Consider the following 71184-nt stretch of genomic DNA (forward strand, 5'->3'; position numbering starts at 1 on the left):
GCTGAAAGATGCTGTATTTGCATATCAGGAGTGCAGAGTCATGCACAGCCTGTGTGCAGAGGCACATGTGGGGCACTGTGCATTTCTGAATCCAGAATGTTTAACCGTGCCAGCCTTCTCTCGCCCTATTTCCCTGCGCTTACTTATAGAAACATTTCTTCCACCTCATGGTCAAAGTATGCCTGTCATGTGGACATGCATTTGTATCTCAAATGAAATAAATCTGCCACCACTGTTTGTGTGGTAAACTTGGTTCAGCTTTACATTGAATTTGTTTCAGATATTCAAGGATCAAAGACAACTGGTCTATACCTTCTTTCCATGCTTCAGTTAGCAATAGCAAGTGGGCATCCTGCTGTTTTGTTTTTTTTTTTTAAAGGAAAAAAAAAAAAGAAAAAAAAGATATTTTTGTAATATTTAAATTCTATACTGAAATTCTTTTCTTCTCCTCCCCCCCTTCATTGGCTTAGCCATGCCTTGGCAATATCTAAATGCCAACCTGACTTAAAAATGGATTTTTCTTTTTTTTTTTTTTTTTTTAACAAATTTGAACTCAAGATTTTTGTATGTACAAGTCAATGACTTTTCTTGTGCTTTAAAAGGACCTTAGAACTATCACTGGCTCCTAATTTTGTTTTAATGGAGGCTGTATATAAGTTCAGTGCTAACCCAGAGGACAGACCGTGTTGAGGTGGGTGGGCAGAGGAGTGACACAGGGAAATGAGGAGGGGAATTCTTGTGAATACATAGCACACGGCTATACCTTTATTATGGATTTTTAATCTCTCAGTGGCAGAACAAGGACAGCTATTTGCTCAGCTAACGGAAGCTGAAGTGGTGCAAACATATTTTTAAGAGCAAAACAAGGTAAAAGTTTGAGCCATTCACCACTATAATGTACAATAATATATTTGTCTATAAATGGAGCTGTTGCAACTAAATACCACCCTCTTTGTAAAGTGAATAAATATACATCTCTTTTACCAAATACCTGTCCTGTGGTGTTTGTTGAGAGAGAGGTTAGGTAGCTATGGGTGGTGGTTCAAGATGAAATGCTGCTTGTAGAAAGCAGATTTCTAGAGGAGGAGGAAGCCAGTCTGAATGGTTACAATGTTCTGCAAAGGACCTGTTGTTACTGATTTCTTGTCTCCTCCTCGTCCTGTCTGTTGGTTTGTCCACTGCTTGGATTGCATTGGGATTGCAGTGTTTTCAGGAAGTGCATGGGGTTATGTCATGGACAGAGCTGGAAGAGATGTTCTTGGTTTTGGAGAGATGGAGGTAGAAGGGCAGCAGGGGGAGGCTTTTGGTCTTTGGAAGGTTTTAACTGACAGTAAATTAGTGTCTTAACACTTTATAAATCTAGGCTTTATCTTTTTCAGTTCTGAGATGCTGTGAAAATAAGTGCCAAGATTTGTGCACTTGTCTGTACTCAAAGCCATCAGATTAGGCTGAACTTGTGTCAGTTTTTAATCAGTCCTGCTGTTACTATGTGCGGGCAGGCTTCAGGTCGGGCAAAAGAGGGGTTTGAATGAAGGAGTGTTCTATCTCAGGTGAGTGCTGGTCTGCTGAGCTTTTGAAGTGTGGAGTAACACAAGGTCATGTGTTTTGGTCATGCAAGTCCTACATGTTTCTGCATCCCAGTCTTTACAGAAGTCGAAGCAGAAGCCCTGGGTTGGGGCTGAAAGAGCAGGCGGAGTATCTTGTTTGCACTGTTTGGATGCGGGGAGTGGTGGCATTGGAAACCTTCCACCACTTCCCTTTGTACCTGCAAGGTTGGCATTGCCTGTGTCCATCATTTCTGTGCACAACAAACCTGTTCCAGCAGGAGAGCTGTGGGAGAACCTGTCAGCAGGAACAGCAGAGGCGTCTCAAGAAGATTTTGTTCATTCTTTGTTCTCGCGGGCATGAAAATCCTGTGAATTTGTTTCACAGACAGAGAGCTGGTGACAGGGGTCACCAGAGGTGAGTTCTGGTCTCCTGCTTGCTGTTACGACAGCCAGGTCACACTGTCCTCAGCTCTCTGCCTGCGTCACCTTCAAGCAGCTGTTGTGTGTGAAACTGTGTGGGTTTGGCAGCTGTGAGCAATTGGGCTCCTTGGTCAAAAATGCCCTCACCTTAGAGCTGATAATTAACAGTTCTGTGCACTTTCTAATCTTTATGACTATTTATCTGCAAAGCCAAGGTCTCAAAACAGTTTGAGCTGTGTGTCTTCATCTTCCAAAGATGCAGCATTGTCTGAAGAAAAAGGCTGGAAATGGCGTAGATTCTCCCTTCCAGCACTAATCCTGGTAGTTTTGGAGCAATGAAGAGAGTGAGGAAGACAGACCAGCTGCTCATTCAGAGCAGTGGAGGTTGGATGAGAATTCCTGTGAAGAGTCAAGGTGTGCCCAGGGCAGACCTCCCCAGTTAAGTAGCCAGCAAATCAATGGGGTAGAAACTCTAAGGTGTGCTCTTGGTTTTATTTGCCCAACTAGTATCGTGTCCCATTTTCAAGTGTGTATTTAATGTCTGTCCAGGCACCACTGCAGGGCCTATGGGATTTTTGTTTGCTGTTTTTCTTGTGGTGGCCTTTTTCCTGATTATAGAAGTATATAAACTCTCTGACAAGGAGCAGTACCACAGATGGCCAGCGGGTGCCAGACCAGCTCCACAAAATTCCTTACATTACTGGGAGGCAAGAGCAACCTGTGACTTGTGCCTTTGAGGATGGTGCAATTGCATTGTTGCTGAGTTCTTGCCTCTGGGTATGGTCCTGCTTCCGAAGGAAGTACTACAGTACTTAGTACTACATCAGGACTTGGGACAATAAATGTCTGTTGCCTTCTTTGCTAAATATTTCAGTGCCACATCTGATTAATGGAAGTTTCGTAGGGAGTGGGACGTGCACCTGTGTCTGTTAAAGGCTGTGCTGTGTAAGGACTTGAGGAGTATGGATGTTTTGATTTTGGCCCCCCTCCATGCTATGGGAAGTGATTTAATTTGTTTTTAAAAAGCCCACAGTTTTGGGTTCATCCTTAAAATTACCTGTGCTAATGGTTTCTCTGTCCCAAAATAAGTATCTCAATGACCTTGGTTAAGTAGAAACAAACAAAAGCAAAATGTGCTGTTGGAGAGGAGAAAAATAATGTGGAAAGGGAGAAAAGAAGGGAAGATACAGAAGGCACAACTGGTTCTTGGAGAATTCCTGGTTACTGGCAACATGAGCATGTAGACATTTGAGAAATGCACATAAAAATTATGGAGATGGTGTATAGCTCAATAGCCAAGTTCTAGTTCAGGTTGTCTTGTGATGAAACAGTGGCTTGGTATTGTATTGGCCCTTCTTTGCTTGATCAGAACTGTGGGGTGACAAGGAAAACTGACTCTGTGCAGTCTTGCCCTTTCCCCTGTTGACCACTGCCTAAACCAAGATTAAGTCTCCTAGAAACTGATCCATGGCCTTTGGGATGTTATTTCCCTGCTCCTTGGAAGGAAGGGACTGAAGGAGAGGCTTATAGCAGACACTCTCTTCCCTTGCAGATGTGTCCAAACTCACAGCTGTGGAGACTCTCCACTCTCCTTTGTAGGAAAGACAGATATTTTGTGATTTAATTTATGGCGGGTGGCTTAAAACTTCAGTTTTGCTTTAAAGAGCAGTATGATTGACCCTGGAAGGAAAATTTACTCCTACATCTCCAGTCTGCTAAAAGTGGGTGAGTGCCACTTCAGCTGGTTGCATGGTGTCCATAGCCCTCCAGTTAGGAACTGGGTTTGAGATCAGACTTCCCATCTCCCTTCTGGCATGTAGGTCCCTGAACTCTCTAACTGGGTGTGCAGAGCACCTGGAGTCACCAGGAGGGCTGCTGGAGCTGTGGTTTGGAGGTGATTTTTGTAAAGCAGGTAGTGTGTAGCATTAAGTTACGGTGTCAGGATGCCTCAGTTGTGATGCTGTGACAGCTGTGGTGTTTTTCAGTTTGTTTAAACATTTATGAGGGCTTGTTTTGAGCTGGAGAGAGGGAAATCTACTTGCTGTTGGGGTTGCAGAAATAACGTGTGGGAAGCCACTGCACTCAAGCAGAGGAAATAACTTGCCAAAACATGTTTGGTTGTTGCCAGCATGATTGCATTTGACTCAACTGCTGCCTGAAATATAGCATCTTTTTTTTTGAGCTTTTCTTCAAATCCACCTTCTACCCACCCCTTGAAAAATCCAGGAGATCATAAAGCAAATCCTGCTTGGAAGTAAGCCTGGGCCTCTGCATGAGGAAAATTTTGTCCAGGTGCCTTCATCTCTGCTCCTGTTTTGGCTGCAAGATACAAAATTGCTCAGCAAGGAGGTACAAGAGGCAATTAAGAATTGTGTGAGTGAATCTCACATTATCTAGAAGAGGAAGTGAAGTCACAGTCAGACCTGGAGCCTATCCAGAGCTCTTCTAATCATGGAGATGGGGTTAACTAGGTTATTTCAAATACCTTGGCTCAGTAATGAGTGCTTTTAAGTTATTTAGGAATAACTTAAGGAATTGATGCATTATGTCTTTGAGAAGAACTGTTTCCCCTAAGCTCCACGGGAGCCTGGAAGGGAGGGCATTGTTTCTAGGTTCCTTCTGTAATGATTACTGCACACACAAGCTTAAGACCCCCTGGATCTCTGCATCTGTGAGCTGGAGGACTGTTTGCCTTCATCATTAGCAAGCACTTGTCTGTTGGTTATTTTAGAGAGTTCCCAAAGCCCCTGCAATGAAAGAGCCAACAGTGTTTCAGTGCCTGATGGTGAACTTCAGACCAAGTGAGTCTGTGCGTTTGTCACGGTCTCTAGCACAGAGTAAACTCATCCTTTATATTCAGCTGTTGGCCAACAGGGTGGGTGGGGGGCAATAAATGATTTATAACCACGGCAACGGTTGCTGTGGGAAACTGGCATCAACCAGAATCTTTCCGTGTCCACATCAATGGAAGTATTAAAAATCTTCCTGCTCGGAATTGGGTGAGACCCAATTTGTGACCCTTCCCAAAAAGATGGTGTAGAGATAAATCAGATTGAAATGATCTCACACAGACTGTCTGGTATAGGAACCAATGACCTTTTCAGCTGCCTCAAGTTGGAAGTTCCTGCAATCAGATCAAAGAAACATTTTCTGCCCTAAGCGAACCAGGCTTTCTGGGAACGAGGGCTGACAGTGAAGGTTGGTAAAATCTGCTTTTGCTGGAGCTGTGCTGTGATTTCTGTAATGCAAAAAATCTCAGGGTGTCAACGTGGGGATTGCAGGAACATGGGTAGTTGTAGTGGCTGTTTCGTCTCACTGGCTTCCAGCACTTGTAGGTTGGAAGGAGCTTGGATCCTCTCCAAACCTGTGGTTCTCTGAAGCTTATTGTGTGCTCAGGCTCCTGAGCATATATATATATATATGAAATAGAGTTCATAGATACAATTAAAGATTTGGAAAAGGGGTACATTTAGTGAAGGAAACTAATAGGAAGAAGGGAAGGCTGTTCTGGAAAATATGAACTCTGGTGGATGCTTCAAACTAAATGACTTTACCTTTAAATAATGGGAGTTTCAAAGTAACAATTCGTTTTCTACAATCCCCTAATTCCAGTGAAATATGCTTATAGGAAAAGTTTTTCCTCTATCTGTAAATAAATTACTTTCTAAGGTAATTCCACAGAAGATTCCCTTTGTAAGGCATTGAAACCTGTGCTTGCTGCTGCTTCATAAAGGGATCTGATAACAATTTTGCTGCTTTCAAGGGCTGGTGCATCCTCTTTCCCAGTTTCATAAGTTCTAACTTGGTTTGCTAATCTTTGCTCATTCTATATGGTTTTTTAACATGTATTAGTGCTGTGATGACCACTGCTAGAAACTACAACCATCTGCTCAGCATTTTGAGCAGATTAATAGTTTGAAGCACAGAAAATGGAAAGGGTGAGGTGAATGATAAGGGACGGAAAAATTGAAGAAATATTGAAGTTTTTTGTCTGTTTTTATTGGGGAGAGGTTGAAGCATTTTATTTTAGTATTCTAACAGAATTGCTGACTTTTTCTTTAGAATTGCATGTTTTTAAACTGCCTTTCATATTTTCATTTTATCTCCTTTACGTACTCACAAAACAACCACTAATTATGTCATTTTTGGTTTTTGATGTCGTTTTCTCTTGTTTTCTTTTTTGAATTCAAGTCTACTGATTTCATCCATCTTAAATTAAAACTTCAACCCGAAGATTTTGTTTCCCTCTCAGTCCTGGCAGTGGGAGCTGCTGAGAGATATTACAGTGGGCAGCAGTGCAAGTGAAATCCTGCTCCAGAGCCACTCATCAGATGTGAGGTGGTCTCAGTTCTTCATGATGTTCGTAACTGCTCTGGGAAGCAGTGATGTTCCTGGGACTAGTCCTAGTTCAGCATTTACAAATGGATATATTGATAACAGTGCTGTAATACTCAAACTATTTTGAAAAGGTGACCAAATGTTGGATTGCTTCTGTTGTTTGGCCAGGCAATAAAACACCTAAAATACCCTCCAAAGGGGAATATATTTTTTTTGGGTTGGAATAAAAATGACCATCAAGGCAGGTTTTTCTTCTTGTCTTACAGGTTGCAGCTCCAAGCTGTTGATTGCTTTGGAAAATGGTGGAGGAAATGCAGTGAACACAAAACCACTGTAGTACTCTTGTGCTGTTTGTGCTGCCTGGTCCTGACCCAAGGCCTTTGTGGTCCCTCAGGCAGACAAGCCTCAGAGTGTGCTCCTTTGAACGTGACCTTTGGCCCTTTGTCTTGCACTGCATCAGTCTGTCTTCTCTCTGGGAAAGGCTCTTGCAATGTTCTTAAAGTGTTGGAATGGTAGAAAAAAAACAGACCGTCATGACCACTTTTTAAGTAAGGCAGAGAGAGCACTTCTGGAAACACGCAGAATTTAAGTGCACTCAGGGACCATAAAGGTTGCCATCCAGTCCTTGTGAGAAGATATCTGTAGAAATGGGAGTTAAATAAGCATGGTCTGTGTTTCCCAATTAATTTGCACAGTGTGTTTCTCTGGTGCCTGAAGTTTTGCTGGTGCGTGAGGAATCTCAGCTTTCATCGATTTTTTTTTTTTTTTTTTTTTTGGGTGCACTTTTAGTTTCCTCGACTTCAAAAAGCACTTCCCAAGAAAGCCAAGCTCTTATTCCTCTCAGCATCCCTCTATTTGTCAGACCTTCCTCTGGTTATTGCCTATCACTTGCCAGGGCAAGTGTTTAAAAAAAAAAAAAAGCCTTTAATGCTGTTTTGTATGCTGATGAGAGGGGACATTTTGGAGGGTCTCCTCCAGCTGTCTGAACTCTGGTATTCTGCATTTGTGTTCTCTAAAAGGTTTTAAAGTATGATTTCATGGGGAACAATTCCAGCTCAGTATGTGAAGAGTGGAAAGGCTGACAGAGCAGAAGGGAGGTGCGTGCACGTGTAAGAAATCCTTGTTCATTAAAGGTGGGGGGGAAACAAAAATGAACTGCCATGCAAGTTTGAACTCTGACGTGTGCCTCAAGGGAAGAACTCAAGCACAGCCCCGTATTTTCCCTTTAGAAATATGAATACAGCTGCAAGCAATGAGAACTCTTAATACAGCTGCAGCTATCTTCCCTTGTTTTCCAGACCCTGCCAAAGGGGGCCTCTAGAAATTATCGTAGTATTTTACGCTGGTGTCTCTTTCTTGCATTTGTATTTGAGCTATTTTGCAGCATCAGAGTGGGCTGTGTAGAGTCTGGTCCCCCCCATGTTTCTTTTGGAAAGCTTACACGGAGATGCTGAGTTTTTCGTCTCCTCTTGTCACTACAGTGTCAGTGGAGCAATGTCACCTGTGGTGGGTTGACCTTGGCCATCTCCAGGCTGCCCACCCAGCCGATCTCTTGCACTTCCTCCTCAATGGGACAGCAGGGGAGAAAATAAGATGGAAAAAAGCTCAAGGGCTGAAATAAGGACAGAGAGATCACATCCCAGTTACCCCGGGGGCTGTGGAGGACTGGCCCTGACCTGCCCTGACTGTCACAGGAAGTCCCGGCCCCTCCTTGCACAGAGGCCCCCCTGTGCCACCCAGCTCTGCCTGTGGAGTTGGTTGTGGAGCTGTGACCTCGGCTGCCAGCACTGTACATGGAGCCTGAGCAGGTATTGATAACCAGCTACTGTGCCTGTAGGGGGCTGTGCACTCAGGTAGCTGAAAGGTAGGCAGAGGTTTGCAAAAGGGATGAAGCTGCAGATAATTTAACTGGCTTGTGTCACAGATGTGAGAGACGAGATGTGCTGAATCAGGAATGTGGGAATTGACAGGTGGGATGGGGCTCAGGCCACCTCTCCTGCTCTCAGTCCTTGGGCAGTCCTGGGCACAAGCATGAGAGCCCTGCCAAGGGCAGATAATGATATTTCATCCCAATGAAGGGCATAAACCCAGCCCTTATCTCTGCTTCGGGGTGCTTGATGTGAGCTGTTGGGAAATTGATGACTTAGACAAGAACTGAAGATCCCCACGCGGTTTCCTGTCAATGATTTCCTGTCACACCTCTGTTCAGTTCCTAGGAACCCCTCCTTGAAACTCAACTATTCGAGGAAGAGCAAATGAACCCAGCCCTGACCTGTCAAGGCACTGTTACCTCGCTCTCAAGTGGAGTCATCCAGAGTGCAGACTCTCTTTAAATCAACTTTATATAAGCTCTTAATTACACAGCTTGAAGAAAAAATAATGAAGTGATGCCAGATGTGAAACAGGGTAAGACATCGACTCCTGCTCGGAAAGAGGAGATGGGGGTTTTGCACTGAAATATATTTAACTGTTAAAATGCTATGCAAGATTCTGGAGGTTTTGCAGTTGTTGGTCAAGAGACTGCTGGTGTGCTAGATATGTTGGAAAGGTTTGATGGCAAGCAGGCAAACCCCTGCTGCCTGGTTCCTCTTCTTCCTCATTTGTTCTTCAGGAGAGGCAAGTGCAATGCTTCAGCTGAATGAAACAAGGACTTGGCTGCTAATGGATGGGCAGGCATCAGTGTATCCTTCAGCTCTACTGCTGAGGGTATACAGGCATTTGGGGTTTGTGTGTGGAAGAGTTTCCCTGTGGAGGTAGTGGGAGGTGGACTGGTGCCAAGGGAAACTCGCAGGGACTTGAGGCTGTGGAACTGTGTGGTCTCATGTCCTTCTGGACGCTGGGAGCACAGGAAACAGAAAAGCCTTCTCCAGTGTAATCCAAGCAGCTGCAGAGCCTCTGAACATCTGTAGCAGAACACACCCAGAAAAACTTTATTTTGATGCAGGTATACTATCTTTTTGCAGTAAAGGACTGCTTTGTCCAGACCTGCAGGCTCACTAAGAGTCCCGTGATGATAAACTAGTAGAGCAGACTGAATGGATCTAAGAAAGGTTGGTTTGTATTTTGTGAATAAAATGCAGGATCATGTGGTGTCTTCTAGGAAATACTGTGTTATGGTTGCCATTGCAGGAGGTTACGTGCCTAGCTATTTGTTTGCTCAGTGAAATGTTCAGAAATTGCAAAAATTCAAGAATTTCAGTAAGTCTAATTGCTAGCTCAAAATTCAAACTGAAAAGCAGCTGTAATTTAGGGTTCATTTTGTTTCTGCTTTTTTTGCCGGCTTCAGTTACTTAGGAAGCAGAAACAATGCCATATGGCCTGGGCACCCACTTGCTCATGTACCACGAGCGCAGAGACAGCAGTGTGGCAAATTGTTCCAAGAATAATTACTCAGCTGAATGTTGCTTCTGTGATCTATTTGGAAAATATTTGCTAATAATCAGTTTCTGCACAAAAGTCAGTATTAGTTTGTAGATAGACAAATGAGCTATATTTGTCAGCTAATTTATTCACAAACATTTCAACCAAGGCTTGTTTTTCTAAACAAAGGAATCATGTCAATAGATACTGTTTTCCTTTAAAACTCCAGAACTTTACCAGCCATTACCTGAACCACCAGCTAAGTTAAAATTTTTGGAAAGCATCTTGTCTCTTTAAATATTCAGCAGTAGAATATTTGCTTCTCTCCAGTAGGTGTGGAGAGAAGCAAAAGGCTTTTTTAAACAAAATGAACACAAACAGCTACATGAATAATATTCCTAGACTTAACTATGAGTGTACTTAATGCACAGACCATACTTGTGTGGATTTTACTGGTTTATCCCTGACCAAAGAAGGCACATTTTGCAGTCACACACAAGATGTCTTACCAAGCTTTCACAACTCTCCTAGAACTGTAGGGTTTTTTGGAATTGCATGTCCTGTGTCCCATTACACTTCAGAATTCTTCTCCAAGTATCTTTCTGACCTGGTTCTGCCTAATTTGTGAAGTCTAATGAGATCGTAGTCCGAGGTGAAAGTACTACAAGGCAAGCTGCCTGGACGAGTCAAGTATGTGCCAATCAAAATTTATTCAAGTGTCCTGCAAAACTGTAACTGCACCGAATTACAGGGCCAGTAGCTATATTTGTCAGGAATGAAGTGAGAGTCTCTGGGAAGGACAGATAAACTTTGAGTCTCACCACCCGTGGCAGCTGATACGTGACAGAATTAACAGTGAAGGTGTGTACCTGACACCAGCATCTGCCTCCCTCTGCACTGGTTGGTTTGGTGGCTTCGTTTTTTGGGCTGTGTTATTGGACTGGAGAAGCAGTGAACAAGGTAAGTCAGTGCAGCTGCACAGTCAGCAGCCACATGGTTAAGGATGGTGAGAATATCCCCTGGATGGTCCTGAAGATTAACCTAGAACTGGTTTGTCTTTTAGTCCCCATACCAGGGACAGGTACTCCATTGGGATTTGTTTTGGTCATGATTAGTGCCATGTTACCTTTACAGTTGAAATGCTGTGTGTGCTGTGATGTGTATGGGAACTGCATCGCCCCTCCAGAAGACAGAAACAACTGATGCCGCCTTCTGTGTTTTGCTGTCTTGAGGCAAGCAGTAGGTTGTAAATTCTTCTAGTGCAGCTTTGTGGGGCTGACACTTTCTTACCTCTGTTTAAGAAAGAAGACTGGCAAGCTGCCTGCCCTCCCCTGGGAGCATCATTCTCCAGGTTTGTTTGCACGCTGCTCGCCAAACCTCTAAAAAAAGGAACCAATCAGATAGCATTTGCCTAATGCATTAATGAATCTACTTAGGTGTCATCAAGTCTAATTTCATAGTGAGCTGTGACAGCTTAATGCCTCGGGACTGAATTGCTGAGAAGTTGCAGGCTGATGGATGGCCAGAGAAGTGCTGAAACCTGAGGACTTGACCATGCCATGTACCCCAGCTCAGGTTAAACTTCCCTGGATACTAATGGAGGCATATAAACAGAAAACAATCATGAAGGTAGGTCTCCCTCTTGTAATTCATGCAGCAAATGCGTTATTTGCATTGTGGTTAATGCCCTTCACCAAAACAAACTTAGACTCCTTGGCTAGATGCATGGGAGTAGATTTTACGTGTTAACATTTGAGTCACAGTTTCAAAAAAAAATTTAAAAATGTAAATGCAGGATTATAATAGGCTTTGTTATTCCTAGCAAAGTGCATATGAAAACTGGATTCAATGTATGCTAGCTCCCTCCCCATCTCCTGTTGTGATGCACTGATGGCTCTGTAGCAGATATGTTTTATGTCTAAGGACTGGTACAGAAAATTCTGACACTTCTGAAAAAGCAGCCTGTAGCCAGTGGCACTGATCCTCAAAGAAACAGTCTGCTGCGTCTCTTCACACTGTGAAGGCCACTCAGATGCTGAAATGACAGCAGCTGGGTTTTTGGCCAGCATGAGGAGGATGCCACATTTTGCTCTGCCCCAGGCAAGGCTTTGAATGCTGTTTCAATCTGGATTGCAGGAGTGTGTGCAATTCTTGTGTGCACCATGTCCCTTTCAGAGCTCTTGGGACCAGTTGAGATCACAGTGAGCCATTCCTTTGCTTTAAGAAAAAAGTAGGCTGACAACTTCCTCTTGGAAGCTGTAACTTTTCTAGGAAACTTTTAAAACTTTAAGTTTACAACAAAAGTACTACCCCAAAAATATATATATTTTAGTGGAAACTTAATAAGGCAAGCAAGTAAGAATGGGGGCTTGTGAGTTTTCTGGTTTTTTTCAGGTGTTTGCATGGCTTTGTCAAATGTTTCCGAACATCTCAACTACTGTTTAGATGAAAATTGTTCTGATCTTTTTTTCCTGTTCTGTGGAAAATAAAAGATCACAACCAATCTATGTGTTTTGAGAGAAATTGTATTTTTATTGAAGAATCTATTTCCAGTGAAGGCTTTTATTGCATCTTTTAAAAAATGCATAGACAATAGCCTACATAAACAAGCTTTATTCCATCTTTTAGTTTGTGTGCTGAAGTTTTTTTTCCTTGACATTTAAAATTAATTACAGGTTTGCTGTTAGCACTAATAGGAATGAGTTAAGACCTAAACTGTCATCTCTTCTCATGGTTTCCTATGGTTAAAAACCCCCCCAAACAACAAAACAAACCCAAAACCAAAAAACTTGAACATCCAGAATCAATCACTTCTAGGGTTTATTACAATTTCATGGTCAATGTTTGTGCCACAGACCCAGAGATCTTTGGCAGTTGTAGAGAGGAAAAATGAACCTGCCTGAGCCTCCAGTGGAGCCTGTCACAATATTAAGCTTGCCATTAGACTCAGATTTCAAGGACACCTTTTTGTTTAGGTGCTGATATCACTACTGCTATACACAAGCAATGCAAACCTCTACTGTCTTTCAGTAACTACTCAAAAATCATCAAATTCAGCATGAAGAAATGCTCCTATTTATACATAGCAGCTCTTGATGCCTCACAGCAGAGCACAAAGCTATTCTCTGTGGGAAACTCATCTCTTAGTCCTCTCATTTCTTGAAAGGCAACATGTTTTGTAAAATGCCTCTCTAAAGTCTCGGAAAATGTTGTGAACAAGGTGATGGAATTTTATGTTCAGGAAAGATGGTGAAGTCCTGGCTTTGCTTTAAGATAATGGTGAAACCGCCAACATAATCGCCCTCACTCAGATGAGGAACTGAATGACACAGCATGAGTAAGGTGTCTGAAAACAGATTTGTTTCCTTAGCAGCTGAAGCTATCACGGTGGTATCCAAAGTATCTAAGGACCGAGTGACAGGGAAACCAGTGAATGTCAAGGCTGAAAAACTTATGTTTCTAAGTTTTGTGCCTCAGTTTCCCCCTGTGCAAAGAAGGGATGACCCTACTTGGCTATTTTACCAAAATGTTTTCTTATCTGTGGCTGAATACTGAGAATTTCTTGCAGAAAAATGTGTGGTGGAGGCAGCGTGTGCTGCTGAACTTCCCTTGTTTGTGAGGAAAACACTACAGAAAGGATCTCCAGCCTGAGCAAACCTGCAGTGTAGCTGGGCAAGACAGTCAGCAAGATGTGGGGAAGAATGTACTGCTGCAGCTGGAGTGCAGAGAGGATATGAGAGGGTAGAAACTGCAAAATACAGCACCCTACTGAGCCTCTCACCCCTGTTTTTGGTGAGGCCATGTGGGATCTACTTTGCAGACCCTGAGGAGTGGGTGGCTTGGGGTCCACAAACTGCTTGACAGCCACCTGTAGTTCTACATGACGTTTTAGTCCCTGCCTGCAAATTCTCCTTTTTTTGGCACTCATGGGGTCTCTTCTAAATGTACTGATGTTTCCATTACCTGCCTGCCTCTGGGTGCAGTCAGGAGGCATGGAGGCTTTAATTGCTTCGCGCTCTGCCAACAAGGGATTCATGGCATTTCAATGCACTAGTCGTTTGCCTCTTTTTAGGAGCAAACTCATCGTACAAAAAGTTCAACACACAAGTACCAGCTCGGTGAAAAAGAGCCGTCTGCTTAATGAACTGTACCCATGGTGCTGCCACCGCCTCAGAGCAGGCAGGCGCGAAGCCATTCCTCCTCAGTTCTCCCACTCTGCCCACAGAATTCCACCATACTTCATTTCTGGCATCTAGTGTAAACCATAGCTTGGCTATTTTTCATTTGTTATTATCGTCTGCTGTGGACTAGTGACTGGAAATCATTTTCTACCCGAGACTGACAGGGATAATGTGATTCAGAAGAGGAGCTGTTTCTCAAAATGTCCACAAGGCTGGGCACGCTGGCTGTTTGATTTCAGTGGGGTCAGATTTGGTCCTCTAATTCCTAATATTTCCCCCTGCCACCCTCAGCAGGTTCAGTGAAGGGAAAAGAAGGCAGAATTACATCCTATAAAATTTTATTTCAAGAGTTTCAATATAAATGATACAAACAAACAAACAAACAAAAACACAACAGCAAACCTACCACCCCTTTAATACGCCTTAAATTCAGGTAGTCAAACTTTTTCTCCACCATAGGCACAGAGTTTTGTTTAAAATAGTGAAGGTGAAAAGGGAAATATATTCACATACCACTGCAGTCTTCTCTATGAATTTACTGTGGTCTGTAAATGCTAGGATTTTCTGGGGGGCTCTTTTAAAGAAAAATCCACCAACCTGTGCCCATTTTTCCTTTCCATAGTTCTCAGGCAGCTAATTTCTGCAGTTGTAGAGGATTTGAATTGAAAGTCATTAACAAGGAAATGGGATCCTTCCTCATTGAGTCTCGTCTCAGTTTTTATTTTGTCATGACATCCTCCAGTACAGGAGACTAAGGAGGAAGCTATTACATCACTCTGTTTCAGACAGGCTGTTACCTGCATATGGGTCTGGATATCCTCCATCTGGCAGTATGTGCTTTGCCAAGCACTTACCAAGAATTGATGGAAGCTGAAGGTGTTTTTCAGGACCTCTTCAAAGTTGATGGCAGGTAAAAACAAGCTGCAGGGCTAATTTCTCTTGCCTCTATCACCAGTTCAAGTCTCCATCACCTTCATTACATGGATGTTCAACAGCCTGAACAAATCTTCTCATTTGCCAGCACTTTTATTTTTCCATCCAAACAATCACACCTTTTTCTGTTTCAGAAATGAGTTGAAGGAAAACTTTTCGAGCTGTTTATGAGACTTAAAGAAAGAGCTCTGCTTCTCTGTGTCACTTTAACCCCAACACATTCAGGGCCAGCCGCCGTCTGACCTGTGCTGTGCTAAGGGAGTACTGAGGGGGCTTAGCAGGTCCAGCATTCCAAACATGGTTTGCTGACTGTCACCTGTTAGAAGATGTGGGAAAACATGAGCTTCTAAACATGCCTATCTTGCACCTTCATCTTTCATCTCCATGGTGATCTCTGTTACCATGAAGGTACCTGTTCTTTTACAGGTTTTGAGGTTGTGTGTTCTCTCTGCTGGTAATCTTTGAGTCCTTCAAATTAGAAATGCAGTCTTGAAGCCTCAGCACTGTGCCCCGAACTGTGCTGACAGATTTGCTGCTTGGCAGATGAATGGTATTGAGAAGAAAAGAGGGGCTCTTGGGAAAAATGCAACTAATCTTTCTGTAAGAGCAGAGTGATTTTAAAGTCTGAGGAATGAACTCTGCATCACTGGGACTCAGTTCTAGGTCCTTGCCTTGGCTTTAATGTGGTGTCATGGGAAAGCATTTTATTTTCTGTGCAGCTTTGATGTTGTGCAGCTGCCTCACTCTGTACAGCAGCTCGCTGAAGCACTTAAAAGCAAAGCATCAGGGCCTGTAGCCTTTCACTGAACCTGCACTTTGAGCAGCAGAGTGGGCATGGCAGGGCTGCAGTTAGAGCCAGGTGTTGCCCTGTGACAGTGGTCCTTGGTGCAGTGTTGGTGAAGCTCACGGAGTTTGCCTGGCCAGTTAGAGGTGCAGCAGCCCAGATCTGCCTCCAGCTGAACAGGAACTTGTTGACATTCATAAGACAGGGCATTCAGTAAAAAAATAGCAGCTGGGCTCAGTTTTCAAAATTATTTGTGCTAAATTGTGATAAATCTGTGGAGAAGACTTTGGCCTTTTTGTTCCTATCTAACCCCCAGGAATGTGAGGTGTATTTGCATACACTAGGTTAGCAAATTACCTCAGTAGCCCTGTTTTTGAGATGTCTGTATAAGAACCAAAGTCTATTTTTTTTCTTGTTTCTCCTGTGTCCATCTGCTCCGGGACTTTTTGAAGAGTGTCCTCAGGTGACAAGTTGTTTGTTTGTTTGTTTTTGATTTTGTTCTTCACTTCACTCTCCCTGTTATAGAAAAACATTCTATTTTGGTAAAGCAAATGAAAGTAGACTTGTAGTGGACAGGAGGAGGTGGCAGCTGGTTTCTCTGCATCCCCCCATGATGTGTGGCTTCGTGTGGCTGCTGACTCTTCAGGTAGCCAGAGCAAAAAGACAGTGAGATGATGTGCTTGGCAGTGAGCTAAAACCTGCAATTAGCCAGTATGCACTTAACTAGATTAGCAACGTGGGGAACCAAGGGGCCTTAGTTTAGAACCACATGATCCTGAATGAATTCGGAGGCAAAGCACAGTGAGTGTTTGTGGTGGTCCAGCGCCCTGGATCACCAGAGGGCGTTAGAGGGGCTCTGGACAATCCTAAACTGGGCTGATCTGCTGCTGCCTCATGGAGGTCTCTGTTCCACTTTTTGGGTCCTCACTGGGGACTGGTGCTGTGAGGTGCTTGTATCTGGCACATCTCATCCTTCTCCTCCAGGGCACGCTTACAGCTCAGAGCATATTTGCCTACATCCCTTTGTATCATGAGTTTTTTACAACTCTTACAGGAGTTAAAATATTCTCTATGACTGTCTATGATTGCCCAGGCGTACAGCAATTTCTAGTTCCCTGCTATACTGAAGAAGCACTGTAAGTAGGCTTTTGTCTCATCAAAGTCTGATCTGGAAATGTGTCTGAGGTAGGTGGTACACAGATAGGTTTTCACTGCATAGAATTAGGGTTACTCAAAATGGAGATAATTCTATAATACCATGGAAGAATTTGAGAAAAAGTATCAAATGTGCTATCCTGAAACTTACAGAAATAGTTGAAAAAAGCATATTTTCACAGATCACATCAATTTTGTGTAATCACAAAATTGTTCTCCATCAGAAAAATTTGGCAAGCTGTAGGCAAGATACTGTATCTATTGATCTGAAAGACCCTGATCCCCACATGTAAAGCTGTGATAATGTTTATCTGGCAGCTCTTAATATAGTACCTCTGGTTTTTGACTTCTTTTTGAAAGGCCTCAGCATTTCAGCTGACCCAATCCCAGCTGTTACCCTGCCACAGAGAGTTGTCACCAGAAAAGAGAACTGCTGGTCTCTTTGCAGTTTCTTTATTGAGGTCCTAAGAGAGTTCTGGAGTGCTCAATTTCCCAGTGTATCTTAACACTGTGTATATCACCTCATGAAGAAATGTTAAGTGCCACTTGTGTCAATGAAAACTGCTGTAGGCTCTTTAGAGGGAAGATGTAATATAATTCTGAGTCCAATGTATTGATGCCATAATTTCCCCTGACCTTAGTGTGTCTGAGTCTTTGTGTTTACGCTTTAAAGTGTAAAGTGGTCGTTTCCTTTCCCATTTTCTTTCACGAGCTCTGTTTACAAAACACATCTCCTTTAAGCAAACTGAAACACTGTTTTCCTGAGATTTTTGTTTCAAGTATTGGCCTCAACACACAGTGGTGTGACAGTATCCCACAACAGTGCTCCCTGAGAATGTAGATGCTGAAGCACAGGTTTTTCTACCTTGCTGTGTTCTTCTATCTTAACAGATCCTCTCTGCTTGCCTTTTGTGGCATTAGGGTGCATAACCTGCACAACTCTCTTGTCACTCTTTGGATAATTTAATTTTTTTTTTCATCCCAGCACTTGGTGGAGGAACGTTTGTAGAGGTTGGTACCTGTCTTCAAGTCCTTAGGACCCTACTGATAAGGGGACAGTGCCTAAAGAATAAGGAAAAGCCAAGGAGTTCTGGATGCTCCTCAAGGCTGGGCAAAACAGAGGCATATATAGCAGTATCTGTATTCTTTTGTTTTCTGTCCACCCTTTTTCTCTCTTTTCCTGTCCCTCGGAATTCAGAATTGATAAAAATGAACATTTTAAATATAAAAAACCTTCATACCCACCCTTTCTCTATGTTGGTATTTCAGCTCATGTCAATTTTTATCAGCTGAGGAGGCTTTGGGGAACAGCTTGTACTTGTTACTGAGAGTTGTGTCTTTCCTACTAGTCTACAAAGCTTCATTGGCATCTCCAGCACTAAATTAATAACCTGCTGCTGTTGGTCATGTAACCAGAAGGTCTGTTTAAGCTTGCTGGCTTCAGACCTGTCTGCTGGGCTCTAATTAACATTTGCACTGTGTACTTGAGCCGTTTCCCTCATGGCCTCAGATGCCATGCATTATTGATGTCCCTTGCCCAATGCACAAACATGGGTTGCCATGGGAAAGCCCAAGGGCTCACAATCCAGCAGAGGTTTCTGTGAACAGAAAACAAGCTGTCTGTGTGCCAGGAGGCTGCTGCGAAGGGCTGTGCTGCTCAGCAAGTGAAAGAAAGAGGAATAGCTGAGCAGGTTTCTGGATACAAGCATGTAAGGTGACAAGATTTCCATCACTGCTCTGGAAAGGGGGAAAAGCCCTGCTTAGCCCTGTGCTCCTGCCTGTGATGCCCAGAGGCTTCAAAGCAGAGTGCAGAGGTTTAGCCAAATAAGCCCTGGATGTGTTTGTTGAAAGTGGGACCACCTTCATGTTTATAGAAAGGGGATTTCAAGGCAATTTGTTTTGTTAACTTGTGAGGAATGATTGGACTGTTCTTTGCCTGGGGGGGGAATGGGACTGGTGAAAGTGTTTGAGGTGCTATGGATGGATGAGAGAGGGTTTGACCCCGTAGCAAGGTTTATCCCATGGCTGTCTCAAGGAAGGACACGATAGCCATCACCAGGTTGATTTCCAGGATGCATGTGAGCACGTGGACACTGCTCCTTCCCCATGGAACATAATGTGTTATAACAGGATGTGTAGGTGGCATAAGAGCACAGCCCCATGGGTGATGCTGTTGGAGGTGAAGTAGGTGTGACCCAAGTCAGACTCAGGAGGGAAGGTACTCTGTTCCCTGAGGATAGCTGCAATTTTTTTATTCCTCTCAGAAAGTATGAGATAAAACTTTGGGTCACCATTTTTAAGGCTAAGCATATAGGCTCTTCCCTTTCACTGACTCTGTTCCATCACCTTCAGTTTTACTGAGTCAGAAGAAAGGAGAGTAAGCAGGTGCTCAGGGAGAGAGGCTGGACATTAGACGCTCCTGGGTGGTCTTAGTCTGACTGGCTCTCCAGTTTTGCTCTACTTTTGTCACTTTTGATGATTTGATGAAAGTCACACTTTTCAGTGCTGCTATTTCTCTGTAAAAGTGCTCATTTTGAGACAGCCAGGAGCTTAACTTTTTCACTAAAGATGAGCTAGCAGCTTGTTGCAGGCCCCTTAATTAAAGAGAAGGACCAAACACTGTACTGGGGAAAGTCCTATGAATAGCTACTGACATTGCTATTCTATAGCAACATCTCCAGCTGATGTCTGTGGCAGCTGTGTTAGATGTATATATGTATACAGAAAATTTCCCCACTTTAAAGGGTTTATTGCCTTAGAAGACAACATGGAGAAAGGTGAACAAGCAGCATTTCTGCTTTGCTGACAGGAGCTGGAGCAGGTTTACTCTTGCCTGCAACACAGCTGAAACTTAATTTTCTTTGTGTCTCCTGAGGTCTAAAGTGCTGAAGTCCGAGGGCAGTCTTCTACGTCTTCCTGGTAGCAAAAGGGAGAAACTTTTCAGGAGAATCCTCCCGTTTGATGCAGGAGATGTCACATTTGGAGATCCATTTGCTGCAGTCAGCTCATTTTCTGCCATTCTGCGATATATAGGGTTATTTTCTCACATATCTGATCACTCAGCCTTGGAGAAGCTGAGAGAATTGTGTAGTTTAAGGTGACTCATTGTAAGGCTGAATCTTTTACTCCTACAGTGATGGTAGCAACGGAGTGGCTGCTTTTTACCAAGTGAGGTGACAGTCACCTTCCCAAACCACAAAAGGGTGTGTGTGCTGCCTTTAGTAGTTAGAGAAGGACTGCTAACTCCTGCAGAGAAGTTTTCTGTGGGTTTTTTGCCCCCTGTAGGAACTGAATTATTGCACATTTTTACAGCCCAAGAGTCCCTTTCCACTTGCCTGTTGACTTGCAGGTTGGATATAGTTGCTCAAAACTTAGTGTCTGAATTCCTTGTCTCATAGTAGTCGTGTGGACAACTCCGTCCATATAATTGTAAAGACATGGGCTGAGAGATTAACAGAGAATCTCATGTGAGCCCTTGCACCTCTGCAGAGAATTTCTTTTTTAATGTACATGAGTGTTTATAAAAACAGCCAGTAGTGACCTTGTTACGGAAGATTTCCAAACTAGACATGAAAATGATGAAATTATTATTATTTTTACATTTGAAAGTAGCTTTTGATTGAGCATAACAACAACAAAACGATGCACAATATTGCTGCTCTGCAGTGCATATTGCACAATTATCCACAGCACAGGGGAGAGGCATAAAATATTTGTAATGGGGGTGGTAGAAAATTACAGTTTGGCAGCATTTAGTGGAGATCATAGAGACTGTGGCCATGCCATGTTGGAGGAATTAGTTCTCCTCTTTTCCTAATCTTGCCTGAATGTGGTGCTTTCTGTAGGGCTGGTATGAATTTACACTGATCTAACCGAGGGGGGATCCAAGCTCACACTGGAACAATTTACCTTGCAGAGATGTTATCAATTATTGCAGTGAAGAGGGTGGAGGAAGCCTCCCCCTCCCTTTTCTCAGTTTCTAGCAGATGCACACTTTGCACACACAGTGTGCTGTTTGCTTGCACACTGTGGAAAACTTTAGGATGATCCTTGCACAGGGACCACGAGCAGGCAGTGAGGGACTGGGAGCGTGTCACTGTTTGGTGTGTGCCCCTGACTGAAGGTCTGGCTTCTGTTGAGGTCCCTCGGGTGCTTGTGGCTGCAGCACAAGACATTCCTTGCATCTCAAGATTTCTTCAGAGAAGTTGTTGCTATGCAGCCTTGTTTATTCCTGGTACTTGACACTGTTCACCTGCAGAGCTCAAACACCTGGAAAGGGGAGCCTGCTGTCCTGCTGGAAAAGGGGTCTGGCTTGACAAATGTCTATCCCTGCTTCCAGTTTGGGAAGCACAGGGTCTGGAGCAGAAGAATTCCTTGCTGCCTTGTGGGAGGCTACCTGCTTTATAGCTCCTGGAGGGATTACAAGCTTAGCAACGTGGAGCTGGATTTCCAAAGTGAAGGACACGCATGAAGGAGGTTGGTGGACAGCCCTGTCTTGTGTGCTGTTGCTTTCTCAGCAAGGTGGTGCTCTGGCAGGGGCTGGCAAGAGCCAGGCATTGGGATTGCTTTTGCTGTGCTCTGGTGGAGGTTTCTTGATGCAAGCATCTCTCCCAGAAAGCAATAAAACCTGAAAGATTGATTTGATGATTCTTCCTTTTATCTTTCTCTTTTCAAAAAGTCTTTAAAGCCATAGGAGGGAAGCTTCTACTGCGTGACTCCAGCTGTGTGCCTGGGAGTTTAGGTAATATTAAAAGAGTCACAGCCCTCAGAGGTGTGGAAGAAGATCAGTGCTTAGGGTGGTGGATGGAAGGAGGGGAGAGGAGGACAGGCAGGAGCTGCAGAGCACACAGGGTTGCTTATTGACAGGGAAGCTTCTTTTCATAAGAAGAGCAACAGCCTGGCTTCTGCCACACTATGGGAGGCAGAACAAGAGCTCCTACTTCAGCTCAGGTACTGCCCCTGGGCTCCCTAGGCTCCCTTTGCCACTGTGTGAGGGCAAACGGGCAAGTCCCAACTCACCTCCTGCTCAAAGTCCCTTGCTCTGAATGGAGCCAAAAAGCAAAAATTCCACCTTTGTCCTTCCCAGGCTCACACTGTTATTTTCCAGGTAGCATCAATGAAGTCCTAACCCAAATCAAGTTTCTGTATTGGCCTCTGCTGGGATTTAGATCAGTGTTATTTGGCTCCTGGGCTAATCCCTGCAGGATGAAGTCTCCTGTTGCCGATGGTTTAAACTACTGTGTTTCACTAAACTTAACATTGGTGCCTCACTCCAAAGGATATAGGGGACAAGTGGAATTCTTTTACTCCAAGCAAGGAGAGAAGTGAACTTTAGTGAGCTTACAGGTTTTTTGATACATAAATGCCTAGTCTCAAAGTACTTTCACTCTGATGAAGAAACCTGCCTGCAGGCTAGCCTCTGTTTTCAAATGGTTTATTACTAACAGTATGAATCTCTGAAAATTTGATCTGGGAAAGATGTAGTAGGGTAAAGAGGGAAGATCTGCACTCTAACACATCTTGTATCTTTTTTGTGGTGTGGAGATGCCAGCCTACCACAACAGCAGAGGGAGGACAAACCAAACTCTCTGAAGGATTGAGATGCAGGGACTCTGCTCATTAACAGAGTTGTTTGCAGGTTCCTTTCCCCCTCTGTTTCTATCTCTCTCTGGAGAGTACTTTTGCTTTACTTATTTTTCTTCCTCTTTCTTCCTGGCAATATCCATACTCCCTCACTCCTAACAATTTAGCAAGCCAGGGCTCTGCTGCAGAGACTGCTGCTGTAATGACAATGGTAGCTGCTCATATTTCTGGATTATCTGTCACCCCAGGGCCTTTGAAAGCTTTGCAAAGCTTCCAATCATCATTTGCATTTTCAGTGGGAGATAGTGCCCTGCAAGAAACTGAAGCTCTCTTACTCAAAATCTGTGGCCTGCAGAGGTCCTAAACATTTTTCTGGCCCTAAGATTTATATTTCTCTGCAGGCCAGGCAATGAATTGGCAGTAGAGTTAGCCCTGCTTCTGCAGACTTCCACTTTTCATTCCCTTCTTTGGCTTTGTTCACTTTTGGACAATGGAATTGATGGCATTTGGGAAGTATATGGTGTTTTCTGTCAGGTCAGTGAGCCAAACCATCACAAGGTTTTGTCAGCCTGCTCCAATGCGTGGCACGTTCACATCTGGAGGCTCTTTTTTGTCTTCCTTCCTGTAAGCATTTCAGTTTGCTGCAGAGACAGCCTATTACTCCTTTACCTCTTGGTGGCTTCTGGCTCACCCAGGGCAGATACTGCCAGCTGGCAGGTATTGGAAAATAGGTGTTTGTCCTGCATTGGGTCCTCTGGGCATCATGGTGTGGGGCTCTCAGCATCCAGTCAGGTGCAAGACAGCCTCTGCAGGCATCAGCCTGTGAACACTTAGGCACTCTAAGGATTTAAAGGCCTGTGGAGTTATGTGATACCTTGTAGGTTAGGTGAATGGAGGCTTTAAATATTTCAGTGATGCGTGAATGGCGGACCTAGGCCCTGAAAAAGATAGAGGTGGTTAAATACTGTGAAGACTGGGCAATAAATTCTGAGCAGTGGGAACTCTTGTATTCCAAAGTTCCTACAGCTCTAAGAACAGCACTGGGACTTGAGTGGGATAGATAAAAGAGGAATAAAACGAACAATTAAACCGATCACTTTATAGGATATGCTCCTGCTTTTGTATGTCAGCCCTGTACCTCATGCTCCCCATGCTTGTTACTCATCATGAAAAATTTCAATACAAAAGTCATATCCTATGTTGCATCCGAATGAAATTGCTTCAGATTATTGAGAATTTTCCTGTCAGGAATAGGACGAAACCGTTAGGATGCTCACTTGGAATTGTCTTGGATTTCTGCAGCTGTTTGTGAAAACCTGCTGTAGTTAGAGCTCTTGGAGCTGGCTTGGGCCTTTATGAAAGATGTATGGAACAGTATGCAGGGCTCTGGCAGGAGAAAACTACTGGCCAGGGATCATATTTTAGTAGCCCTCTGGGATGGCTTCACACAGCAGTATGGGGTGGGAGACCACTCTCCCCAAGGCTGCTGAGAGGAAGGTACTGAGGAAGACGAGCCTGACATTCCTAAGGAAAATTCTTTTACAACAAACCAACACGAGTCAACAAAGAACTGACCTAATATTTCAAGACATGGGCCAAACGGGAAACCTATCAGTGCTTTTGGTGAAGGTTGAGTTATACTCGAGGCAAAGGTGTGTCAGTGTACTTGGCTTCTTCTCTCCTCATTGTCTCTGGCCCACAGCTCCAACAGAAACCATCACAGCACTCAGGGGGAGCAAACCTGTGTACAGTAATCAAATATCAGCACTACATCTCATTAGATCTGGAATGAGGAATTGTTCAAGTGCTTTTTGAAGGAGCTAGTGAGGTTTGGCATTCAGATCAGCTTATTCCTAACTTTTCATTTGCTGCCCTGGGTAAGCTGCTGGTTGTGGTAACTCTTGTTTCACAGCTGAGCAACCCTGCTCTGCTGAAGAACAGCCATTGCAGGAGCTTTTGATAGGGGCATTGAACCTTTCAGATTTTCCATATAAAAGCTGAGGCAGAACTTGTAATAAGAGCATTGTGTGGGCGATGCTTTTAACATTACATCGTTTATCTGTACTCCTTGCCATGCACAGTAAATATTTGAGGAAGCAAGTTTTGCTGCTTCAGAAACTCCTCAAAACAGTAAATTCAACTGTAAGAGAAAATTGGTTTTGGATGTGTAATCTCACTTGTATTCTTTGTGCAGAAAAATACAGGAGCACTTCTTGTAAGCTGTGTGTCTAACCTAAGCGACTTTGACACCAAGAACTTGGGAGAGTGGGGAGAGATGCAATTAGTAGCACAAGGATCTGCATTGGGATTCTCCTGCAGGCCTGGGGAAACTGCCCAGTTCCATAGGGAGATGGCTTTTTACTCTGCATAAAACCTTTATGCCACAGGCGCATTATGACCCTGTAAGGTGGTCAAAAAAGCCCCAAATTGGAGTCATCGCTCCAATTTAATTTTACCCTCCCAACAAGCCTTTGGTGAGATACTAGGTTCAACCTCCACAGTAGCTCCAATTCTGAGGGGCTCTGTAGGGTTGTTGGCATCAGCACGTTTCACATAATGATACTGTACTTTTACTGCACTGGGAAGACAGCTTGTTGGTTGGGAAAGAAAGTAATGGTAGCATTAAATTGTTCCTGTTTTCATTTACTGGGTGCTAATGATCCCGAGAAGCTGAAAATTCCAGAGGATGCATTTCCTTTTGATTAACTCAGCAGAAGGATGACAAGGAATGTAGTTACTGTCTGGTGAAACATCACCAGGGCTTGGAGCTGTTAAAATGCAGCTGTGTTCGTTTTCCCTCTTCAGAAAGTCATTTTGTAACACCTTTTTTCACTCAGCAGTGAATGACTGCCACTGGTCTCCACGGTACTGAGAATGGCACCAGCTTGTTTTTCATGCTCCGACAGCAGTGGCAGAAGATGAATCCTGCACACCCAGAGCACCCCCAGGCTGCAGGCACTTTGCTTTGCTGGTATCATTCCAGTTGCAGTGGTTTCAGTGCAAGGGAGAAAGGGGTGGCTTTACATTCGGGATTTTCCATATCGCATACCTGGCCTTAAATAGGATCTATGTCCTGAATTTTGGCAATTAAGCCTTTGGGGACCACAAAGATAGTGTCATAAGTAATGCCCTTTCTGGTTACACTTCAGAGCATGCTAGTTTGGCAGAACAGCCTTGCCGAGGAACAAGACTGAACTGTGGAGAAGCCTGGCTTTGTGTTTTGGGTAAGTCCATGGCAGAGGCAGCTTCTATCCTGGCTACAGGACGCACTAACTTTCTCTTGGGCATTTTTAATACCTTAAGCAATGGGGCATGGTCAGATTCATTTAGGGGGTGATCTTAACCAGACAAAATTGCCACTGATGTGCTTCTTAGATATTATTCCTATGCAATGAGCCCTAGGAAAACATACCTGAATCCCTGCTTTATGTACGAGTCCCACAGAGAGCTTTGACTGGAACACAGGGAAAAGTGAGAGTTCATCATCTTTGGAAAAAGGCAAAGGCAATTCACAACTATGAGGATGTTGTGAGGTTATCTAGGGGCAAAATTAGAAGGGACAAAGCCCAAGTTTTATCTGGCTACTGGAGTGAAATCATAGAATCATAGAACAGTTTGGGTTGGAAGGGACCTTAAAGATCATCCAGTTCCAACCCCCTGGCTGTTGGCAGGGACACCTCCCACTAGACCAGGTTGCTCAGGGCCCCATACAACCTGGCCTTGAACCCTTCCAGGGATGGGGCATCTACAACTTCTCTGGGCAACCTGTTCCGGTGCCTCACCACCTTCACAGTAAAGAATTTCTTTGTAGAAACTTGTAAAAAACAATAAAAATATTTGTGTAAATATACCAGCAACAAAAGGAGGGCTAAGGAGAATCTCCATCCTTTGTTGGATGTGAGAGGAAATATAGGACAAAAGATGAGGAAAAGACTGAGATACTTAATGCCTTGTTTGCCTCAGTCTTTAAAAGAAAGACCAGTTGTCCTCCAGATACCTGGGCCCCTGAGCTGGAAAACAGGGATGAGGAGCAGAAGAAAGCTCCCATAATCCAAGGGGAAATGGTCAGTGACCTGCTGCACCACTTAGACACATCACATGGGGCCAGATGGGATCCATCCAAGGGTACTGAGGGAGCTGGCAGAAGAGGTCATCAAGCCACTTTCAATCATTTATCATCAGTCCTGGTTAACTGGGGAGGTTCCAGGTGACTGGAAGTTAGCAGCTGTGATTCCCATCTACAAGAAGGGTCAGAAGGAGGATCTGAGGAACTACAGGTCTGTCAGCCTGACCTCAGTGCCCCGGAAGGTCATGGAGCAGATCACCTTGAGTGCCATCACACAGCACATGCAGGACAAGTAGGACACCAGACTCAGCCAACATGAGTAGGCAGGTCCTGCTTGACCAACATGATCTCCTTCTATCATAAGGAGACCCTCTCAGTGGATGAGAGGAAGGCTGAGGATGTTGTCTACCTAAACTTTAGTAAGCCTTTGACACCATTTCCCGCAGCAGTCTCCCAGAGAAGCTGGCTGCTCACGGCTTGGATGTGCACACTCTGCCCTGGGTAAAAAACTGTCTGGATGGACAGGCCCAGAGAGTGGTGGTAATGAATGGAGTTAAATCCAGCTGGCAGCTGGTCACAAATGGTGTTCCCCAGGGCCAGTTTGGGTCAGTCATGTTTAATATTTTTATTAACGGTCTGGATGAGGGGATCAAGGGCACCCTCAGTCAGTTTGCAGATGACACCAGGTTGGGCAAAGGGTACTGGAGGGTAGGAAGAGTCCTTGTTTTCAAGTATGCAGTCCCAAATAGACCTACGTTTCTGTTTTTAAAGCATTTAGTGCCTGCCTTCCCTTGAAAGTAATGGGAATCAGGCTCTATAAGCCCTCTAAGCACTTTTAGTCTGTGAATTTAGGTGCTTTTGACAAGAAAGTTTAGACTAGAGGATCCTTGAGGTCCTCTTTCAACTTGATATTCTGTGATTTATCTAAGCTAATAAAAAAGATGAAAGCCAGAAGTGGGTTAACTCTCTCAGCTGACTTCAGCCTTTCTGCAAACACTACCTTTACTCCAGATGAACACTTTGACAGCTTTTGAGCTGAATTAAATCACTTGGGTGTGGGGTAGAACGTTATTAGGCCTTGCTGTAATATGAACAATTTCCATTGAAATTTGTTTAAGGATACCATTTTATCTGATTGTAAGTTTGATTGTCAGGATTGTTAGTAGGGTACCTAAGGCCTTGTATAGGCATTCTTTGTTATTTGTTTTAAGCTTACAGAACACATTAAAAGAGATCTGCCTTTCCCTTTTCCATTGAGTGCAGAGGCGTTTTTTCTATTGTAATAATTACACTGAACTGTGTCTGTGATTGATTCTTCTGGCCTCACTCAGCTGCCATGTGGTAGTCATTGTGTTTGCAGAGCTTAGAGGCACCTGTGAGTGGATTTTCAAAAGCGGTTCTATTTGGCATCCTTCAGTACTCACCTCTACAGGGATTTTACTGCTGCTTTGCCATCCTGACCTCTTGTCCTAAAATATGCTCTGCAAAATCCACTCTTACCTCTTACTTAGGCCATAAGAAATGGGCTAATATGTTTAAGGAAGCCCAGTATGGCAACTGAAGTCTCTGTCAGAAGCAGTTTTGAAGTGAAAGCAACCAAACCAGCAAAGAGATGGTCTACAGGGACTGAAGCTGAACATTGTCACATTTTGCTGTAGTACTAACCTGAAGGGCTAAGCACAAACTTTCTTTGCCCTCATATACCCTGCATCCCATAGCACTGTCTATGTCCTTTGGGATATGTGCTTGCTGATGTGAGCACGGCAGGAAGTTTCTGGGTGCTGGCATCCATAATTATGAGTTGTGCTGTAGTTTCAGGCTTTCTGAGGTGCTGCAAGTGCTAGAGGTACCTCAGCAACATGATAAATGCAGGCAATTTGTCTACAACAGCACTTCTTTCCACTGCTTTTCTCCTTCCTTTCCCACTGGGTGGCAGATTTGGAAGTATTTGTCTTGTGGTTTGAGTTGTGGCTCAGAATTACTCATAGGTGTGTTGTAAAATCTTATCTATGCCTTTCGACAGTAAAAAATCTTGCAAACTAGTGGGAAGTGCTAGAAGTAGGGGTTACACACCAGTCTCCAGTATCATTAGCCCAGTGCTCCTGCTTAAATTCAGCTATGTCTGTACTGAAAAGGAGCAAACTATTCTAACCCTCTTTTTTTTTTTTTTTTATTTTTTTGGTAGCTTTTGGTGCAAGTCCTGTATGATGTTACAGCTCATTGTTACCAAATGTATGGAGTGGTGCTCCTGCTGTAGTGGCAGCCCTGAGTTCAGTGGGAACAACTCTGAGGCACTGTCCCGGGTCCAACAGCAAGTGGGCATGATGAGAGACTGGTCTCTGCTGCCATGCCCAAACAGCCATGGGGAAAGCAGCTGCTGGGGTAGAGATATACTTCCCCCATGCTGCTGACAGTAGTCTTTCTCCAGCATTTGGACTTTATGGCCATAATTTTGACAGAATGTGGAAAATGTATAGCTTGAACATCTCTTTATGTTGCTCTAACACCACCTGACTCGAGCAGTTTGGTATCAGGACCCCCTGTAGGCAGGGCCATGCCAGGGATTGGTGGCTGTCACTTGCACTAGCAGTGTTATTTTTCCGTGTAGGCTCCTGATGCTGCAGGGAAACGCACCGGCAGCTGTGTCAGGCCCAGCGACCAGCAGCACCTCGAGTAGACTCTCATCTGCAAAGAACTCGTCACACCCTCTGCCCCCACCATGGCAGCACAAGGTGACTTCGCCGCAGGTAGAGGGCTGCAGCAGAATGGAGACTTCTTCAGCCAGCACTTCTTGCAGTCTCGTTCCTGCAGCCTTTGCCTGGAGGACATTTGCCTGCAGCGATGGTGCCGATGCCCAGGAATACTGCTGGCCTCAGGGAGACAGAGCATGTACAAAAGCTGCATTCAAAGTGTTGATCGCGAGACCTGGGAGACGCTGGCAAGTGCAGCAGCAGCTATTCTTCATGCCGTGCAAGTGAGAGCCCAGTCTTGGAGGCTGGGGAATAGGGAAGAGATTGGCCAGGACAAGGGACAGGGAAATACGCTGTGTATAATTTTGAATTTTCAGGAACAGCCAAGATCAGAATTTTTTTGATGCAGATCATGTTTGTGTTGTGTTTGGGTGCCCCTGCAGTAAAGAAAACGGAATAAATCTGTGTCACAATGAAGGAGAACATTTGGATTGCCAGTTTGCACCCTACAGATACATTAATCATATAGGCCCACTGAATACTGGGAACATCAAAAGCAGAGTGCAAAGCTTCTTTTAATTATAACAGCTGCTCGTTTCCCAGCACTTCCTTTGCAGTCAAGAGAAATAATAATAATAATAATAATAATACAAAAACAAACAAACAAACAAACAACCAAACAAACAAACCCCCAAAAAAACACAAACCTGGCAAAACCCAACCCAGACTTGAGTGGGAATTACAGAAGCAGAGGGCTGGAAAACTAGCTTTGGAAAGCATCTGCTTCCTAGACAGTGTCGAACTCCCGAGCCCTGCCCGGCGAGGCGCAGGGCTGCCTGCCCTTGGGAAGGGGGTGGCGTCGGGGATGGGGTAGGGAGTGGGATGGGGATGGGAAGGGGATAGAATAGGGGTGGGATGGGGGTGGGGTGCGCTGGGGATTCCGCGGGTATGCAAATGACAGAACGTTGCGCGGCCCGCGGGACGGAACGCGGGTGCGTCACAGGGGGCAGCCCCGCGCAGAGGATGTGCAGGTGAGGGGGGCACGGACCATGGCGGGAGGAGACGTGCCTGGCTTGGCCCCTCCCTGTCCGCTGCCGGGAGTTGGAGTCACCCGTCCTGTCCTTATTTTAAAGCTAGGTGCCAAGCCCCCGTTGCTGCCCCCGCTGGGAGCGTTCCCAAACCCAAAGGCAGGCACAGAGCTCTGCAGGGCGGAAGCGTCGATCCGAACACACGGTTTGGTGGCAACGGACGGACCACTGAAGGTGAGGATAGAAAGGAGCTGAACATGCAGTGGTGGCCTCAGCCAAATGAAAAAAAAAAAAACACCAAACCCAAAAAACCCCAAACCCACCAGATTTCAGGGAGAAATGGTCCGTGGATGTCAGTGCTGGCTCTGTGTCAGAGTAGATGGCTGACAGCTACAAGATGATCTTCCAGGCATGCACATGGCATCACATCTTTCTATCATTAGTTCATTATGCTTTCTCCTTTTCAACAGTAGCCAAATCACTAGTACCGCCAGCCAGGACAGGGACTGTGGCTCAGCTGGCCACAAATGGGACATGGTAATGATATGTAAGATCTGTTTCTATCTTTGCTATCATTGTCCGGTCTCACTATAGGTAAATTTCCTGTTCTTCTTCTGCTTGCTCATCATACCAGACCTTGAAGATGGTATGGTGCTGTAAAAACACCAGCAAGGTCTGCCCACTTGCTGAGATGTCTTTCTGGTTTCCAGAAATAGCAGTAGCACCCTGTAGGTATTTACTGGTAGCCTTCACAGAGGCCAAGTCTCAAATGGGAATCTTTTTTCCCCTCTTACCGGTGGAGCCTTCCATCTCCTCTCCTGGCTTGCTAGCTCAGAGGATTAATTCTTCCTGTTCAGAGGAATTAAACTGATGCTAGTTGCGTAAAAAACTAGAAACAAACTGATCTCCTAAGTGATTCAAAAAATCCTTGAATGTCTCACCCATTAGATGGGTTGATTGTAAAGGTGTGAGGTCAACTCTCTTCCTTTTACCTGGTCTACAGCCTCTTCTCAGTCCATGTTAAAAACCCCGATGAAGAAGCGAAGGGGTTTATGGTGTGTGGCAAGACCTGGGAAACCTCCATACCCAAGTGCCCTCGCTCCCCTGTTTGGCTGCAAGGCTGGTGTGTGGAACCTCGGCACTGGCAATGGAGGTCACTGCTCCCACCTCGCTCATGGGGCCTTGACCCAGGACCCCCGAGAGAGGGAGGTGAGCAGCACTGCCCCCAGAACCACTCCTGGCCAGGACAAGGGGAAGACTGAGCATCTGGTAGCCTCACAAAGAGGTAAGGCGGGAACTGTCCCTCTCTGTGGTGGGAGGAAGGGTCTTTTCCATCCTAGAGAGCCTGTGCACATTCCCAGTGAACAGTTCTCCCCTGCACATGCCCCCCTGCAGTAACCTGTCCTGCCAGGTTGTTCCCCTGTGGAAGTGGGTCAGAGTTGTCCACTGGCCTGCTTGGGGTGACTGCCAGCATGAGCATGTTTCCCTGTGTAGTTATTTAGAAGTTTCCAAGAAATCTGTCCAATGAAGTCTGTAGCTTCAGATGCTTTAGGTTTGCAGAGCAGCCTCTGTTATGCTTTGTATCTCCACTTTGCAGGCCTGACTGACTGCAGTGATCCCAAGGAGTCAGTGGTTTCCTTGTCAACTTCCCAGATGCTGTTACCCTCCAAGCCCTTGCCTCCCATCCAGAACAGCCCTCCTTCCTTGAAGCCCAGCAAGATGTGCAACAGAGAGCAGGAGCATGGGGAAAATGGCCCAGGCTATGATGACAGTGAGGGTAATAACAAGGAGCTGATAACAGAGGAAAGAGAATGCCAGGTAAGGAAAACAAGCCACATTCTGTGTGGTCAATTTTCAGTTTATGCCATGTAGGCAGAGTTCTGAGGTCTTCTTTCCCTGTGGTGTAAGTGAATGAAAGCAGCTGAACCACGGAAGAGCTCAGAGGGACATCACACTTCAGGCTGTCTTTGCAGTGTGTGTGCTGCAGACTTCATCCCCTGCACTGACGTGTATCAATAGATATTGCTATCGATACCAATATGTTGTGGTTACAGTTCCAGACACTCCAATGTCTTAGTAGTGTTTTATATCAGCTCTGTTTGGTTTTGATGGAAAAAAATATTTGCTGGAGCAGGCAGTCCTGCAAACTCAATTCTAGGTTGCCTCAGCTTTTGAGTTGTACAGCCATGCCCTTCTGCACAGTTGTCTCTAATATTTCTAGACTTCATCAGCTTCTGTGGAGCTTTGTCCTCTGCCATGGGTCTGTCCAGAGGTAAGTGATGACAGGTGGCCATGGGGAGTGCAGTCCAAACCCCATCCACACGACTGGGGATCCCTTTGCAAGAGGGACAGGAGCTTCAGTTATTTTGGATTTGGTGTGGTGTGCAGGAGAAAGAAGATGAACAACAGCTTTTTTAAAGAGAATAACCAATAAAAAGCCTTGTGTACTTGATTTCAGCCTTGCTGATAAAGGGCCAAATGTATCCCTGACATTAGCTGATCATTTCACTGAAGTTTGACCAGGTCTCAGTTTGGCTCTTTAGCTCTGCCGAAAATGATGGGGATGCTAAGGAAGGGTGTGCATCTGCCCCTGCTCCTTCCACCCTCCTTCCTAGCCATGGTGTGGGGGACCTGAAGAAACTAGAGCAGGCAACTAGAGCAACCTTACACAGAGCAGCAGGGCAGGGAGCTCTGCTCAACTTAATAAATGACAGCGAGCCTGCGAAGATGAATTGTGTGGGATCCGGAGAGCACTGAGCATGCAGAGAGCACATCAGCATCTGGGATGAAAGGCTGGTGGGGGGCTGTAGGGGAAGGGCAGAAGCAGAAAACATTACAGGCTTGAGAAAAGCAGTTTTTGACTTTGTGCAGAATGATTTTATGGGGACTTGGCAGGAGATCAGCAATAGCTGGTAGGTGCTTTAGGGACAGTGAGAGGATAGTGACCTAAATCCATTCCCATACCATCCAAAAGGCCAAGAGAGGCAGTGGCACCTCAGAACATCTTTATGCCAAGCATGTGGATGCCAGATGGTAATGCAGCCACACTGCCAGAGAAGTGAGTGAGGGAAGAGAGCTGGCAAATTTGAGACAGGGTCTCTCCCTCACCACTTCCCTTTCCATTGCCCATCCTGGGCCAAGCTGCTCCATCAGTTGGACTTTTCCTGCCAAGTCCTAGCTAAAAGCATGGCTAAACTTCTTGTGACATCAAAGGGGAAGGGCTGGGTGCTTGAGCTGAGCACTGTGTTCTACTGTTTCCAGGCTTCCCTGCTGCCTGTGCATTGCAGTGGTGGGGATATGAAGAAAGGGCCATTGGGACCGTCTTTGATCCCCCCTATACCTAAGTCAGTAAGTCCACCTCTTGGCAGTGCTGCAGTGTCTCTCCCAAGCTCTCAGCACCAAGAGGCCCAGGACATGAGGTAAGCCAAGGTGTCTGCTGCTCCAATATGTTGTTCACCTTGCACTTTTCGTCTTGTGAGGTTATTTTCCACAGTCAGCTCTCCAATGTATTTACGCAAACCTTTGTGTATTCACCATTTTGCCTATCTATAATGATCCAGTACAATGTCAAAACCAACACCATACACTCTAAGAGCAGAGGTGATGGTGGGGAAGAGGAGGCAGGACTTAAGAGGACCTTAAAACAGGTCCTCTGTTAGACTCAGCTATCGATTCCGTCTATAATCTTTGTAGTGTCGTTTGGGAACTGTATTGCATGGATCTGAATGCAGCACTTGGTTTTGTGTGTGATCTTTGACTGTCAGTTTCTGCAAGAATATTTTAGGGCAAATACTGGCTATTGTAGAGCTGTCTGCAAATTCAGATGCTGCTTCTGTAAATGTCAGTCATAACTTCTCTGTGTCTGGGCCTCCACTGTGAAATGAGAGCCAGATAAATTTTGGTTTATGGATGTATAATCCCATAGATGTTTAATATTTACATAAGGTTTTAAGATCAAAGAGGGCAAGGTGTTAGAGAACAGTTATAGGACTGTAACTGATGGAAAGATATTTTCTTGGGTATGCATGAGGAAATCTAGCTGTCAACCTTATCCTAGTTATAACAATAAATAATGAGTCACGGAAATATCAGTCCAATTTAAAAGCTTCAGTATGGCTTTTAAAGTGCAATCTGAATATACTTACCTACCAACTGAGTTGGAAAAACCCTTTTTCTTCTTGAAAGAGCAAGGAGGTGTAATATTATCCTCGGGAGACAGCACTGATATTACAGTGTGTAGCAAGATGCTATCATCAGTTTAAGGCATGACCAGGCAAAGTTAAGCTTCTGCAGCAGTACAAAAGTAGCTGCCCTCAATACAGACTTATGACTGCCTTAACATCTTTTGCTGGTTCAGAGAGGCTGTACATACCAGTAAGAGCCACTTAATTCCAAAAGGAGAGACAGCAGAATTGGATAGTTATGACACAAACTGAAGAATGGTTCCAGTGTTTCAGCTGGAGCTTGATGAGCTCTGTCTGACTCCAGCAACAGAAAGGTTAATGACAATTAATCAGCTTTGCGTATTGTTGGGTTTAGGTGTTGCATTTCCCCCTTCATCAGAATGACCATGCTGAGAAAGTTTGCGTCCTTTAACGTTACGGCCATCCCCCACCTTCTCATTCTATCTCCTCATATGTTCTTTTATCCTCAATTTTCTCAAGGCTAAGATCAATCAGCAGAAATGAAGAGAAGAACTCTAAATATCTAGGTAGGTACAGGGCATGTCTGTCCTAAAATGACCATAGGAATCTGAAAGTTTGCTTGAAAACTATCCTGTAATTTTTTCAGTTCCTTGATGGGGTCAGATGACTCCTCCAGAACCCAGTCACTGGGAAATGTGCTTTGGTGATGCAGTGAAAATTATTCCAGACTGAAGTGTAGAATGGCAGGAGCTGGAGGGGTACCTTGGGGCCCTGGAAATGCACATCAGAAAAAGAAAACATTCCTCTACATTGTGTGCATACCTTTTATCTCCCTGCATAGTTTCTAATGTCACAATTATTAGAGAAAAAGGCATTTAGCATGAAATGAGAAATGTTCCCACTCCTTCCTCATACACTTGAAGGAGAAAACCTTCCCTTGGGGCAGATCCTGAGCCAAATCCTTTGAGAGCTGAAGTAGATTCATCAACATTGCCTGTTTTTGCACTGGGAGAAATAGTGAAATCTCCTGTGATAGAAAGACCTTGTAAATTTTCTATTTACAGAGAAAGAGACTTAAAAAAGGATCCAGCCTATGCAGGATCTGAGTTTTTCATTCTCTTAAAGCACAAACCTAAATTAAATGCTGAAGTTTCCCTTGTACAACTCATTTACCTCAAACCACATATGCCAGGTTCATGATTAGAAATCTCTTTCCCTGCCCTACCTGCCTGTGGCAGCATTGCAAACTGAGGCTTGGCTAGGAGATGCCTTATGGCTTGCCCTCCCCTCCCTGCTTTGCCTTATCACTAGGAATAAGAATTCTACAAGACAAAATGCAGTGTCTGGTGCATCTGTGTCAGCTAATACTTTCAAGTTGAAAACTTCAACGACACCATTGCTGTCCTTTTGCCTCCTGATGGTTTATAGTGATAGGAGAATTGAACAAATAATTTTGCTGATGCAGAAAAAGGGATAAGATCCACTGGTTCCCTTGGCTCAGTGTTAGTTCTGCCAATAATGGGCATGTCCCTTCAGAATGATTCCTTTATTGCTGATATGCAGCTAGAATACTGAATGCAACTAGGGAGAAGTGTTGCTGAGTAAGTAAGGTGACATTTTTGCAGGATACATTCTGGACTAGAAATGAGCTATATCGTTAAACCTTATCTGTCTCTCTTTTATTATTGACCTGACCATTCCACGGGGAAAAAAAATCCTGATTTAAGGAAGTTATTCCTCTTTTATGGTTTGGCTGCCACATGATTTTATCATCTGTGAAGCCATGCAAAAGAATGATTAGTTCTCTGAGTTTTAACAGCTCTGTTGGAGAGTATTTCAGAAGGAACTGCCCTGTGCTATTTCTATTAAGAAATTTTGAATTTTCAGGAACAGCCAAGATCACAAATTCTTTGAGGCAGATCATGTTTATCATGGATTTGTGAGTCTTTCCAGTAAAGGAGGCAGGGAATAAGTCCCTGTAACAATGAAGCAGAACAAAAGTACAATTTTTGGGTGGCCAATTTTCACCCTACAGATATAGGCCCATTGAATACTGGGGACATCTAGTGCAGAGTGCAAAGCTTCCTTTAATTATAATACCTGGTGATATGGTTTGTGTCCTAGTACTTCTTTTGTTGTGAAAAGAAATAAAAAGCCCCAACAAAACCCAGCCCAAAATTCAGTGGGAATTACAGAAACAAAGGACTTAAACACTAGCTTTGGAAAGCATCTACTTCCTAGACAGTGTCAAATTCTAGAGACCATTGTGGGTTGCCTACTGTTTGAAAGGAAAGAGATCCTGTAATCGTGGATGGGCAAATAGCAACACATAAGCAAATTAGTAGAATCTGTCTCCTGGCTTGCTAGTTCAGTACTGTTCAGAGGAATTAGACTGATGCTAGTTTCGTGAAAAATAAAAACTGATCTTCTGAAATGAATGATTAAAAAAAAACATTAAATGCCTTACCCATTAGGTGTGTTCATTGTAAAGGAGTGAGGTCAACTAACTCACTTCCTCCCTTTTACCTGGTCTACAGCTTCTTCTCAGTCCATACCAAAAAAACAGATGAAGAGGACAACAGATTCATGGTGTGGGGAAGGACCTGAGAAACTTCCACACCCCAGTACCCTTGTTCCCCCATTTGGCTGCAAGGCTGGTGTGTGGAACCTCGGCACTGGCAATGGAGGTCACTGCTCCCACCTCGCTCACGGGGCCTTGACCCAGGACCCCCGAGAGAGGGAGGTGAGCAGCACTGCCCCCAGAACCACTCCTGGCCAGGACAAGGGGAAGACTGAGCATCTGGTAGCCTCACAAAGAGGTAAGGCGGGAACCGTCCCTCCCTGTGGTGGGAGGAAGGGTCTTTTCCCATCCTAGAGAGCCTGTGCACATTCCCAGTGAACAGTTCTCCCCTGCACGTGCCCCCCTGCAATAACCTGTCCTGCTGTCATCCCCAATGTAGCTCCAGGGGTGTACAGCTGTGAGGCAGGGAGAGGAGCAGGAGAGTGTATGTGCAGGTGAATTACCCTTGATAAGCACAGGTCTGTGGGCTCCCTGTTGTCCAACAGGAGCCCAGAGTCCAGGATGTTCCTCTGGTAGCTCTGTGGAAGTGGGTGAGTTGTCCACTGGCCTGCTTGGGGTGACTGCCAGCATGAGCATGTTTCCCTGTGTAGTTATTTAGAAGTTTCCAAGAAATCTGTCCAATGAAGTCTGTAGCTTCAGATGCTTTAGTTTTGCAGAGCAGCCTCTGTTATGCTTTGTATCTCCACTTTGCAGGCCTGACTGACTGCAGTGATCCCAAGGAGTCAGTGGTTTCCCTGTCAACTTCCCAGATGCTGTTACCCTCCAAGCCCTTGCCTCCATCCAGAACAACCCTCCTTCCTCAAAGCCCATATCTGTCTCTCTTTCATTATTGACCTGGTCATTCTGCAGGGTGAAAAAAATTCTGATTGAAGCAAATTAATCTTTTTTTCCTGCTTGGCTACCACATGATTTTATCATCTGTGAAACTGTGTAAGGAATGATTAATTCTCTGAGTTGAACAGCTCTGTTGGAGACTGTTTTGGAATGAGCTGCACTGTGCTATTTCCATTAAGAAAATCAGCCTTTAGGCTGGCTAGAAAGTGGCCTGATCTCATATAATTTAGAATGAAAATCCTTGGGGAAAATGAATTATCTAGCTTCAAGAACACAATTCAAGTTTGGGTAACACTCTAGTGGACCTAAGCTTTTCTTTAAATGCCCTCTAAAATATTCCAATAAATACATACATCTATTAAAATGTAGGAGTTCTTTTAGTAACTGGGAAAAAGAGGATGCTTGCTAAAATCAGCATGGATAGGAACAGATAAAATCTCTTTGGCAGGAGCAATCTGCATCTCTTCACCCTTCTCTATCAAACACAGCTGCTCACCAGAAGCGAAGGGCTGAGGCCTTTATCATGCAGTAGGTTTGAGTCTGATGGCCAACAGAGAAGTGTCATTTCAGCTGCCAGTGCAACATGGCAGTACCCCATCTGTTTGGAGAGGTTATAGGTATATGTGCCTTGCTGTTCTCATACATAATCTCTGTGTATTATCAGAGCTCTGCAGTCTGGAACCTGGGTTGCCTTGTTCCCCAGTGTCACGGTTTTGGTGGCTTGAAGTCTGCTGGACATTTACATGGACCTTTGCTTCTATTAACAGGCCTCCCACTGAGACAGACCAAGGACATGGATCATCTCATGAGTCCTCGCTTTACAAACGATGACGACTTGAAGGACAGCAGTGGAAGGGTAAGGGCTAAGGACAGGGATGAGCAGGCTTCCTTTTCAGTGACTGTTCTGTGCTTAGCACAAAATGTCACTGAAAATCATAATCTTCCTCTCCTAGGGGATGGGGATTCTCTTGGGAACACATTTGACAGCTACAGAGCAATTGCTTGGGTATTTTTACTGGTGCAGGTGTCACTGGTTAGGAGATGGTGCTAAGGTTATGAAAGAAGCATTCTCTCTATGTGTGAAGGCCAATTTAGAGAAGTTTTGAATGGCAGGACAAGTTACATCAGTGAACATGTGCAAAGTGCACACTTGGAAGCAGAGAAGGAAAGATTCTAATGTTGAGTGTAAGCAACATTAGAAGCAAAATAAAATAGGAGAGTTTGATTTTTCCTGGTTACCTTTCTTGCTGTATCTCATAGCCCTCTCATTGTCAGGTTTTTTAATTCATTAAGACCAATGTTTCTGTAACTTGTTTTCACATGACTCCTTTTGTGGACTTGTGTTCTTGGAGAGCAGCTGAGTCCTTCAGAACCAAAGAAGTGAGAAACAGCTACAATTACTGGCCATGAGTGTTAATAAACAGCTCTTATTGCTGGTTATTGCAGATGGTTTTTATTCTCCTGCCACGGCCTGTTCACCAGTAGTGTGAGCTTTTCATATGCCTTGGAGCACTCCTATGACTTTCTCAGTTCAAGCAGGGCACCCTGACACAGATTCACAAATAGTACCTTGGACAAATAGAAGGTTATGGCAATAAAGTGTTCCACCTCACTGTGTGTAATTGTCAAAGTGAGGACAGGAGAAATTCTTCTGAAACTATTGGGATGTATATGGAGCTGCTTTAAAGACTATGACACTCTACCACTGTGTTCCTGTTGTGTACGGTTTGTGTATCTCTGTTTATGGTCTGTGATGTATTTCCATCGCAACTAGGTCCGTGTTGTATTATGCAAATCAGCTGAAAAGAAAATACAACAGCGAAAAATGAGAGAGATGGAGCTTTTGGAGAAAGAGAGAGAGAAGGAAAAGTCCTTGCAGTTCCCTACACAGAGAGTTGACCCCAGGAATGCAGCTGAAGAAAGTAAGTGGTTGCTATAGTTGTCAGCCTTTTTGATCACTTGCTTTCTCTTTGCATAGTGTTGCAAAACTCTATGAAATCAGACTGGAAGGCTGTTACAGTTGCTTCTGAGTGGAAGTTTGAATATGATTTATTTCCATTTTCCAATGAAAAATACAGAGACATGAAGTGTCTTGCCTATGGCCCTCACTGAATTGCCACAGAATATCAGCTTCCCACCTTCACCTATAAAGTCCTTCAAGATAGAAAACCCTGCCATGCAAACTACACAGGGGCTTCAGACTCTCTAGTTGTGAGCAGCCTCCAGAGAAGGTGAGTGGATGAGTCCAAAAGAATGCTTTTCAACCAAGGTGCAACCTGGAAGAAACAAAATTAAACTGCTTCTAATTAAAACACAAGACATCCTGCTCACACCACTCCCTGCCAAGGAACTCTCACCGTAGAGCTGTGCTGAAGCCCTGAGCCAGTGCTTATGTTTTACCCCCACGAGCAAGCAGCCTTACTGACTTAATCACAGCTGATGGGCTCTGATTGCACTGCTGCGTGCGCTGCCCTGAGCGCGGCAGCAGGGAACTTGAAGAGTCAGCACTCAGCCCAAGGGCATCGTGCAAGGTTATCTGCTCCTTTTTTTTTCTTTTTTTTTTTTTGTAACTTCCCAATCCAGCCTCTGAAACAGAAAAACAAAAGAAAAGCCATGCTGAGTTTTCCTTGTTTCTTGGGGAAAGCACCACTGCATTCGGTTTTAAACTAAAAGAGGGTAGATTCAGACTAGATATTAGGAAGGAATTTTTTACAGCGAAGGTGATGAAATTCTGGAACAGTTTGCCCAGAGAAGCTGTTGTTGCTCCATCATTGAAGATGTTCTGAAAAACCTGATCTAGTTGAAGATGTCCCTGCTCAGGGGAGTTGGACTACGTGGCCTTTTGAAGGTCCCTTCCAACCCAAACTATGCTATGACTCTGTGATTATGTGATCACTGTCCAGTGTTAGCATGCAATTGTTATGCTTGAAGTTGTTTGGGGCAACAAAGAGATGTAACCCAGCTCCAGAAAGTTTTCTAGCCCTTTCCAAGCCCCTAGCCATGCTGTCCAGCACTCTTCACTTACAAGGTCCTCTTTGGTATCTGCAGGCTTTAGCCTACCACCTGTCAACGGGACCCTTTTCAATGTGCACAGAAAGCCTGCTGCTGCCTTGAAGACACGAATATTGAAGAAGCAGATCAACGTGCCCCTAATGCCCAAGACACCCAACATCAATGTGGATGGCAGCTTCCCACAGAACTTCTCAGGTAAGCCTGCTCCACTGCTGCCCCACGCACAAGCTGTTTCCTTGCACAAGGAGCACAAACTGCCTCTCTCCTCAGCCACAGCTGGGATCTTGGGTCCATAGACTGTCCTGAGAATTAGCAGCAAATCTACTTTGGATTTACTCCAGCTTGGTGGTGCTGGAGCAGTTGGTGCTTAGAGATCCATTGGAAAGTTGAGCTGAAATAAAGCAGTGGTAAAGGCTTAAGTTCTGGCTTTTGCCCATATTGATAGTCCAAAATACAACATTGGTGCCAGGAGGCAGCTGTAAGTGCAGAGCTGGGCTCCAGTGTAGTCTGGTAGGGTGTGCTCACTGTGCCCCTCCGAGTACCACCGTGATCAATTGTCCACGCACCATCTTGGCCCTCTGCCTGTGCTGGCTCTTCAGCCAGCTTTTCTGCTATCACAGCAAGGGTTGTCTCTGCAGGGAAATCAGGGACTTGATACAATTGTGCTGTTGCACCCAGAAGTGCATAATGGCTTCTATCCACTTTCATCCCACTGCCTGCAAAGGAAACTGGGAACAAGCAGTGCTCTTCCTCTGTCGCCCCACCCAAATACAGTGGCTGTGTGTAGCAGATGACATACAGGACAGGCTGCCTGGTGCTCCCAGGCTGCTTGCTGCCTGCAATAAATATACAGCAGATAGTCCACAGTAGTTCTTGTCTCTCCTTTGTGGGTAGCCTGCCTTGTGTTATGATCCTGAGCAGGGTGGACAAGAAAAAGAGGGGTAGGAATGATACTTTGAATTCTCTTTTCTAGTGACGCCACTTCAGTTTTCAAGATTGACCATAACTAGCCTGATATGGCCCTCCATTCATATTGAATATGGATGTGTATATCTGCATACTTGTGCAGTGACATCATTGATGTCAGTGACAGTGATACATCAGTGACATCCAGATTAGCTTGCATCCAAATATTTTTGATTTTACAGTTCCTCCATACTTTGTAGAACATGCAAGGTAGCATGAAACCCCTACAGAGTCTATAGCAGTTCATCTAGATTCTGTGCAATATTTATACTCAATACTTTTAGACAGCTCAGATGTTTTCATCTACACTTTAGAAAATGAGCTTTTGAGTGCAAGACATGAAATTTTTGATCGACAGTGCTTTTGATGGCAAATGGGTTTCATAAGAAACGCATTTATCATCTGAATTTTCTTCTACCTTGTAAATTTATCATCAAGAGAGTGTGTTTGCCAACAATTTGCATCTATATTTACATATTTTTATTCTCAGTTCGCATTTGGAAGGCTTTTTTATCACAACTATCTAGACTAGAAATTGCATTTTTCCACAAGAGAAAGCTTAGACGTTGTAGAGTTTGCAAACAAGTACATTTGATGACAAATAAATTTCACCTCAGCATCTCTGAAATACAGCCAGTGGGTACCTCTGAAATAGTAAATATTCATAATGCTTGGAAAATAACAAAATCCATAAACTACTACTTTCCCAATAGTATCCTAAAATGTACGTGCACTCAGCTGCCTGCTGTCTATAATATTTGAAGTAAATGGAAACAGAGACACTGTCAGATTTAGAGGATCAGGTATCACTGTTCCATGTTGGTTGCTCCCTGGGGATTCACCCTAGCCCAGCAGGACTCAGTTGCTCAGGCTTGGTGCTCACGGGAGGCAGCTGGAGGTCTTTCCTCAGAAAGTTACAGAGATGGGACATTATGGAGATGAGACAAGAGAGGCACATGCCCACCTGAGGAGCTTACTCCTGGAGTAGCATGTCCTTCTGGGTAGCACTGTCTCCCAGTGAGTGTGAGCCCTGTGGCACTATGAGCCTGCAGCTGGCTGTGGCACCTATATGGACCTGGAAGCTGGCGCTGTGTGTGCAATTTTCAGGTTTACACAAGGAGATGGTGCCCAGCTGGGGGTGGCTGGGAGAGCATTGGATGCTGGGGAAAGCAGTGAGCCAGACAGCAGTGAATTCTCTGAAGCAGTGTCAGTTTTCATCCATATGTAATCTTGGCTGGGAGACTGGGTTGCTGCCTGCTCTGTGGAGGGGTGTCTTGCTGGGGAATGAAATGCTCATGTCTGACCTTCTCCTCATAGTGAACTCACAGATGGCCATTGGTCTGGAGCGCAGAGAGGAGCCAGGATGTGGGAATGCCCAGAAAGGCAAACCCTCTTCTGACCCTCAGCAGCTGTTGCTCAGCGCACTCGCATGGCTCAGCAGCGACAACTGGTAAGAAAGTCCCCTCAGAGTAAAGGCAGGTTAGAAGTGTATTTTTCTAGTGCCTCGGAGCCCAGACAGCCCAGAGGTCCAAAGGGGACTAGTGAAACCACTCCAGAGCAGTCAGAGTACAAAGACTTGAGAGCAGCCTTTTATTGGTCTTGGTCTGTAGCAGTGGTACAGCTGCAGCAGGTCTGTGCTGTTTCCTAATTTTGCTCTCTGCTCCACGTAGCTGCAAGTGCAATCTGTAGGGAAGAGGGAAAGCTGCAGAACAAGATGATTTGCTGGCTGAAGCCAGAAGCAGGATGGAAGCAGTTCTGAGTTTAGAGATTTGGGTGCCTCAGGTCACTGGTCCAGGTGGGACTGAGTAAGGATTTTTCTCTAGTCCTGCTGCTGGCAGCAGTGGCAGAAGACAGGGTCTCCCTATAATCTCCTGCATGTCCCAGACACACCTACAGGGAGTTCCTATTTCTGAGGAGTGGACTGAGTTGTGGTGCAGGGTTGCTCAGCCTGTCATTTCTCCCGAAGGGCTCAAGGAAAGACAAGGAAGACAAGGAAAAAGAAAAAAAACATCTTAAGGAATCTTGCACTTTTAGAATTCAATTTTTTGCTTCTCACTGCTTAATGTGGACCTGAGATGTCTTGTCAATAGTCACAGTGTGTCCTGTAGTTAGACACAGACAGGAGTAGACCTGTAGAGGCCCAGCAGTAACGACTTAAAAGTTTCATGTGATACTAGTTGTGTTTTAGATTTCTGGCTTAGCGTCTGCTCACTAGGACTCCATTCACACTGGGATAACTGCGAAAAATCTTCCGTGACGCATCTCCTTGTGCAGTTGTTTTGTTTTGTGCCTCTCTCATTTCTGTTTGGTGCCCTGTGAGATGCAGAGAGCTGCTGCAGGTGTGGGGGGTCTGGGTTACACTCAGGGACCCCTGTGGGATGAGTCCCGAGTCCTGTGCTGCAGCCCTGATGGCTGGGTCATGTACCTTCCTGTAGCTCAGGTCCTGCACAAAGCAAGTGCTGATAGAGGCAAGTTTTTGCACCTTTTAAATAATATGTTGCTGTTGTGGGTGCTATTTTAAGTAGGGATTTTCTGGAAAATCCAGCATTTCTGCTGTTCTTGCCCGGGTGTGAAATCTTTTAGGACATACTGCTGCTTTATGGGGAGTGTGTGGGGTGGGGTGGATTGGGGGACAAACAGGACTAGATTGCAGAGTGGAAATTCAGCTATGGAGGGGCAGTGTAAACTCTCACTCTTGAACTTTGCTGGGGATGGCAAAGAAGGAAAATACCCCAGTAACACACTGACAGGGTTGTGTCTCAGGGACAGGTATAAGGAGGGTGCAAGGAACAGAAGCATGGCATGGTCTCACAGCTTCTAGGAAGCAGTGACATAGAGACTTCATGTGCCAGGGATTTCAGAAAGGCTGTCTTGTTAAATCGCCACAAATTAATCCATACAATCTGAAATCCATCTATTTGCCTTTTGGATTTGTGAATGCTTTTGACAGCCACAGCATCCTGTGGCAACGAGTTCCATGATTTAATTAAGAGCTGTATGAAAAGCACCTCCCTTTGTATGAACCATAACCCTGGTCATTTCAGAGGATGCAGCCTATTTCTTGGGTGGAGAGAAAAATCAATCTTTTTGGTTATTGCTTTTCAGGGAGCTGAAGGAGAAGGGACTCCTCAGCATCAAATGCCTGGCTATCTCCCATTCAAAAGTCCTTCTTTGTAGACTTCGTGAGGTTTCCTTGGCAGTCACCAAAGAGGTAAGAACACTGTGCTGAATTTTGTCCCACATACATGGTGTGTAGAGTGGATATGTGCTTGTTCATCTACATGTGTGCTCCGTGTCTCCCTTCATTACTATTTTTAGACCTTATTTTTCTAGTTGCTGTCACAATTGATCTGTCTGTACATATATTTATATTTAGTGGTATGTAGGGTATCTGACACTCTCCTCTTTGAGCTAGGTGCCATTGTAATGCAATATACCAATGCAGAAACTGAGATACTAATTAGGTTATTTGCCACAGCCCAAATCTGTGCTCAAGCTGCAATTAAACACTGAAGCTTTTCCCTCCCATCTTCCTCCCACGTTCTCTTCCTCCTCAGCATCCTGAGGGATTGACTGCAGGTCTTTATTTTCCAGTGTATCCCGCTGATGGTTTCTTCTTCCTTTCTGTGTGCTTTTATGTAATTTGCCCTTTTCATTCATCTATTGCCTCTGTGCACAAGTGGAATTTTGCACAGTGGCCTGGCTGTGGGATTTGCAGGGCAGTTGTACATGTCTTCACTACATCATCTCTCAGTTAGCAGAGAGGTCTCAACCTAAGTTCCCTAATACCATCTGTGGCTCTATTTCCAACTTGGCACTTGTCTGTGGCCTGAACCAGCTGCTACACAATTTCCAAGTATATAAAATTTTCCTTTGCTTGCAGAAGATAGTAGGACTTCGTTCATATCCGTGAAAATCAGTCCTTCTCTCCAATATTTAATGATGCTGGAGGCTTGAATGCCCCTTGTGTTGTTGGACTCTTCAAACCTGTCTGTTTAGATATGTAGGAGTGGGATTCTCCCACTCTGAGATCATCAGTGTTAGGAGTAGAAGCCCTTTTAGCTTAGCTCATCTGATTTTTATATCACTTTTATATTTCGGAGGAAATTTCATCTTCTCTGTTCTACACACTCATATGCAGAGACATCTTTCAGCTTTCATTTCACTCCAGTTCCAGGTTTTTCTCTCACAAGCACTTCTAGCACTTTGTTGTTAATTTTTATTAGGAGGCACAGCTAAGTGTGGGAGAAAGAATCACTGGTCTGTCCTTCAAAGTATCTTTCAAAATGAAGCATGTGGCTCTCAGACGCTGCTTCCTTAACCTTGTGGGAGAGCCTTTTGGAAGCCTTTTGGAGAGCTGTTCTAATGGAGCAGCACTGAAAGCTGTGAAACCCCACTGATGGCAGCTGTAATTGCATGAGATCTCCAGGAACCATGAGTGCCCTGAGGCCAACAACTAGGCTTTTCCTGAGCAGAAAGAGCTGCAGATGCACTCAAGTCCCTGCAGCAAATTATTCTGCAGACTTGAGCCTGTGCTTTCTGTTTCCTGGTTGAGTGCTTAAGCTGCTGGTGTTGCTTTTTTGAACAGGAGAAAAGTCCTACTTTTTTTTTATCGTGTCTTTATGAATTGTGCTTTTATGGTTTGAAATCAGCCCTTGCTTTCATTTGTTTGTTTTTATAATAAAAGGGCCTAAAATCAAAGCAGTGTACACCATGAGTTTAATAGCACACTTCGTTTAGGTGTAACAATATTTTATAGGCTTGCAGTAAATGGGCCCAAGGCCAGAGAAGAAGTTGGCACGAGAGTAAGTGCCTTTCTGCGCTTGTGGTCTTCTGCTCTTACTGTGCTTTTATCTTCCCCCTGGACACAGTAAGAAGTCTTGTAGTTCTCTGTGACTTTTGTCTAGGGGAACTGATTTTCTTTACAGTGTGATTATTGTTTCCCCTCATGACTTCCTCAGGTGACCAGCCTCCGCTCGAAGGTGTCTCACTCTGCAATCGTTGCTCTTGGAGAGCTCTTTGTGACCTTGAAGAAGGACATGGACTCTGAGGTGGATGAGGTTGCTCAGGTCTTGCTCCAGATGGTTTGGAACTCCCCAGAGTTCATTCAGAAAGCAGCCAGTCAGACCCTGGGCGTCATGGTGGAGAATGTGACTCCTTCACGAGCAATGACTGCTCTCATGGACAGCGGAGTCCAGTACGTTGATCTCTTCCAAATTATATCTTTCACCTTATATTGTGTGGGTGGGGGAAAGGATGAGAGAAAGAAGGGGAATGATGGGAGGGAAGGGTCCTCTATTCTGTATCTTCTGTGTACTTGATGACTAGATCCTCTGATCAACCTCATTTCCTTCCTCTTGTCTCCTACTTCTCTCCTCAACAGCCTATTTGTTCTCACAGTCTGTCAGCATTTTTTAGACGTGGTGAATGGTGGAGAAGTGAAAGTCCCTGCAAAGGCTAGGGATAGAGCCTTGTGGTTTTGTGGGAAGAGGGACAATTTCGATTCCAGCAGTGAGCGCCCTTTGATATTTCACAACTAACCACAGAGGTGCTGGGAAAAACCATGCATCATCATTATGCCATTAACTCGAGAAATAAGTAGGGTAATTGCTGGGACATGGAGCACACAGGGGAGGACGTGCTGGGTGTGGCACAGCCTGCACAGCAGGCGTAGCTCCTGCCAAGAGGAACCTTGTATGATTGTCCTGTCCTTAGAGCTCTACTTTCTATTCAAATGGATGCTTCATGTTAGACTTGAGGTGATGAATCACTTTAAAGGTGCCTTCACAGGCTGACTCCCATGGGATAGCTGAACCAATGCTGCCTTAAAGTATTGGCACTGTGCCTGCTAGTTTCCAATAGGCACCCTCTAGAACAGGATAACCTGGCTAAAACGACTGCCACCCTTTCCTCAACTTTGGAAAAGGGTAAAACTTTCAAACTTATCTCTTGCCAAGCCTCACAGAACAAACTGGCTGCGTTGCTGGATATTCTGCAGCTTCACGCCCTACAGCGTTTTTTCCCCCCACTCCAAGGGTTTGCAGATTTGGAGATAAATGGTGGAATAAGCCTCAATCCTGCTGCAGCTCTGTCTGTGTAGTGGGTCCCCTCTGATGGGTCAGCGTAAATTGTCTTTCATTTCCCTCTTTCTCTGAGTTAATGTTGGTAAAGAAATTGGGTCCAGGGAGACTGAATTCTTCCCTCTTCCAGGCAGGCTGTCCTTTGGTACAATGCCAACTTTGTGTTTGTCTGAGGACAGAATCTTCTACAGCTGGCTAAAATTGCAGTGAGAACACAGGCCTCCTTCTCCCAGGGATGACAGGGAGCCTGCTATGACCAAGGCATGTGTTTCTGGCCCTCCTTTTCCCTCTGCCCCCGTGTTTGCTCTCATTTCCAGGCATCGCCATGTCCTGGTGCGGAAGTGTGCAGCCAAACACCTGCTGACAGTGATGGAGAAGATTGGAGCCAAGAAACTGGCAGCCACACCTGTCAGGGCCGAGAGGCTGGTGCGCCTGGCGGTGAAGCTTGCTCAGGACTGTCACAAGGACACACGGTAATGATCTTCATTTCACCTCCTAAAATATGGAAACTGTTTGATGTCTGGCTATAAAGGGTAAAACCACAAAAGAGTGGAAGGTAAAGTAAATATTAAGTTACTTTACTGTGTGGATAAGTTCATGGAATCATAGAATATGCTGAGTTGGAAGGGACCCATCAGGATCATTGTGTCCAGCTCCTGGCCCTGCACAGGACATCCCAAGAATCACACCATGTGCCTGAGAGCATTGTCCAAATGCTTCTTCAACTCAGACAGGCTTGTTGCTGTGACCACTTCTCTGGGTTGTCTGGGCAAATGACTGTACTGGGTAACATAAGGTTGCCCAGCAAGGACCACTGCCAAATTCCTGTGACTTGAATGATTCTTTATTGAGATCAAAACAGCTCAGATTAATCAGTCAAAGAATTTTGTTTGGTCTTGTGTGTAATTCAAAGCTGAAATGTTGGCCACTGTTCAACACTGAAGGATCCCAAGCATTTATTTTTCATAAAGTTAAGACTGTCCTTGAAAAATTCCAGGTATCTTTAGCCAATGTATTTGGTCTTTTAAATGTTCTGCAGATTTGTGTAATGGTTTTGTCTGTGGCTGAACAACCTCCAGATTTCTTCTTGAAGAGAGCTATAGTTTCCTAGTAGCAAAATCAAACCAAACCACCAAAAGCCCCTTACTTTGATGATTAAAATCCCATTAATAGATGCCAAGAACACACGAGCAACTAGCTGCCCATATGCATATATAAAGTATAGAATAATCAATATAAGCATGAGGTGATTTGTCCTGGCTTGTCTGCCAGTTAAAGAAAGGTAAATTATTGTGCAATGGCAGCAAGACACTGCTAATAAGCTCTGACCACAAAGCAGATGTGCTTTGCTTGTCCCCTGGGATCCTTCAATCCTGCAAAAGCATACCCACAATTTCAGAGTGAAATTGTATTTTTCTGTTGCCCCATGTTCTCCTCTTGCCTCTTGTGTTCATCTGACAGCACCATGAAGTGACATGAGGAGGTAAATATCTCTGCTGAATAGGTAATGCCTTCTCATGGAAGTATTGCACCAGATGAGTTTAAAGTATCAACTTATTCTGTTAATACTTCTCCTTTGTTTATTCACAAGAGAGAAAAGACAGTAATAGTCTCTATGAATTTCCCTCTTTCCTGTGTTAGGTATTATGGATGGAAGATGCTGCATATGTTGATGAGTCATCAAAAATTTAATAGGCTTTTGGAACAATCTGTTTCCACACGTGACTTGAAAGATATTCTGGCAAGAATTAAGAATAAAGTAAGTGCTGGCAGGAGAAATGTCTCTTTCATGCAAGTATTGAGATTGCTAATATGAGATCAGATGATAATCTTTGTTTATCTCATTCCTCTTCTGCTGAATCATTTTGCTCCTGGGAATGAACTGTTGATCCTCAGCCTGTTTATCTACAGACAACAAAGGAACTAATATTATTAGAAATACAGTGGGGCTTTGAATATTTTGAATATCAGCCACAAACAGGAAAGGGAAATAGGAGAAAATATGTTTACATTTCAGCATAACACCCCCCTTATCCCTCCCTTGCCCCCAGTAAAGCAATTAAGTGGGAATAGTGCTTCTGAAGATAATAGAGTCTTTGCAAAAGACAAAGGAAGTAGTAGTGCCAAGAAAATTTCCAAATACACAAAAGATGCACAAGGCAATCATAATTACTACAATTATTGTCTGTCTTCTGGGAATACTGCCCTGCTGTCATGCCCTGGGGAGCTGGAAGAAGCTTGGTGAATTCAGCAGCATCCAGTGGAAAATCATGTTTGGTTTTGGGGTTTTTTTGTTCCTTTTCACTTACATTCACATTCTGGAAAGGAATGTCCCTTTGTGCAGGAATAGGGAGAGTGAGTGTGAACCAAATCAACTCCCAACACAAAGGGGCCAGCCTCCAGAGAGTCCAAAGTTTTCTGCTGTTCCCTTTAAGAACCCTTGTTCCCTACCAGTTTGCATTATTCCCATTTATGCTCAAGACTAATGAATTCAGGATTTTATACTGCTGCTCATTATGGTAGCACCTATAACCTGCCTTGGGTTATTGAAAACAAATAGTTGGCATCACTGAATCTCTAGCCTGTCTCCTTCTGTAAGTTAGGAAATATTTTCCTAAGCCTTTCCTGGTAGCAGTGATCCTGGTTACAACTTGTGTTTTAAACAAGTAATTTCTTATTTTATCTTCTAAAGACTCATGGTTTTTTATATGTCTCTGTAGGGGATTGAAGACCATGAAGGTGAGCCTCCACCTGTTGAGAACCCCAGGAAGAGGAGGAACAATGGCTTGATGCCCCAGGCTAGAATGCCTTCTTGTGGAGGGTACTAAGCACTTCTGATAGATCTGACAAAGCACATGAAAAGCTTTACATGTCTCTTCCTCAGGAAAATCTTTCTGGTGGAGATGCTCTGTGCCCGAGATTGTTGCCTTTCCCTACAAATCTTCTGTGATAAAAAATGTCTATTTCTGCCTTATGCTGAACACAACTCTTTTGAGGGGTTTTCCACAAAAATTCAAAGAGACAAAAAGACATCCTCTGATTGCAGCTCAGAAGATCCAGTGCAGTGGTGATGAGAGCAGTGTTGTGGAGGCTGTGAGAGGGTCATGTCTCTGCTGCCCAACTTGGGACAAGTAATTTGAATCACGGGGGTTTTTTATCTGAGTAGAGTCTTTTTTAGATGGGTGGTTTGATGAGAAGTCCCAGACTAGAACCCAGATGCCATTCCCAAAAATAGCACTTCCCATGCACGTGGTTTGGCCTGGAATCATGGGTTTCTCACTCTCAAACAGTACCAAGTTTGAGTAGTAAGTAGCAACTCAATTTCTGAGCAGTTCTGGTCGACAGATTTCTCAACATGGAGTTTTTCTCTATATATTCATGTCATTCCTGCTGTTTGGTTGTTGAAGAGAATGTGGTTTTTCTTCCCCCTCCGCTGTGCTACAATCAGCATTCAAGACAGGAATTTGGTCCTTGCTGTCTCCTCATGCCAGTGGGAGAGCTACTTGTACCCATTCTCCTCTGATAACAGAGGGGATTTATTTATGTTATGCTCAGCAGTGGCAGAAAGATGACCACATGCCTCACTAGCATAGTTAGTCATTCCTCCCATGGAAGAGAGAGGTCGATCCAAGAGAATTGTTCCCAGTGGGTTTGTTAAGCTGTAGATCCAGTCTCTAGGAAAGCAATAATGTGAGCATAGTGATGGGATACCTGGCTTCTGTTTTTGTCTCTGTTACTGATTTTCTGGATCCTTCAGATATACCCCTATTCATCTCTTTAGATGCATCTGAGTTATTTTTCCAGATTGCCATACCCTAGAGAGACTTCTCCAGAGTAATTATTATCCTGATTATAATACAGACACCTCCCATATGATGAAGCATTTAAACTTTGAAGTAGTGTCTATCTTTCCCCACAAAGCAATGCTAGATGTGTACTTGGGTAGACATCTGAAGATAAATGAGATGCATCTCCTCCTTGGTTTTCCTGAGTAAGCACTAGCGAGGATGTTACTTGCAGATTGTTTCCTATAATTATTGTCATGAGATCCAAGTTGTTTTTCAGGTCAGGATCTAGCTGAAATCACATCATTAGGAAGCCTCCTCAAGAGGTTTTTCTCACAATTAACTGAAGATGTTATCACCAACAGGTCTTGTTTTTATTTTCCAGTTTGGAGTCTACTTCTGATGTACCCTTCTTACACCGTTCAAAAGTCCATCTTATGTTACTTCCAACTGTGGAAGAAACGGAGCTGCTCCAGAAGCTTTATGATCTCCTGACAGCCAAAGAGTTTCAGATACGAATGGAGGGAGTGGCACTCCTCCTAGATCTCTGCAAAAGCAGCCCCAGGCTCATCTCCAATAACATTGTCCAGGTATGTGGGGTATCTCCATTGCTAATTTGCTTTAGCTCCTTTCCCAAGCCTGTAGCATTGAAGTTAATTCAGTGTGTCTTGCTGCTACATCCTGGTTGTTTGGGACAGGCTGGTCCCTCTTACCCAAAATAATTTAATTCAGCTCCAGGCTTCAGGACAAGTAATTTCAGTCCAGATGTATTTCTCTGACAGGTGCCTATTGGTGCTGTTCCTGAGATGATGACAGAATGTACTTTTGCTGTAGCTTCTGCTGTCTCCTACTCCCAGTTGGGTTCAGTAAAGGAAATCCAGCCACTGAAAACATGGCAATTACTCTCTAGACAAAAATGGAGTGGGATGGTAAAGAGAAGTGTCAGGTTGGGTTGGTTTAAAAAAATTTTTTTGAAAAAGGATGCTCCTGTGAACTCTGTCTTGTCTTGTGCAGGCACGGCTCTGCCTACTTGTTCCTGTCCTTGTCCCTTTTCGTCTTGGGAAAGACTGTTCTCATCCTTCCTGGGGGGCATTCTTTCTCTTTGGAAAGAGGAGGAAAATAGCTAAAGACAGAACTTCTCTTCCTTCTCCTCCCAGTAGCTGCTTTTTCCCCTTTTCCAGAAAACGGTGCCTGATAATGTGGCTGTCAAGGGACTGAACCTGCTCTAAGGAGAGCTGCACAGCACATTAAACTTCAGAAGTCTACCTATTAGTTAGACAAATGGTCTGGATCCTGAAGAGTTGATCAGAGCCCTGCACTTCTCCAGACACAGGTTCTGAAACAGATAAAACAAAACATGTATCTCAGCCAGCCACAGTCTTGCCAAAATCAAAATTACCCTCAGTACTTGAGGCAACTGTATGGAAAAATGGTTTCATACTTCTATACCAGGGATGTTGTTTTTCATTAATCAAATGGGATTAATTTAATGATTTATAGGTGAAGAGAAACACCACCATAGGAACTATTCTGTCCCCACCCAAACCTCTTAAAAACATATGAAAATCTTTCAACCAGCATGAGGTTGCTCAACCATTCCAGTGAGCAGCCCACAGGAAAACAGCAAGCACTGACCTGACAGAAAGGATTACTTTCATCTTTTACATTGCTGAGTACTCGTTTCTACACCCCTTCTTAAAACAAAGACACTTTAGTACAGCTTTCATGTCTTTTGTTTTCTTTACAGATTTTTGATTATTTTGTCCTGAGGATTTGCGATTACAACAAGAAAGTGAAGCAGCAGGCGCTGGAGGCGCTGGCTTTGATGATAGCCATGCTCAGAGATGCCTTAAACCCAGTGCTGATCCGTCTGGTGGAAGCAATCACCAACAATCTGAACTCAAAGCACTTGGGGATTTATGGTGCAGCTGTGAAAGCACTGGAAGCATCCATTGCTCACTTAGGTAAGGCTGACCTCTGACTTTGTCTTCAGCAGTGGCTTCTCCCTCTCAGGTTGAAATGAACACTGACTCTGCACACAGCTCTTGTTGTCTGTGGAAATATCCAGCTGGTATCCACCCAAAGCAGTGGTGGGGCAGTCCTTATGCACCAATCCCCAAATAGGCTTGAATGTGTATCAGCATTTCCCCAAAGTCCCAGGAGCCTTTGGCTCTGTGCTGCTTGTCTGCTTTGGTACAGAAGGAGCTGAACAATAAATCCTGGACTACACCTTTGCTAGAATTCAGGGACAAAGGGATTTTTGGAGCTTGCTTGAGCCCAGTTTGACTTCCTAAATGAATTGCTTTGCTGTTGGCATGAAGGTACACTGACCCATCAGAGCTTCTGCAGAGCGGCCTCCTGGAAGGCTCTACATTATAGGCATTAGCTGGTCCTGTCTATTTTTCACCTTTCTTCTTTTTCTTCTTTTTTCAAAATGAATTTATGATTTGCTGAATTCATTTCTTTAGAACAAACAGGTATAAATCCAGCTGTAAATGATGGCTTGTTCCACACATTGTTCTGCATGGGGCAAGATCACTATAGCAAATAACTACATAGCCAAGGTCTGCTGTAAATTCCTTTGCCACACAGATTTATGTCAGCTGTGAAAATGCAGCACTGGGTGAATATGTCTGAAAAATTTAGTGTTGAAGAGGCAGGCCTTAAAGTGGAGTTACCAACTTTCTACACATCAGCTGCTTTGCAAACTCATTGAATTTGCTGACTCACTGCCTTTCTGTGTCCCAAGCGTAGGGTTATTTCTGTCCATGAAGTGGGGAGAAGGGTGTGAGACCTGTACTGCTCTTGGCCCTTATCCATTTTTTTGTGGTGCATGGGAGAAGTCTTGGAAAAAGCTGCAGAATCCTGCTAACAGAGGATGTGGCAAACAAATCCCTTCATGGTTTTGTATGGAGCTTTCTGTCATTCCTCTCTCACCAATACTGAGATCACTATAAATTTTCCATGGTGGCAGATATCAGAACAGGAGCAAGGCACATCTGTCTCTCATCACAATGACTTTACCCAGGGATAGGTTCAAGCAAACAAGGTGGAATGTATTTTTTTTCAGTTCTGCACATTTTTATGGAAGTTTGCAAAAATTCAAACAAGGAACTGAATCACAAATATTTCAAAATTCATCGCCTAGGGCTTTAGTGGGGGAAGGAAGTCTCTACTGAAAAAATGTGTGAGCGAAATCTCCCCATGTACTTTAAAACTGTCTGCCTTTACAAATTAAAATCAAGTGCCAAATGACAAGAAACCTCCCAAACTCTAAAGGATTGTGCAACACTCCTATCTTAGGGTAAGTGAGCAAAGCACATGGTCCTGCCCCATTGCTCCACTGAGCTTCACAACTAAAAGCCCAGCTATTGCTCTGAGGCTCTGAGCCTCAGATGCTGAGTTTTGGGTGAGACTTCCTCATCTGTCCTGCCCTGTCCTTTGTCTTGAAAGAAATGCCTATCAGATGGCCACTGCCTGATGGCAAGGCATGGAGTCAGTCCAGCAGCCCACACAGCTCCCAGAGCAACCAGCCCTCTGCAAAAGGGGAAGGGAAATTTCCCCTGTAGGTGTTGAGGTAGCAGAGAGGTGTCTGCAGCGAAAATGAGGACACGGAGAAGTAGATTCTTCTTTTACTCCTATTGCAAATGCTGGGCCATCTGTCCTGCAGCCGACAGGTTTAGCTAATATGCAGAGCAGAGAGTTAGAGCTGAGTTCATAAGAACTGAGCTGCCTGCCACCTTGTTTTCTCTAACGGCCATTAAAACTCCTCTGTCTTCAGGTCTCTCAAGGCTGCTAAAGTAGCAGTTGGGTAAATTGTGTTATTGACTTGAGCTTTATTGTTTCAAAATGCATGGGACACTTGAAAACCTTGAAATGGAAGGTGAATAGTAGCTCTACACTTGGATTCCTAAGAACAAGCAGGCACGCCCAAGCCCTGAGTGTTCCCCTGATAATCCATGTAGATACCAATATTAACGCTTAATTAACAGTTTGTACTCCTTCAAGATCTCCAGATCTCAGGGTAGTTTTTTTTTCCCAAGCAGCAGCTGCAAGGTAACTCTCAGGGGAGGAACAGCAAAGGTGAAACAAATGTCTGCCAATACTGCAAGAGTGTGAGACAAAAAGTGAAGTGTCTGTTTAAAAAGGTGAATGAGAAGACTGTAATTATCAAAGCAGAAGCTTAATTAGGGTAGCAGGATTAGTTCTTTACTTCATGCTTGCAAGAAGATCATTAGGGACTTCCTTTTTGTATCTCATGCAAAAGAGGAGCTCTTAATAATACACTGCTACTGAAAACCACTTTGGGATTTACCTCTTTTGTGGTTCACAAAGAAGTAGGTTGCCTGCGTTATCACTCCTGGTGACACGGCATCGACACAGTGACATGAGGTATCGCAGTGCATCCCACGCACATTCTGTCTCCAAGAAAAGCTTTGCTTGGCTTATTGGAGTGGAAGGACGGCAGGCTTGCAGACCAAACCAGGCAACAGTTTATAAATTCAAACAAGACCGTCATATCAACAACAGACAGCATAGGAAAAACAAAATACATATGACAGTCAAGTACCAGGAAGTCAGTTCGTTTTCCAATCTCTCTACCAAGATCTGATTTCACAGATGTACAGGAGCCCCCAGTAGTGGATGGCAATGAGCAGTAAGTTCTCTTGTAAAATTAACTTGGAGTCTTGTCCAAGTTGTAACTTGAAGATTTAAAAACAGCTTGTCTTAAAGTGGGAATGGATGTGCGAACTTTTGAGCCATCTCACCCTTTTCCTTAGGGAAGGGAGGAGATCACTTCTGCAAAGCTCTGGCATGCAAAACCTTGTCACTACTTACATGTGATTTGAATTTTGAGGTCCCTGATATGAAACATTTAACACTGCTCCTGGTACAGCAGACCACTTTGGATTTACAAATGTGAAATGAAAGCTTTCCTTTTTGAATTTATAATCCTCCCAAGTAAGAAGGAAAGAAGAAAAGGACTCGGAAACTGGCAGAAATTTACTTTATTTTACAAAATTCAGTTGTCTCTGCCCTTTCCCTCCCCACCCTCCTTTCTCACGTGTCCTCAAAAGAATGAGCAGAAATAAATGTTTCTCTTTCAGATAAAGTATCAGTGCTGAAAGAGTTTAGCAACCGAATGAGTCAACTGAGTGGCCAAGCTCTGCTGGATGTCACCGAACGTCTCTCAGGTATCGCCTGCTTCAGCTAATATCCACTTCTAAGCCAAATCTCCAGAGGAAATATTCAGAGAGATTGCCTGTGAATAGACAGTACAGTAGCTCATCAAAATCTGAGCTTGTCCCTCCAGGTTTTTGCCTGGCTGCTGCAGAGGCTGCGTGTGAGATGAGAGCAGTGCTCAGGCTCAGGGCTGAGCCCTCACTGGGGCATCTCAGGACCCTCCTTCAGGAAAGAAAGGGGCTAAAAATACCCTAGATGGCTCCTCCCTTGCAAGGACAGTACAGTAAAGGTCAGGGAGGTCTGTGAGAGCAACCTTTTCTAAACCAAATAACCATCCTTTAGGAAAAACGGTGGCACATGGTGTTTCTGGGGATCAGTTTGTTTTGTCCCCACAGAATTCTTGTTTTCCTCTTGGAAACTTTTGAGGCTGAACCCTGCAGTGCTTGGTAGCTTAAAACTCAACACACATATTACAAGGCAAGGATTTTGTGCAAGGTAGGATTTGGGGGTAGAAGCAGAGTGCTGAGCCTCTCTGCCTGTATTGCAAAAATGGCATTGGACTCTGAGCATTTCAGGATGTGCAAGAAGCCTGTTTCTATATCAGCACTGTCCGACATGCTACAAATGCAGCTGATAATTGATTTATATTTGTAGCTTGCTATGTCAGCAACAGCCAAGGAATGGAAAAACGATAATCTCAATATATACTAGAGAAGATTATTTATAGCTTTGCTTTAATTATGGCTAAATCCACTGCTAATTATGCCAGCATCTTTTAATGCAAGGTTTAATACACTTTGCTTCTTCATTAGGAATCTCAAAAGGGCATGTTCAGCCATAGCAAATGTAAAAGGACCTTTAAAGATAATTTGAATAAAGTAAATCTCCAGAAATGGAGAATTTAGTTTTGCAGTTATTTAAATCTCTTTTTCAAATGAAGTATTTGAGCATAAATTAGGACTACTTTAGAAAGAGCAGATGTTCTCTCTGGGATTTAGTTGGAACAAACAGCTCCTTCTCTTCTGAGGTCTCATAGTGACCGATGTCTTTAATTGCATTTAAACTCAAATTAACTCCCATTTTAAACTGGGTACCATAACCCTTTTCCTGCTTACCAGAAATGGAATGACTGCTGCCAGATTAACAGCGTAGAGAAAATGAAGGTTCTTCCACCACAGAATAATAAATGGTTACTGCATAACATTTCAACTGAACAGAAAATAAGAATGGTCTTCAGACCATTTCAGATTTTGATCTCTCAGCAAAATCCAAATGCAAGGAGCCTATTGGTAGTAAATTTTTGTTCATATTTAATATAGTTCAGTTCAGAAAATGAGCAGAGAGCAGACTTCAGAGAGAGTGTGAGAGAACGCTTGTTTTTTGGTTAAATTTCAGCCCCCCCCTTGTAACATTTTCCTTTCTCTATTCCGCTATTTCAGTGCACATTGGGAGAGTAAATGCCATTAACATTGTGAGGGTAAATGCCATTAAAATTGTGAGATGCTCAAATGCCATGGCAATGGGGTCTAGGCAATTATCTAAGACACCCTGAAGTTTGAAACAGCTGTTCATTAGAAGCCACAGAATATGAGGGAAAGAAAAGCTCAGATTTGACCATTCTGCCAAAGACATCAGTTAGTCACTGATGTTTCTAATAAAACTGTCAAGCAGCAGCCATCTTTTATGGGCTGGAGTTCTGAAGTGTGGTCTAATACTGCCCTTTGCTGTGTGCCACTGAGCAAAGGGAACCGCCAGATTAGACTTTTGGCATTTTACATCAAAGGTCACAAAAAAGTAATCATCCCTTTTATTAGAAATCTTTCAATTACCTCTCTGAGGTGCGTTTCAAAATCTTCAACAGTGGATTTAGACAACTTCTTAATGGAAATAAACAGCAATTTGACATTTTGGTCATTTGTCATGCAGAAACAGACACTGAAATGATTTAACAAATGTATATGATTCACTTTGCTAAGTCTGTCACAGATACAAGGCCTCTGATTTAGAGAAATTAGTCCTGGGGGGTTGGTTGTTCTGTTCAGTGGATGATCAGCTGCTTTGCCCATTTCTGGGTCATCGGGCTCTAGGTACTTGCTGATATTAGTCAGAAAAGGCTCCCAAGAATCAAAAATGCTGGTAGGTACCTGTCTGCATGAAGGTTGGTTGTTAAGAAGCTTGTCTCTCTTGCCCTGCAGTGCTCGTGGCACGTGTTTATCCCAGGAGCCCTGAAGTTGTGCAGCGCTACGCGCTGCCCGTGCTCTGGTCCTTCCTGGGAAACAAGGTCCCGCCCGTCCGAAGCGCCAACGTCAGGACTGTGGTCGCCAAACTTGCAAAGGCCCTGCATGAAGCGATGGGCTCCAAGCTGAGGCAGCACGCTGCCAGCCAGCCTCAGAACGTGGTGAAAAACCTCTCCAACATTTTGGGCTGGAATGTCAGGTGAAGGCTGGGTACGCTCCCGGAAGCTGGCGAAGTGCTGAGTTGGACAGGTGGAGGCAAAGGTGGACCTGACGGCGGCATTAGTTTTATTCTGCACGTCTGAAGAACAAGGGACTTATCCTATAGGCTTTATAGCTACAGATGTACATAGTATTTTGATATTTAGATGTAGTTTGGAATAAATGTGTTTTGGTTGTATATTTTTTTATTTTGATTATATATTTTTGATTGTATATATTTCATTTTTATTATATTTTTAAATTTAGCAAAATAATAAAATAATTAAAAAAAAAAAAAAAGAAGAGATTGAGACAGCAGGACCTGGTAACCTAGAGGATATGTGGTGAGGTTATCGAAATGCATCTCACTGTACGTGCTAGTGTCTCACCATGTCCTCTCCTCATTGAGCCTCTCCTCTTCTTCTTTTGACATGTCTTCTTTGTGTCATTTGTGCTGCTGTTTGTTATTTGGCATTTCAGTGGTGCCACTTATTTACATGTTTGGGGGACAATGTACCCAAAAGACTCTGTACAGTCTAAAGTTTTCTAACGAGATGTATTCTGTGCTCACAATAGACCTGAGCAAAGAAACAAAGAAAACTTGGCCCAAATCCCAAAACTTTGCCCATTTGCAATCTGAGACATCTCTGGCTCATAGCTGTCCTCAATCACAATTTTATATGTAAGAAGAGGACACATATTTCACTGGGAAAAGATGCACTGCTTTGGAAAACACATATATATGTATATTTATCCAGGATAGCAGTCAAGTGATGTTGTTTGTAACTTGTTTGCAGAAGGATGAGTTGACTGTGAGGCCAATAACAGGTGAGAAGGGTTTCTCAGATCTATTTATACTCCAGCCTGGGTGCCATTCAGCCCAGAGCTATGGGATAATTTATTACCACGGACCAGTGCTTGCCAGCATAATGAATTCCTGCATAGCTGGAACAAGCACTTCTGGTTCAGCTTCAGCTCTTGGTGGACTGCATGATCATTGACAATGCTGCCTTTCAAGAAATTATTTAGCAGTTCCATTTCATAATCATTTGAATCTTTTAAACTTACCTTTTAATTTGCTCTACCTTAGGGAAAAACACTTTACAGACCAGTACAAACTGTAACATTTTGACAGCAAAGTCTGCATTGTTGCCAGTTTTTGATGTTACAGAAGAAAATGCACATGTGTGTGTTAATTAAGTTTTCTGGAGGAAAATATCTATTTCATGTGGCTGCATGTGTTTGCTTAGCTATGGATCTGGTCCTGGACTAGAAAAGCCCAGGCAGAGTAGCATGTTGCAGGAAAGAATAGTCCATGAGCTTATGGGTTTGCCAGCAGAGTGAATGTGTTCTTTTGGGATTTCCTTGAAGACAAAATTAGGGAGCAGCTCCCTGCCCCAGTATTCTCTCAGATCTTTTTAAAATATCGTAGTAAAGGCAGTGAAACTTTCCACCTACCTGCACACCCACTGTTTGAATAGGAGCATTTTTGGCTCTCCTTAAAGTCATTGCTCTGGCATACCAGAAGAATTTCTTAGTGTTCAAACAAATGTGAACGATGCATGATCCTCCTGATGGTGCTTCAGAGTCCTGGTAAGTGCTTGGCTTACAAAACTAAATTTAGATATAGGTTGGATCTTGGCTCAGTTTTATGCAAATTTAGGAGGAAAACAAAAGCCGAGATAAGAAGCTTGAGATAATTGGATATATTGCCCCCTGTGCTAGTTTTCTGCTTAACTTTTTGCAGGATTGGCTTGTCATCCCCAAATGAGTGGGTGGGAAGTAGTCAGCCCCAGTGCTGCTGCTTTGTACTTCTGGAGTGTATCAAGCTCCCGGTAAGCATTGTCCCAAGAACAGAGAAACTCACACAAGTCCTAGTCTCCTTTTTCCTGCAAAGAGTCTAAATTAAACGTATAAAAGGATTCTTAAAATTACGAAGAGTTTATTTACAAGGTTTTAAGTGTTCTAAGTTTATTTGATGAGTACCTTTCTATTTTTACTGGTGTGTAAACAGCCTCTGAAAAGGTCACAACAAGATTCATTGTGTGTTTGGAGAAGACAGGCTGCAGAAGCACTGATCAGCCCAGGGAAACTGGGAATACACCGAGCATCTACACGCCTACTGCACTCCTTGTGCTATGGTGTTTCCAGTGGATGTTTTTCTGTGGAAAAGCTTAATCTAGTTATGTGGGGCTGAAAATGAGGCATCATAGACTTCCCTGGGCTAGCAGAGCTCAGAGGTGCAGTACATGCTTTCTTTCTTACTCTTTGGGGTATCGGTAGAATAAATAGTTCTGAAGTACTTTTTCAACATGAAGAGCATACTATTGCTTGTGGGTTTTTTTAATTGTTTATGGTGCTTTCTAGGTTATTTCTTTATTTTGCACCTTAGAGGTGGGGGGGGGGGTTTGTTTGGTTGGGGTTTTTTGGTTTGGTGGATTTTGTTTGTTTTGTTTGGTTGGTTTTTTACCCTGTTATGAGCTGTTGTTGCTATGTGGACTAAAAAGGGATTTGTCTAAGACTCAGAGTTAGGTAACTGCTTACCAGCAGTCCTGTCTTACTGTCTGCTCAGTTGCAGAGCACTGTGTGATAGGAAGGTGTCCCTGATGCTCTCTGTTTCCTGGCTTATCCACACAAAAAACTATGCTATGGAAACCTACTTGTAATCCAGGTCTATTACAATAGTTAGCACATGCATGTATATGGATGTGTTTTCTCTGAATATAAAGATGAAAGGATCTGCGTGGATATCTGGTTATTGATACAGCCTTCAATGTTCAAAAAAGGTCTGAAAGATGCATTGCCTTATGCCCTGATTGTCCACGTTAACTATATTTACAAGCAAAGAGACACAAAGCTTCAAAGTGGAGGAAAACATTTCAAAAATAAAGCCATTGTATTGTACTGGCAGGTTTGATTTCCAGTTTGGATGTAAGAGACATTAAACTGATATTAATCATAAGAGAGGCTAAAGCTGCAAGGGAATTGTCCCGTAAGATTGACTCCTTAGAGTCACATTTGACAGCGAAGCAGCTATTGAATTTGTTGGTTTAGGTTTTATCTGCAGAGTCATCTCTGCCTTGCTATGTATCTTTGTGTGTCTGCTGGAATGCCTGGAAAGTTTTGTTCACAGCTTTACAGTTGCTCCTCTGGGGAAGGGTGGGTATTTGTTAACAACCTTAGACTTCAGCTTTGGTTCATTCCTATCCTAAGGAGCCAGTGGTTCAGTAGTATTTATAATAAATGAAGGGCAGCCTGTAACACTGAAAGCTTTCAGTTTCTCTTTAATTGCTGTACAATCAACTCAACTATGCCTCAAGGAAAACTTTATTAAAGCAGAAGGGATTCATATGGAATAAGACAGGCTTATCACCCCTTTTTCTTTGAAATAACCTTGATAAGGGGTGAGCTCTGTACAGTCTAACTTCAGAAATCCTCACGCTACTGCCTAATGCTATCACGTTTGTATATTAGTAAAGAAAAAGAACATAATGAGTAGAGGGAAGAGCCCAGATTTTGAAATTAAGAATGTTGGTGAGTGGAGAACAATTAGGGAATGTGAGGGCTGTAATTTTGTGCTAATGGTGGTGGAACAGGATGGATGCAGGGCAGGCATACGTAAGATGAATGGAAATGGGATAAGAGGGATAATGTGGTCCTGAGTCTTGATCACCTTGTCCTGTTGAGTATTTACTGTCTGTATCTGCACATCTTTCTTTTTGACATTAATATTTTCATTATTCATCCAAAAAGGGCTATGGGCAAGAAATATAAACATGAGATATTTGCTCCCAATTTTCATATGTTTCAGTGCACAGTTGTGTGTTTATATTAACCTTCACCTTTACCTGAGGACAATATGGAATTGAGCCCCTAATTCAGACTGCAGGTATTATGGATCTTGCCCATAGGATATTGCCCAGGAAGATCAAAATCTGAGTTTGAAGTTCATACCTGTTACATGCATCTCCACATGCTGTAGTCATGATAGCACTGAGTATATTTAATGTGGAAGAATTAATGATTTGCTAATCCAGAGGGTTTTCTCTTCAGGAGATGCTGGCAGTTCCTTACTGATGAGACATGACAGTAAGAACAGGTTACTTTATCTCTGTTGTGATCTCTTCTTATAGCAAAGGGGATAGCTTCTCAAAATATTCCTCTTAATGATAAAACTTCATAAATGAATATGAAATGCCTTGAATGTTTAGAGGTGTGACAGTGCAAATGGTGTAATACGCTATGTTTATTGATAACCTGCGTAGCATTCTCAGCCATATTGTTAATCACAGAACCACAGAATATTCTGAACTGGAAGGGACTCGCAAAGATCGTCAAAGTCCAACTCATGGCCCTGCACAGGACAGACCCAACAATCCCACCATGTGCCTGAGTGCATTGTCAAAATGCTTCTGGCAGGTTGGTGCTGTGCCCACTTCCCTGGGGAGCCTGTTCTAGTGCCCAACCACCTTTTGGGTGAAGAACCTTTTTCTATTATTCAACCTAACCCCTCCCCGATACAATTTCAGGCCACTCCCTTGATTTCTGTCACTGGTCCCTACAGAGAAGAGATCAGTGCCTGCCCTTCTTCTTCCCCTCACAAGGAGGCTGTAGATTGCGATGTCTCCCCTCAGTCTTCTCTCCTCTAGGCTTTCTGAGGTTGTTCTTGAAGCCAAATAAAGCAACTGGAGTGTGTGTAGTGCTTTGGTGTTCTAACCATCTTCAGATACTGAGGGCCTGAAATGACAAGCCCCTTGAAGGTCGGAGATTTGAGCAGTGTCACTGGAAACAAGGGCAGCTGCCAACTTGTTAAAGGTCTTCAGATAAACTGCAGCACAGAGCTGTTGGCTGCTCTTTTCGAAGCTATGAGCCCTGGCTGGGAAACTGATACTGCATCAGTCTGTGCTCAACACCTCTGCAATCCAACTCCACTGCAGGCAGTGCACTCTGATTTTAACCCTTAGGATAAAGCCACAGCCCCTGCTCTAGTTAGCTGTGGTTGTGCATAGAAGCTCCACTGAACTGAGTACAAGATTGCCAGGTAGCTCAAGCTTAAATCAGGGCAGGGAAGGGTTGGAAGCACAGCTGACCTATGTCAGTGACCAGGCTGGATCCTGTAGCCTAAAAAAAGACATATTTGCTTAATGAAAATGCAGCCTATATTAAGTAATGTACCAGCAAAACACAAAACAAGACAAGCTTATGCTGGGGTGGGGAAGGAGAAAGTAAATGAACCTTTTATAGTTCAGTGCACTTAGGACGGAATGAGTAGTATAACATGGGGCTAAGATTGAAGCTGGTTGCATATAGAATAAAAAAGAAATCAAACTCATACCACGTATATAAAAACTCTGATTTATTTGCGTCAATAAAAAATAAATGTTAAATTTGAGTATGGTCTTATAAAACAATTGTATTCCAGAAATGTTGTATTTGTGAAAAATGGAGCTGTTGACAAAGAAAATGGTTAAAAAATTTTTTTTTTAAAAAGTGGTGAGCCAAACTATAATTTCTTGCATACTATAGTTACTCAATTTCATGCTTGCAATAGAGTTTGAAGGTAAACACATGATTTGCAAGAGTCCTGTACATTAACTGGACTACAGAGAATCTGTTAGCTATACATAATCATGAGTTCATGTTACAAACTTGTAGATCACTCCTGGAGAAACTCTGTGTCTTGCATGCAATGTTCAGTTTGCTGCAGCGTCCTTAGGGCAGCACTGGAATCCTTCAGCAGCAGCTGCAGTGTTTAGGTAGGATTGTGTTTGCAATGAGCCTCCTGATGACCACAGCCTCAGTCAAAGCTGGAGAGGTGCAGTGGTAGGATGCCAGCTCATGTACCACATTCTCAAGGTAGCCTGGTTTGGGGGAAAGATGCTTTGGGTGACTCCATGTCCAGCTAGCACACGTTGTGCTGAAGTATTGCCACATGTGCTGATGCAAATTCCACAGAATTTGGTGTTTGGGGGATATACACAAATACTTTCTCTAACTCCCCGTTATGGATGCCAGGAAATTTCAGAATGAAGCCATATAGAGATAAACTGATTGTAGTAGCTGAGGAGAAGCTGTCCTCCCACTCTGTTCCATGTTCATCTGCAAAGCTCCATTCAGTCATGCAAAAAGCCATTTTTCTGCTGTCATGTTTCAGGTTTGGTTCTGTCTGGGTGGTTACAGCCAGTGGAACAAGCCAGCCCAAAATGCATGCAAAAATGCATTTGTATTCTTATGCAGCAGGGAGAGAACTACACTTCTGATGAGGGGGAAGACTAACCTGCAGTTAGCCCTGCTGATGATCTTTGCAGTATCTCCCTAGTGATTTTCCAGCTTGATAGGGGGATGGTGCATCTGCCTGTGTGATTACTGGGTGGATCAGTTGGCACCTCCCAGCTGTTCACTATGGGTGTGGCTGCTTTGCCACCTCAAGGTCACAAACCACTGACCATCCAAAAAACCCTTTTCGCTGCGAGCTTCTCTATATTCAACACCCCACCTTAAACATAACAATTAAGGTTTCCTCGTGTCTGTGACATAAAATGGCACTAAACTTAGTGAAAGACGGTTGTGAATAAGGCACTGGACTAAAACTCAGGAGTTAGTATGCAGAGGGGTCCCTTAGGCAACAGAAGATGAGCCTCAGTTCCCCATTCATGAAGGTGGGCAGCTAAAAATACTGTGTGAAAGTAAAATGGCCAGACACCACCATGATGAAAGCTGTAGGAAAAAATTAAACTATTTCTAACAAAATATGATACAAAGGGCTTTTTCCTCTTGAATCTTATTCTGTAAGAAAGTTGTATCTGAAAACATGTCAAATAAAACTAAAACTACATTAATTGAAAGTTGCAACTTAATCATGATATATTAGTTAGGTAAGAAAGATCTAGTAATTTCTGAAACTGTATTCAAGAGGATGCTGTAAAAGCTTAGGATTAATTGACTGTAAATAACTTGTGCTTTTATTAAGAAGAATCTGCTTAGACTCTTCAGTGAAATTACAATATACCCTCAAGCTGTATAACTCAGAAAAAAATTATAATACATTTTCGGGGAGAACAGGATTTTCTAGGGTGGCTTTAATTAAAAAAAAAAAAAACAAACAACAAAACAAAACCCAAATGTGTCCTTGGATGACTCAGGATTTATAATGTTGTTTGATTGGGCTATTGCAAAACTACTCTAATCAGGATTAAGCCTTGTACCCTGGAAACTAGAGGTGATAAGATTATCTGATCATCAAGGGTGATTTAGAAGATCAAAACCTTTTTGAGTGAGTAAGATCCCTAATTTTATTCCTTTAAAAGGGGTTATTTTGTTTTAACTTGTATTTGACCTTATTCTCTCCTTGCATATTGATAAATATCTAATGTACAGATGTTGCTTTGTTGACACCATTGTTGTTTTTTGCAATAATATTCAATTGGTTCAGGGTTTTACCTCCCCCTGAGAAAAGTCACAACAGCCCCTTTTTACACGAACTGTGATGCCTCCTGAATAAACAACATATTGAATAATGATCCCTTCTGATAGTTTTTGAACTCATCTATCTAAACAGTGAAAATAAAGGACTTGGCTACAGGCCTGGTCGTTATCAACTAAATTTGCCTCAGACTCACCTGGCTACAAAGTGTTTCTTTTGTTCCTGTAGATCTTTGAGTTAAACCATGGAATGAAAAGAGAAGCAGCTGGCTGGTGTTTTGTTAGATTGTTGGGGCCAATTGGGGGTTTTTGATGCAACGCCATCATATATTCTCCTTGCAAGAGAAGATGAAGCCACATTTTGGAGACTCGGGTAAGGCTGCTTCTTCCCTCTGGGGCCTCTGGCCTTGCTCATTCCTCTGCTTTTGGAAAGGGCTTCTGCTGTCAGTCCCTCTGCAGCCCCTGGCCCACGATGTAGAGGTCGGGGTGGGAAGTGGATCTGTTGGAGTCTTTGATTTCAGGAGCACAAGAGTTGCTCCAACAATCACTTGCTTTTCTAGGGCTCTCCTCCAAGCTGCGGAAGGAAAGATGCTTAATTTAAGAGGCTAATGAATATTGACTTTTTAAAACAGTGCTGATTAGACCACATTAACCCACAAAGCAAAATGGTGCACAGTACTACGTCATTCCCTGTCTCCTCCTGAATACACACTCTTTATGTGCACCACCCAGATTTTATTCTTGTCATGCCAAATGCACTATACTGCTCTCTCTCTCCCATACCTCTCTTGGGAAACAAGCATTTTATATGTTGAACAGGGGATCAGTGTGAGACTGGGTTCTCTTGCAGATAGGGACAGATTTCAATGAAGTGTCTTGTTCCAGACTGCTAGAGGAAAGGAAAGGTCTTACCTTTGATATACATCTGCTTAATTTGGTTACAGTGATTTCTGAGCACGCCAGCACGACTGTGGGAGGGGAATTCTGGTAGGATAAATCTGCCACTGAAGACAGGAGAACTGAGACATAGAATGTGCAAATGATGTTCCTGGTTGCACTGGCACTCTCTGGGGGTTCAAGGACTTCATGTATCAAGACTGATTAGAGCAGTGGAGCTAATCAAGAGTACCTCACACTATGTGCCTTCGTGCTGAAATGTGTCCTGTGTTGCTGTAGCTAATTAAAGTGGTTTAAGCTCAACATGGGGAAATATTTCAGAGCTACCTGGGAATCATTACTGTATTTTAAGTATATAAACTGCAAAACTGAACTAGCTTTCAACTACAGACAAGCTATTACATCCCTGTTCTGACTGCTAGAACTTTATGTTCGAACTGCTGAATGAAGAGATTTGGGATACATGTCCAGTTGTGAAATTAATCCAGATTCAAATATCCCCCAGTTGCAGAAGGTCTCACTTGGGCTCCTTGCTTTGGAACTGATTCAGTCAACCCAATCCATCTTCAAGTTCTCTTTGAACATTATCTTAAAGGCAACAGTATTTAATCTTCTCTTTCCGCTCTACCTCTTGGGAGAGGAGCAGTCCCAATGAAATACTATTTTGTTTAAGTGCATACACAGAAATTGTATTACAGATTAACAGAATTTCTATGAGCAGAGCAACTGTACATGTTATGCCTTACTGAGATGTCAATAACTGCTGATTGCTGTCAAATGACCAAGCTTAGAAACCAGCACAGTTAGCTCAGTCTATCCATCCACAGGCTGTCCAAATAGGAACAGGCTGTACTGACTTGAGAACCTGAAACTGAAACTCTTGTCAGATACCCTAAGACTAAACCCAAAAGCTCTAGCACCAGTCCTAGTTAGGGCTGATGACGTTTTCAGTCCTGATATTCCTCGGAACATGGGACGAGCAGAAGATATGCTTGGAAAAAGAGTGGGTTCTGCCTTCTAGGAGAGCAGTGAGAGTGCAGGAAACATGCAAATCTATGCACAATGCCAACATTTAATGCCCAGCAATGCCAGCTGGCAAAATGAGATGGAAGTTACCTCTTTTTTTTTTTTTGGCATGTTCTACTAAAATGGGGTGTGTGGGAGGGGGACTCTGAGCTGCCTCTTGTTGCTTGTACAAGCTCCTGCCAGATTATTTTTGGCAATTTACTTCTCAGCAAACGGATGTTTTAATTTGGTATGGGAAAGGTGGAGGGATATATCCTACAGTTTGTGAGGAGGGGAGAAACTGGCTAACCCACTGATTTTCAAAACACTTTACCTATAAAAGATTGTGACTCTATCTCCCCTCTCTTCTGCTAATGAAGCTGCTAGTAACCCAGAAAAATAACACAGAAAGCTCCCCCACAGACCAAAAAAAGGCACTTATATTTTGAAAGGAGAGATAGAGCAAGAGAAGGAATGAAGGAAAGGAGACTGACAGCTGGGTGGGAATGGCTTGTGAATTTGAGACTAGATGCAGATATTGCTAGAATGAGGAGGTTTAGGTTTAGGTTTAGACATTTTGAATTTTCCCTCTGTTAGCTGAATGAATTACAAAGCAAAGAAAGTCCTGGCTGCTTAATGAACTTGGAGGAGAAAGTTGAAACAGAGTGTGGTGGTTTGTCTACCAGAGCAGGGCGGAGCATCTGCACATGGGGATGTGGTGCTCACCTCTGTGGCAACTGTTCCGGTCCTCAGCAGGATGAGAGGACCAGCAGTGATGTGAGGAGCTTTCGGAGCTTTTGCCATGTGTTCATTCCTAAAATACTCCTTCTCTGCCCATCAGCACATTTGCTGTGATATTCAGATTAGGCCATTCAATGCAAGGTCTGTAAAAGTTTACTCCACGCAGCTTATTTTAGTTGTAAGAAAACACTGAGTTGTGAATTGCATCTTAAATCAGTGTATATGGTAATTAATGGCCTAAATTTTCCTTTTGCTTATGTTGATATAAATTTGGCCTAACTCAGTAGTACTACTGTTGATGTTCATTGGTATAAATGATAAGATGAATTTGGCTTAGGATATATTTTGTTCTTCCAAAATGCTAGCATATCAGACTACTAGGATATATGACTTTTTTCATGAAAGGGATGATTTTATTTACAGTGGGTTTTTTTATATTATTCACTGTTCTCTGACAGACTATGATAGAAAGATAATACATCCCGTTGAAGCATAAATTAGCTAACAATTTACCTTAGACAAATTTTGAAATGGATCCATAAAACTGCCAGGGCTTTTGTATTGCAAGGTTTGACATAAAGCCTCTTTTGAAAATATTTATTTCTGCTGGCAGGCACTGGAGTAGATAAAGCTGACTTCACACAGTACATAGCAATAACAGAAAACCCAGGAAACACTGTACAAGAATGTTAGTAAATAGTCAAATATCAGACTATGATGCAATATTAAAACTGGAACTGCAAAATGGTTTGCATTTCCCAATGTTTTTTACATGCTTTGTTCAGCACATTCCTCTACCTTCAGTGTGGAAAACTTGGTCCTTATTCAGTCTCTGGGGAGGGAATGCCTGGATGTCCAGTGTCTGTGACTGTCCCTGCTTGCAATGCACTGAGTGCTTGTGCACCTCCAAGTGCAGTTTGATCCTGTTAGGGTTGATCTTCCAATCCCTACTCACAGGAATGATTCATGTGATTTCAGCTCTTCTGTGGTAAGAGCAAAAATACTGATCATGTGAGGAAAGGTTACCGGAGAAGCTTAAAGCTTAATTGACTTACACGTCCTAAGATGCTAAGAAACTAGAATAACAACACTGTACTTCCAGGCTAATCACTGAGTTACACTGATCTTTGAGTATTCCCAAATACACATTTATTTCCTGGATGGCTTTATGATTTTTATTTATTTTTTTGTTAGATGGTAGACAATATTTAAAGCTAAGCCAATTTTTTTTAATAAAAGACCACCAATTGTTGCAAACATGGAGTCGACGTGTGTTGATGTTTCAATTTCTTTAAACTGACTTTCTCAGAGCAATGAATGCCTTGTAGCCATGGGAGTTTTTCCACTTGGAAAACTGGGCTTGGGCTGTGGACCCATCAGACCTGAAATTGGCACCTAGATCTGGAAGTGTGCACAAGAAGCTCGAAATTTCAAGCTATAATTCTGTCCACACAGATCCTTGCCTACATATTATCTGTCTGTCATTCTTGCCAGCTATCTTGAAACATCCTCACATGGGTTTCAGCTGAACAGTTTACTGGATTAGAGGCTGATGATAGAACAATACCCCTCCTCTTGGTCCAAGCTGATCTTCTCATGAATATTTATGTCTATAACCTGAGGGTTGCTTCAGAGCTTTTAAGAATTGGATGTCAATGTCAATCCCCACACAAATAAGGAGAGTTCTGTGCTGTGACACCAACACTGAATTTACCCTGAGGTGCCTGTCACAGCCGATGTGTAACTGCAAGGCTTGAGCAAGCCATGGAAAGTTAACTCTTCCCTTTTTTTCAGACTAGTAGTCTACTAAAATCTGAGAGAAAATAGAAAAGAATATTTGACTGCGATCTAGTAACTACAGTGCTGTCTTTGCCCAGCCATCTCTTCTGCACATTAACAGGGGACTTTTCTGGGAAGTCTCTTAACAACACTGAATTCCCACTGGGAGTTTACAAAGCCGACACAGTGCTATATATCAGCTTTTCTGGTTTGAAGCGGAAAGTTTCTTACCT

The 71184-nt window shown here is 43.6% G+C and overlaps 2 protein-coding genes and 1 long non-coding RNA gene across 3 annotated transcripts in view; all 3 read left to right on the forward strand.

Moving 5' to 3' along the window:
• Window positions 1-988, forward strand: part of WDR43 (WD repeat domain 43) — a 26160-nt gene extending 25172 nt beyond the window's left edge. Inside the window, exon 18 of the mRNA XM_027659206.1 lies at window positions 1-988. This exon is cut by the window's left edge and continues 189 nt beyond it. The gene's annotated coding sequence lies outside the window, so the exon portion shown is untranslated.
• Window positions 989-10958: 9970 nt separating this feature from the next.
• Window positions 10959-29075, forward strand: LOC113954686. Its single transcript, XR_003530308.1, has 4 exons — window positions 10959-11016; window positions 11102-11294; window positions 25453-25525; window positions 28976-29075. It is a non-coding gene; the product is annotated as an uncharacterized LOC113954686 (long non-coding RNA).
• Window positions 29076-29972: 897 nt separating this feature from the next.
• TOGARAM2 (TOG array regulator of axonemal microtubules 2) lies at window positions 29973-59306 on the forward strand. Its single transcript, XM_027659226.1, has 21 exons — window positions 29973-29978; window positions 30061-30088; window positions 30191-30319; window positions 31089-31370; window positions 31683-31903; window positions 33347-33504; window positions 34750-34796; window positions 36768-37049; window positions 38413-38501; window positions 39420-39567; window positions 40694-40852; window positions 42941-43073; window positions 44729-44834; window positions 46585-46820; window positions 48021-48176; window positions 49345-49462; window positions 50424-50524; window positions 51874-52078; window positions 53236-53452; window positions 56597-56683; window positions 58868-59306. The coding sequence occupies exons 1-21, from the start codon at window positions 29973-29975 to the stop codon at window positions 59110-59112; spliced, it is 3153 nt and encodes a 1050-aa protein (XP_027515027.1). The 3' UTR covers window positions 59113-59306.
• The last annotated feature ends 11878 nt before the right edge of the window (window positions 59307-71184 follow it).

The sequence above is a fragment of the Corapipo altera genome, unplaced genomic scaffold, assembly GCF_003945725.1.
Source record: "Corapipo altera isolate COAL_440 unplaced genomic scaffold, ASM394572v1 48, whole genome shotgun sequence".
Classification (NCBI taxonomy): Eukaryota; Metazoa; Chordata; class Aves; order Passeriformes; family Pipridae; genus Corapipo; species Corapipo altera.

Coding starts and splice junctions, on each gene's coding strand:
- TOGARAM2 (XM_027659226.1), top strand. Junction 39,568..40,693: donor CAGGAATGCAGCTGAAGAAA/GTAAGTGGTTGC, acceptor TGGTATCTGCAG/GCTTTAGCCTACCACCTGTC. Junction 40,853..42,940: donor CTTCCCACAGAACTTCTCAG/GTAAGCCTGCTC, acceptor TTCTCCTCATAG/TGAACTCACAGATGGCCATT.